The following is a 72,089-nucleotide window of genomic DNA, read 5'->3' as shown; positions in this document are numbered from 1 at the left end:
GCGTCTGCTAAATGTCATATATTATATAAAACACTTCCCTGACAACCAAACTATATAATACACTACAATCAAAATAATCATCTAATTCTCAAAAATGGAATTTGAGAGCAAAGAGAGAACAAAGCATATACAAATGATTTATCAGCCAAGAGTTCCTCCTAAACAGAAAAACAATATTGTCTGTTATCTTTTGAATAATCTTCTCTGTTTGCTCAAATGTTACAAACATACCAGAGAGATGGAAGAAATACTATGGAAATGAAAGTCTAAAAAACACAAAAGCATCAGACTTGTAAAGACAGATGAAACTTACATCCTCTTCATCGCCATACTCAGATGTTGGCTGGTAGACCACTGAGGGTTTGGGTTTGCTGTAAGAGGAACACACCAAATGAACCTACAGTGATATCTAGATATCTATCAGCCACTTTAAAGTGTCCCATATTGTTGTATTATTTACTGTTTATATGTTGTTGTTTTTTTATTAAGTGTAAGGAAATGCTACATATAGCGCTTCATTGAAAAACATCCAAACTAAGCCCTCAGGAACAGGGGCTGAGGTAACCAGAGAAGGAAATGGATGTAATATGACACTGGCACTAGAAAACCAATTTGCTAAGTCACGCATTAACATAAGCAGATAGAAAGTAACCAGCTACTAAAAGAGTCCACTTACCTTTCACTCTTTTCTGTGAGGGCAAAAGAAAAACACAAATAACTAGGGAGTGAAATGTTGTGAATGATGATTGGAATATATATTTGAAGAAGGTTATAAACATTATGAACTGCAAGTTATCAGTCACTGATCTGGGCCTGTATTTATAGTGTCTTGGAATAGGAGTGCTGGTCTAGGATCAGGTCCCTTCTGTCCATGTAATCTTCTTCATTATGATCTGAAAGGCCAATCTGTTCCTAGATCAGAACTCCTACTTTGAGACTCTTTATTTGTATTTTTTATTTATTTTTCACCTTTATTCAACAAGGTAAGCCAGTTGAGAAGAAGTTCTCATTTACAACTGCGACCTGGCCAAGATAAATGAATACAGGACCAGGAGTGGTTAGGGTGAATCGGGGGTGTGAACTCACTAGGCAGGTATCCTTTGCAGCCGGCGTACCACAGTCCGAAGCCCAGCAGGGCCAGGGCTAGGAGAGCCACGATCACCCCTGCAACAATACCTCCAGTGTTGATGTCACCTAGACAGAGGAAAAGGAGACAGAGAGAGAGAGTAAATTCAACCAAAATGTATCTGTTCATGTATCTTCCCCCACTATTCATACTACAACTATTTGCACATTGCTAAAGCTGATAATATAACACGTGAAATGTCTTTATCTTTTAAAAACTTTTTTGAGTGCAATGTTTAATATTAATTTCTAATAGTTTTGTTGATGTTAAATTAGTTTATTCTCAGTTTTATTTGTTTATTTCACTTGCTTTGGCAAATGTAAACATATGTCAATTAACCACCAACTCAACCGGCATGACAACATGTCAGGTGTACAGGTCACATCATGTGAATCTGCTGCAACAGGGTTATCTAGATTTACCTGTGTGTGGTATGACCTACATTTGAATGAAGGAAACACTCTCCTACATCATCTTCACATATTTGTATTAGGCCAGTAATCTACTATCAAAACCAAAGAAGAGTGGTTCACATTAGGGAAGAAATTAGGGAAATAATTTCGCTATTCGAATAGTATCATGATTTTTGGGGGGATATACAGTGAGGGAAAAAAGTATTTGATCCCCTGCTGATTTTGTACGTTTGCCCACTGACAAAGAAATGATCAGTCTATAATTTTAATGGTAGGTTTATTTGAACAGTGAGAGACAGAATAACAACAAAAAAATCCAGAAAGACGCACGTCAAAAATGTTATAAATTGATTTGCATTTTAATGAGGGAAATAAGTATTTGACCCCCTCTCAATCAGAAAGATTTCTGGCTCCCAGGTTTCTTTTATACATGTAACAAACTGAGATTAGGAGCACACTCTTAAAGGGAGTGCTCCTAATCTCAGCTTGTTACCTGTATAAAAGACACCTGTCCACAGAAGCAATCAATCAATCAGATACCAAACTCTCCACCATGGCCAAGACCAAAGACCTCTCCAAGGATGTCAGGGACAAGATTGTAGACCTACACAAGGCTGGAATGGGCTACAAGACCATCACCAAGCAGCTTGGTGAGAAGGTGACAACAGTTGGTGCGATTATTTGCAAATGGAAGAAACACAAAATAACTGTCAATCTCCCTCGGCCTGGGGCTCCATGCAAGATCTCACCTCGTGGAGTTGCAATGATCATGAGAACGGTGAGGAATCAGCCCAGAACTACCCGGGAGGATCTTGACAATGATCTCAAGGCAGCTGGGACCATAATCACGAAGAAAACAATTGGTAACACACTACGCCGTGAAGGACTGAAATCCTGCAGCGCCCGTAAGGTCCCCCTGCTCAAGAAAGCACATATACAGGGCCATCTGAAGTTTGCCAATGAACATCTGAATGATTCAGAGGAGAACTGGGTGAAAGTGTTGTGGTCAGATGAGACCAAAATCGAGCTCTTTGGCATCAACTCAACTCGCCGTGTTTGGAGGAGGAGGAATGCTGCCTACGACCCCAAGAACACCATCCCGACCGTCAAACATGGAGGTGGAAACATTATGCTTTTGGGGTGTTTTTCTGTTAAGGGGACAGGACAACTTCACCGCATCAAAGGGACGATGGACGGGGCCATGTACAGTCAAATCTTGGGTGAGAACCTCCTTCCCTCAGCCAGGGCATTGAAATTGGGTCGTGGATGGGTATTCCAGCATGACAATGACCCAAAACACACGGCCAAGGCAGCAAAGGAGTGGCTCAAGAAGAAGCACATTAAGGTCCTGGAGTGGCCTAGCCAGTCTCCAGACCTTAATCCCATAGAAAATCTGTGGAGGGAGCTGAAGGTTCGAGTTGCCAAACGTCAGCCTCGAAACCTTAATGACTTGGAGAAGATCTGCAAAGAGGAGTGGAACAAAATCCCTCCTGAGATGTATGCAAACCTGGTGGCCAACTACAAGAAACGTCTGACCTCTGTGATTGCCAACAAGCGTTTTGGCACCAAGTACGAAGTCATGTTTTGCAGAGGGGTCAAATACTTATTTCCCTCATTAAAATGCAAATCAATTTATAACATTTTTGACATGCGTTTTTCTGGATTTTTTTGTTGTTATTCTGTCTCTCACTGTTCAAATAAACCTACCACTAAAATTATAGACTGATCATGTCTTTGTCAGTGGGCAAACGTACAAAATCAGCAGGGGATCAAATACTTTTTTCCCTCACTGTATGTATATTCGATATACTATACAAGTGTTTTTTAAATAACGTTTTTAACCTGAGCACTGCTGCGCGATGGATAGAAGCTGGCGCTCTATTGCTGCAGCTGCAGATGGGCGGGTTAGTAACGTATGATATGGGAGAGAGCAGACGGATAGAGAGACGCCAAGGCAACTCGGCTACAGCCTAGACTAGCTAACTTGTAGCAGCCACAATGTAATTTATCATCCCATACAACAGTGTCTGTCTTGTGTCTTGACCACTCTGGTATAATAACAACTGGAGATTGCGTCCAAAATGTCCGACCGTTGTTTTCAAGGTGATCTACTCATGTTCCGTCTATATTTGGGTTGCATCACTAGCACTCAGTGCGCACAGGGAGCAGCGACGTCATCACATCCTCCAAAAACATGGCAGACATTGGATGAATATAAAATGTTAATATCTCCGGCTGAGTGTATTTTTTTTAAAGTGACTAAAGTGTCTTATTAGGAATATACTAATCTGACTTCTCCATGTGGCGGTCCCAGGCCCCCAGTATCTGGACCGTGAAGTCACGAGCTCTGCTGGTTGGCTACTGTGTAGCAACCTAGCAGTGCCAGAAGCCCTGGTCTGTCCTAGAAAGCCTATGTAAATTACGATCGCCAGAACGGACAAAAGAATTACACGGCTGTTTTGCGCTCTAAAATCTGTTTACGGTGAATTATTTTAAAGTTATCTACAAATCGCGATATTTAATTAAATAGTGATCAAATACGGCGCACTTCAAATTCAAATACTTTCGGCTTCATGTGCCATTGGGGGTTTTCCATAGGAATACGTGGATGAGTTCAGCGCTATCATTATCTACTGGTTTTAATGTCTATGGGCAGTCTATGGAAATGGTCTTTCTGGACCGGGCATCAGTTAAACTGCAGTACTGAAGCAAAACTGTAGGAGCAGTTGAAACCGTGCTTATAGACCGGAACCCTGGCCACTTGGTCTTGACTGGAGTAGCATAGAGCCTGTTGGTTGCTCCGTGTAGTCTACACCTTCTCATTTCGTTATCTTTTCATTCCGTAATTGTATTCCATCTTGCAGTGCATTAGTGAACTCTCACTCCACATTGAGCCTCTTTGTCCCCTTGACTGGCCAACAAAAAAACAACAAACTACACATGAAGGCTACCGGGAGCCTACCAGCCTTTTAAAATGGGGCACACCATGCACTTCATAAAAACTCAATTGAAAAGTTTGATTTCTTATTAAATTAATTATTTGAAATGTCATGGTTCTTGTATGCAACAATGTAACGGATATTTTTCTTAAAATTAGAAAAAGCATTTTCAGTGTTAAAATAGGCCTATAATTATTTTTTCTTGCAAAAATGTATACTCACAAGTATTAAAATACTAATGTCCGTTCTGATATTCAAATAATCGTGCACATCCCTAGTTCACATTGAGTAGATGTCCCAGTAAATTAGGGCTAACCCCATTTAGTCCACTGGTCGATTGTTTGGTCGATAGGCTGTTGGTTGACCAAGATTTTCTTAGTCAAGCAGTCGCAAATATATCTATATTTTTTATGGCACACCAGACACCTGTCGATTCACGCCTGTCTAAGTGGACTAATCCATTGCGTAGGCCGCGGGGATGTCACACCAGTATCACAAGTAGTACATTTACCCTCAATTACCATCATTTCTAACCTACAATGTTTGTTTGGTTACGGTAATTTCTGTTAATGCATTCAATATATTATTATTATTATTATTATTATTATTATTATTATTATTATTATTACAGTCTTTTACGATTCTCATTGTCGGAGTGGACACGTTGTTTGCGAACCGCACAACCTAGGCTACACTTGTGAGGAACACGTTTTGGTGTATTTAATTCCATTTACAAGTTTGTCAATTTATTGTCTTTTGTTTGTAGCGCTCCTCTCAATGTTGAGTAAGGATGAGCACCTGATTATGCATACGGCAGGTCTAGGTTACCTGGCCTGCGTGCAAATGTAGTCCTATAAAGGTGCCCATTCAAGGATCTGAAAGTATTTCTGATAGTCAACTCACCACCACTGAGGAGCTCCTAAAAGTAATTTGTTCTTCACCTCAAACAGCATGTAAACAAAGTCTGTTTTTACATCCATTGAGAATGACAATAGTTCCTCAACGTAGTCTATTTGAAAAATCTTTCCAGCTCTCTTTCGATAACCACTCTGCGTGAAAGAGGAAGAAAATGTCATGCTCTGATCCGGTGGAAATAGTCCTACCTGATTACTTCTTATCCCTTAAGGAAACTCTGCGAGGCCAGAATATTTTTTACAATATTGCAAGTTTGCTAGTGCAAGCTTCAGGCCAGACCCAAGTTAATAGTTGATACAATGTTTCAAGTTCCTTGCAGACAGGCCATGCATACCTGCAGGCTGTAATGTTTTTATTTGTTGGCTTTATGTAGGCTATTTTTACATTGTTGGCAATGGCAATAGAAGTTACTTTTAGAATTTTGCTGGAAATACTTTATTATAAATGAAACTGTTCCACGAATATGTGTTTATGAAAATCATAACTGGCATGCAGATCAGTACAAATGGTAAGATAAATTGGCACTCCAAATGGAAAAGGTTGCCGACCCCTGGTGTTGCCTATTACCTACTAACAACTTCAGGAGCGTAACAGCAGGAGTCTGACTTCCATTCTGAGGTTGTCAGACTTCCATTCTGACAACCTCACAGCTATAGTCTCCTGTCTCCATCTTAGAAGCAAAGGGAAACTCTTGCAGGGATAGAAAGAAAGAGAGGAGATGTTTTCATGTACTGATATTAAATACAGGGTGAACAATTGAAATAAGAGATGTGACTTTCAATACCACACAGTACCGTTGTGTTAGCCTGGTCCCAGATGTATTTGTGCTATACAGCCAACTCCTATGGTCAGTCTGTTTGGCATTACAATGACCATATAGGAGTTAACTATACAGCACAAACACTGGGAGCTGGGTTGTATTCATTAGGCACCAAAACAAGAACTGAAACAGTCCAATAAGACTCAACTTTACGGGCAGTGGTCACATATGTCAAACAAAGTGCAGCCTATATATAAAAAAAAGACAATTTTGAACAACTACCCAGTCTTGTAAATGTTTTTGACGGCATAAAGCACTTGACTCGGGAAGAACGCCATCAATCAAACCTTCATCATTCCTGTGCATAGGTCAACACGTTCATCCAAGGCCTCCCCAATTATTATTATTTTTCGATCTGGTCTCATCGCTGCAACTCCCCGACGGGCTCGGGAGAGGCGAAGGTGGAGTCATGCGTCCTCCGAAACATGACCCACCTAACCACGCTCGTTAACACCCGCCAGCTTAACCCGGAAGCCAGCCGGACCAATGTGTCGGAGGAAACACTGTTCTAAGGCACTGCATCGCAGTGCTAGAGGTGCAGCGGTCTAAGGCACTGCATCGCAGTGCTAGAGGCGTTACTACAGACCCGGGTTAATTCCCGGGCTGTGCCACAACCGGCCGTGGCCGGGAGACCCATGAGGCTGCGCACAATTGGCCCAGCGTAGTCCAGGTTATGGGAGGGTTTGGCCGTACAGGATTTCCTTGTCCCATCGCGCTTTAGCGACTCCTTGCGGTGGGCCGGGTGCCTGCAAGCTGACTCCGGTCACCAGTTGTATGGTGTTTCCTCCGACACATTGGTGGGGCTGGCTTCCGGGTTAAGCGAGCAGTGTGTCAACAAGCAGTGCGGCTTGGCAGGGTCGTGTTTCGGAGGACGCAAGGCTCTTGACCTTAATCTCTCCCGAGTCCGTACGGGAGTTGCAGCGATGGGACAAGACTGTACCAATTGGATATCACATAAACTGGGGAGAAAAAGGGGTAAAAGTAAAACATTTATGTAAAATAATAAACATTTGTGTTATTAGCCTATTTAGCTAGATCAAACCAGCTAATCTGATACTGCCATGATGGATATCAGAAATTGGCTTTGCTAAAGTACCCAAACAAAGCCAAAGGAGAAGGGGACAACTGGCTACTGTGTCAGTGGATGTTAAAAGTTGTGACTGCACTGAAGTTTCTCTCTGACACTGAATGTAAGCGTTCGTAAAACACAGAAGTAAGACTCGAGGCTACAAGGCTGCTGAAGGCGGTGACAGTTGACAGCCACCATGGTGCATAGAATCCTCAGTCTTCTCGATCCTCCAAACAAATTACTCCAGGCAAAAGCAACAGATCTTTACATTGAAGTCAGTGGTCCGCAGTGTGTTGGAGTGCGTCGAGCTGCTGAGGTGTGACAGCGAGTTCGAAACCCTTTGGTAACAGTTCAGTGCCAGTGGCACTAACGAACCACCAGCTCCAAGCAAACGATGACGTTATGTAAGTGCAACTCTCCAGCAATACGTGGTAGACAGTACAGTAGGCCAGCTTGACAGAGGAGAAAAGACAGTGTAAAAGACTGAATCGTTTTGACATTTCACCAAGAACAGAGAACGAAACATCCCTTTACACAGAGAACCATGACTTTTCAGAAAAAGGTGAAACCATTGCTGCACTGAAACCACTGCTGGATCTAAGCAAAACAGAGTTTAGTGTCGCTCGCCAGTTTTTGCAAACTGAAATTGCCCATTCCTGCTCCAATGACGACCCCACTTGATATCCTGCAGCGATTCTCTGGGCCTCTCCCCACTATGCCAACTGTACTTACAGCACTGACAAATGGATTGACCTTTGGGCCCTCCACAGCTACATGCAAGAACGTATTTTCCACTTTGACAAACGTGTTCAGTCAGCACAGAAGAAGCACACTACACCTGAGGAATGCTCAACTAATCCAACTGGCATTTGAGGGGGATCTTACAATAAGATTTTGGGGAGAAATGGAATGATCGATTACTCAGGAAGTTCCACAGAGCATCAAGGAGGCTCTTCTGAAAAGAAACAATCTGTTTTTTATCAATATCTTGGTGGTATAGCAAATGACTTCCTTAGCCACCAGCCTTTCAACGGCCTTGCTTTAGTGTAGGGGGCTGTCCATGGTGCTGATATAGCGCAGCAGAAATGTAATGCCAAGTTGGCTCTCAATGGTCTCAGCATTTGAACTTATGTTTACTGTGGTATTGCGTGATATAAGCAGAATTCAATATAATTCCAATGCAACAACCCAAATGACACCCCTGGGTATAGTTACATGTTTCATCATACAAATAGATGTATTCTATTATGATTTTCTCACTAGCCTATTGATTTTCGTGGTTGTAAATGGAATTGTACGTATTGGAAACATGTTTATGGTAGGCTGGCATTGCTTAATTGATTACATGGGTTGAATTTGAGCCACAGAAGTGTATTGTGCCATATCACAACGTGTTGCTGAACTCATGAGTACTATGATTATCCATGTTTGAAGCATGCCTGCATCTCACTGTAGTAGGCTGTTTTGGATCTCCATTCGCCTTTTGTTTACTGTTAATGTAACTAGCCTTTATCGATCTGGTATTTTGTTTAATAGGCCTACTTGGTATCGCCGTTTTGTTTTCATGCATGAATAACTAGGTTGCTACTTTCCAATGCAAGAACCCCCCAAAATTGTGCCCCCTCACTGATTTCAACTGCCCCCTTAGTCACTTTATCCTGGCGCTGGGTCTGGATCCACCTGCTGCGGGGAGTGCACCTGGCCTGGGGAGACCATCAGCTGCGCCATGGCTACCAGTGACGAGCGACGGAGGAACGACGGGGGGGGCACCAGAGATGGACGAGCCTACAGCGGCATGCTTCTATTGATTTGGCTCGGATTTGGTAGAATAAATCTGCCCTGCAACAACTAGTGGTGGGAAGATTTTTTATTTGCAATAATTGCAACAGGCTCTCAGCTACTTTTAGTTATAATTTTTTTTAATCAAATCACCCACTGATGTGTAGTTTTTTTTTATTCCAGAGTGAAAACTTACAGTGGGGGAAAAAAAGTATTTAGTCAGCCACCAATTGTGCAAGTTCTCCCACTTAAAAAGATGAGAGAGGCCTGTAATTTTCATCATAGGTACACGTCAACTATGACAGACAAAATGAGATTTTCTTTCTCCAGAAAATCACATTGTAGCTTTAATGAATTTATTTGCAAATTATGGTGGAAAATAAGTATTTGGTCAATAACAAAAGTTTCTCAATACTTTGTTATATACCCTTTGTTGGCAATGACACAGGTCAAATGTTTTCTGTAAGTCTTCACAAGGTTTTCACACACTGTTGCTGGTATTTTGGCCCATTCCTCCATGCAGATCTCCTCTAGAGCAGTGGTGTTTTGGGGCTGTCGCTGGGCAACACAGACTTTCAACTCCCTCCAAAGATGTTCTATGGGGTTGAGATCTGGAGACTGGCTAGGCCACTCCAGGACCTTGAAATGCTTCTTACGAAGCCACTCCTTCGTTGCCCGGGCGGTGTGTTTGGGATCATTTTCATGCTGAAAGACCCAGCCACGTTTCATCTTCAATGCCCTTGCTGATGGAAGGAGGTTTTCACTCAAAATCTCACGATACATGGCCCCATTCATTCTTTCCTTTACACGGATCAGTCGTCCTGGTCCCTTTGCAGAAAAACAGCCCCAAAGCATGATGTTTCCACCCCCATGCTTCACAGTAGGTATGGTGTTCTTTGGATGCAACTCAGCATTCTTTGTCCTCCAAACACGACGAGTTGAGTTTTTACCAAAAAGTTCTATTTTGGTTTCATCTGACCATATGACATTCTCCCAATCCTCTTCTGGATCATCCAAATGCACTCTAGCAAACTTCAGACGGGCCTGGACATGTACTGGCTTAAGCAGGGGGACACGTCTGGCACTGCAGGATTTGAGTCCCTGGCGGCGTAGTGTGTTACTGATGGTAGGCTTTGTTACTTTGGTCCCAGCTCTCTGCAGGTCATTTACTAGGTCCCCCCGTGTGGTTCTGGGATTTTTGCTCAACGTTCTTGTGATCATTTTGACCCCACGGGTTGAGATCTTGCGTGGAGCCCCAGATCGAGGGAGATTATCAGTGGTCTTGTATGTCTTCCATTTCCTAATAATTGCTCCCACGGTTGATTTCTTCCAACCAAGCTGCTTACCTATTACAGATTCAGTCTTCCCAGCCTGGTGCAGGTCTACAATTTTGTTTCTGGTGTCCTTTGACAGCTCTTTGGTCTTGGCCATAGTGGAGTTTGGAGTGTGACTGTTTGAGGTTGTGGACAGGTGTCTGTTATACTGATAACAAGTTCAAACAGGTGCCATTAATACAGGTAACGAGTGGAGGACAGAGGAGCCTCTTAAAGAAGAAGTTACAGGTCTGTGAGAGCCAGAAATCTTGCTTGTTTGTAGGTGACCAAATACTTATTTTCCACCATAATTTGCAAATAAATTCATAAAAAATCCTACAATGTGATTTTCTGGAGAAAAAAAAATCTCAATTTGTCTGTCATAGTTGACGTGTACCTATGATGAAAATTACAGGCCTCTCTCATCTTTTTAACTGGGAGAACTTGCACAATTGGTGGCTGACTAAATACTTTTTTCCCCCACTGTAAATGGAGACTGGGTGAAAGTGGGAGGGTAGAGCGAGATGACAAATTCAACGACAGCAGTACTTTTCAGTACTCAAATGGGAGAGTGAGACATGAAGAATGCGGTTTTACTTTTAAACTCGATACGATTGGTTTTCAATTTCAAAAAGCAGTTAGTGTTTAACCAGGCAAAGCCAAAGAGTAGGCTGTTGACTGTTGGTTACGGGGAAGCAAGCGAGTCGCCTGCGCGATGTGTAGCCTATGATCAGAGGCAGAGCAGAGCCTGCCTGCCCACACTCAGCGCTTGCTTCGCCACAGCTCATCAACTGATGTAGGCTGCGTGTGCCGGTGTGGTGTGTCCTTCTCACTGCTAGCTAGAGAACAGAACCCTCGCTGCTGTGCGCGCCCAGTGCTGCTAGTATTCTGCATATACAGTAGTAGCCTATCCAGTCCAAGTGCAAATACAAGCACACAGGAAGGCGAGTGAGTCACCAATGGTCAAGAAGGCGAGTCCGAGTCACCAATGGTCGGAGTCACAAGTCATGAAAATCGGGATTCGAGTCAGACTCGAGTCCTGGACTCAAGTATTACAACACTGGACTAATTCCCTTAATAGAGCAGGGCTTTGTGCCTTTGTGAGATCGGACATTGTATATAAATGTCAAATCTGATTTTATCAATGAACTTGAGAGATTGTTTGGTTGGACATATGCCTTTCAAAGACCAAGACATTATTGCTGTGGGTGTGTTAGAGACCGCCCAATCAGAACTCCCTTTATGACAATCTTGAAAATGTACCATCAACCCGCTTTGGATTGCTGGACAAGGAAATCATTTTTCATGTGGGACAAACCATCCTGCAAATTAATCAGTAAGTGGAACAATAGCATATGGAATCCGTAAACATTACCCTTTGCACTAGAAAAAGTGTCACAAAACTGTTAAAATCAGATCAGTAGCGGTGAGTGGCTAAAATCACTGGGGAAGCCAAGCCAGTAAAAAAGCCATATTGCAACCTATGTTGTGATAATTGCGTTGTTTGCTCTATAACCCATTTGTTCATACGCCAACTTTATATAAATAAGGCAGAGACAACAAAAAGACAATCACACAGTGGCAGAATAAATTCAACTACACATGTTTGTTTCACCACAAAACCGGAGAGCAACATCTGTCCGGTGAAGTCCACAAAGCAAATATTGCATGTAACAAACAGTTACATGACATACAGCATGGTCCAGCAAGTTAATGTTTTCTACACTTTACTAAACAACTACCGATTTAGAACCAGAGTTACCGCAACTCAGCACAAAGACAACAGACACGCTATTACAGCACCATTTAAACACCATCAAATCAACTAGGCTATAATACAGTGAAAACAAACTTTAAAATAACAAAAACAATTTAGTCCAATCAATGATGCTAACTATCATGTGGTTGTCTATGGTACTGGTTTCTGTCTGTGCGGATGTGTGCGTGCGCAATAGGGCTGTCCCAACTAAAAAAGATATATTGGTCGACCGAAAGTTGTCTGTTCTTTCGACCAATCGATTGGTCAACATTTTTAAACAGGTATTATTCTATATATGGAGACACGCTATGTGTTTGAATAAAATCAACTATATGCATTTAGCTTGTCTGATGCTATAAACTTACGGTTTGATGAAGACAAATGCCTCAAGTTGGCGCCAGAGATCTAGATAACCAGAAGAAAATAACCTTAACCTGACCCAACTATTCTCCTCCTGCTCCTGCTGGCTTTCGCAGATTCTGCCATTACTCTCCTGAAGTTGCCGGTAAAAGGCTATACGAGTTGGCAACCTTTCTCATGTGGAATGCCAATTTATCTTACAATTTCTACCGATCGGCGTGCCAGTTTTCATATGCACATTTTCATTAAACAGTTTCATTTAAATGTATAATAACGTCTTCATATCTTAAAATCTTTGTTATGTTGTTAATCAAAATTCTATCCAAATCTAAATGAAAATGATGAACCTAAAAAGTCACTTCTATTGCCAATCATGTAAAAATAGCCTACATAAAGCCAACAAATAAAAACATTGCAGCCTGCAGGTAGAAAATTTCCTGATAAAAATAAATATCCTATAAATCACATTGGCTACACATGACCTGTCTGCAACGAACTTGAAACATTGTATCAACTATTAACTGGGTCTGGCCCAAAGCTTGTGCTAGCAAACTGGCAACATTGTATAAAATATTCTGGGCCCTCAGAGTTTCACACCCCAGTGAGCTCGGGACAGACAGCTGTAGGCTATTTGTGCAAGGGATAAGAAGCAGTGTTTGACTTTACCGGCACCTCAAATATTCTACTGCTTACGCTCCTTTTCCTCTTCTGGAATATTAGCAAAAAATTATTGTGGAGCTCCTGCACCTAAATATAAACAGTACCAGCACCCAAAATGAGTACCGGAACCTATTTCAGTCCAAGTCAAGCACTGATAAGAAGTAATCAGAAAGGCCTATTTTATGACGTTTCCACTGGATCAGAGCATTACATTTTTGGTTAGAGTGGTTATCGAAAGGGAGAGAGCTGGAAAGACTTTTCAAATACATTGAGGAACTATTGTAATTCTCAATGGATGTAAAAACAGACATTGTTTGCTTGCTGTTTGAGGTGAAGAAAACATGACTTTGAGAAGCTCCACAGGTCATTAGTGGTGGTGCGTTAAGCCAATCAGAAATACTATCAGATCCCCAAATGGGCACATTTATATACATTTGCGCGCAGGCCAGGTAGTCTATAGGCCTACTTCTATGCGTGTGCATCCTTACTCAACATTGACAGGAGCGCTCAAAACAAAAGACAATGACTAAATTGACAAAACTCATAAATGGAATGAAATAAACCAAAACGTGTTTCTCACAAGTGTAGTATAGGTTGTGCACTCTGCAAACAATGTGTCCACTCCGACAATGAGAACGGGAAGACTGGAATAATAATATTGAATGCATTAAAATTAATGACCGTAACAAACATTGTGGATTAGAAATTATAGGAATTAACGGTAAATGTACTACTGGTGATATACAGTATGTAATGGGGAATGTATATACTAACAATCAATCGCAAACAATTCACACAATGAAGTTATGAAACAATGAATGTGCACAAATTGGCGGGAGAGCGCGCATTCTGGAGAGAGAAGTGCATTGTACATCTGGGCATATGGTCACTCCGAAGTCTGCATTGGCCATGCAGCATTTACGGTGATATGGCCTCAGCAGAAGTCAGGACATTCATACTTCTTGCGCTTTGTGGAGCAGTGCAGACCTGTTGTCAAGGAAGTGAGTTTGTGTTTATACAGGATTTTATTTATTTACCACCCCCAGCTACCGTCAACCAATCATGTCAATGCAGAGCTATACAGAGCCCTCCGCATTGTTACAAAATATGTGAGGCACTTGGCGATGCGGTACGGAGCTCGACTTGGCCTCCTCATGCCTCTGGAGGCTCCGCAACTGCGTCACACCCTCCATATGTAGCCTCCGACCACATTTTGGGATCAAGCATGAATTGGCTTTTAGTCTAGGCCTCCGCAAATGATTAGTTCACTGAGATGGGCGCAAATATATATTTGTTACTGCTCGTTTAAAACAATCTTGGTCGACCAACAGCCTAAAGACCAAACAATCGACCAGTCGACTAATTGAGGTCAGCCCTAGTGCGCAAGTAAAGAAATGTCATACAGTAAGCTTTTAGTTGATGTCATAGGCTACCTAGCTAAAATGCTTGCTAGCCTAACGTTAACTTCCTCACATGGGCAACAATGAACCAGCTAAGTTATCTAGCTAGTTAACGTGAGCCTACTAGTCTACATCTAGGCCACATATTGAACTTCAAATCGTCTCAGGCCAGTGGCACAATATATGAATTTATGGTTAGAGCAGAATCGCCGTCATAATCATTGGCCTGTACAGAGAATTAGTCAAATACACAAGCCCAAATCCCCATCTCCATCCATGGCTTAGGAAAGGGCCAATTTAGCAAGTTAGCTACTGCAGGACAACACCAGAAACAGACACGTTTTTCTGACAATGACGTTTTGCTTTAGATGTAATTTAATTTGTGTGAAGCCAAATCCAAACCGACCTCCCTTGGGGGGGTGGGGGCTTCACATACTGAGACAGAGGGGCCCTGTTTCCCTCGCTCGGATGATTTCTCTGGTGAGATTCAGCCACTTGCGAATTGAAGGGTAATTACAAAAACAAAGGGAGACGAAAGATACATTTTATCGGTCAAATATTTGGGGAAGCCTGGCTTCCTTTGGCATGAATACACACCACTGAATCAGAGCCCTCAAAAGCACAGTGTTGACATGTTTAGGGAACACCTTGGAAAAGTTGACAGGTCACCTGTACCTTCGGGTTGTTAACACTGTGGCTCCCATTAGGCAAGTTAGAGTAAAGCAGAGATCTAGACCTTATTTAATCATAAAATCATTGAAGCCATTGAATCACAGAACAAGGCCTTTAAGAAATATAGTAAAACCCAATATCATTCTGACATCCTTTTATATAAAGGTCTCAGGAGGAATGAGGTTCAGAAGAAGATTGTGGAAGCCAAGAGGGGGTACTATACTGACAAAATTGCAGAGAACAAAAACGACCCCCAAAATTCAAAGAATTAGGATGTAGTAACTCGGCCAAAAATGAATCCAGTAGTATTGCCTAGACATTATGGACGAGGTGGTTTCCAACAAAACAATGGTGGCTAATGAATTCAACTAATATTTTACCTCTTGCCAGTAAGTTGGTTAGCAACTTACCCACCACCACTGGTTTGTTTGGGAATTACCAACTCAAGAGCTACTACTCCAAGCTAGGGGTCCAACCAAACACTTTCTCCTTTAAAAAAGTGTTTCAGTAGCCAAGGTAGATAAAATGCTAGCGGAGCTTAACTGCACCAAAGCCACTGGCTTGGATGCTATAGCAGCAAGGGTTTTGAGATGCAGCGGTTCAAAATTGCCCCATGTATCCTCTCTTGCTCAAGGTACATTCCCAAAGTATATGAAAATGGCCAAAGTCATTCATTTGCACAAGAAAGGGAGAGTAAGACCAACCCTGGGAACTACAGGCCAGTCTCCATCCTCAGTGTCACGTCACAAATCTTGGAGAGTGAGTGGTTCATGAGCAGCTCTATGAGTATGTAAACAATCTCATGTATTAATTCCAGTCAAGGTTCATAAAATCGTACTCTACTGACTCATGCCTCCTATACTTAAAATACCCACATAAGGATGGAGATTGATAACGGTGCTGCTTGACCTCCAGAAGGCTTTTGATACAGTTAGTCATAACATCGTACTTGCCAAGCTAGAGGCTCTGGGGTTGGGAAGTACCACTCTTGAATGGGTTAAGTAAGTCGGGGAGGGAACAAGTGGTTGAAGTAAATGGTTTGCCCTCCGAGGCTAAACCCATAAGCGGTGGAGTGCCACAGGTGAGCGTGCTAGGGCTTCTGTTATTCCTGCTGCACAATAAATGATATGAAGGATGTAGGGCTGACCCCAATTAGTCGACTGGTCGATTGTTTGGTCGATAGGTTGTTGGTCGACCAATACTTTTTTTTGTCAAGCAGTAGCAAATATATATAGGCTATATATTTGTTTTATGGCACACCAGACACCTGTCTGATTCGCGCCTATCTCAGTGAACTAATCCATTGTGGAAGCCGTGTGGATGGCACAGACCAAGAAGAAGGGGATGCACGTCTATCAAGAATGTGCCATCTCCTGCCAATTTGTGCACATTCATTGTTTCATAACTTCATTGTGTGAATTGTTTGCCTTGATTGTTAATGTATCAATACCCCATTACATATAAAAATCACCAGTAGTACATTTACCATTCATTCCTAATCTACAATGTTTGTTTGGTTATGGGAATTTCTGTTAATGCATTCAATATATTATTATTCCTGTCTTTTACCGTTCTCATTGTCAGAGTGGACAGGTTGTTTGCAGAGTGCACAACCTATACTACTCGTGAGAAACAAGTTTTGGTTTATTTCATTCCATTTACGAGTTGTGTCAATTTAGTCATTGTCTTTTATTTGGAGTGCTACTGTTGAGTAAGGATGCGCAGCTGATAACGCATAGAAGTAGGCCTATAGGCTACCTGGCCTGTGTGCAAATGTAGGCATATAAATGTGCACATTTGGGGATCTGATAGTATTTCTGATTGGCTTAATGCACCACCACTAATGAGCTAAGTAATGTTTTCTTCACCTCAAACAGCAAGCAAACAAAGTCTGTTTTTACATCCATTGAGAATGACAATCGTTCAATGTATTTGAAAAATCTTTCCAGCTCTCTCCCTTTCGATAACCACTCAGCATGAAGGGAAAATGGCCACTAAAGTAAGGTCACTGCCAGGACCAAGTTCTTGGCTTGGAAGTCTAAGATGTTGGACAAAGATACAAAGAAAGTGCTAGCTAATGCGCTCATCCAATGTGATTTTGACTATGCTAACACCTAGTTCGAAGGCTTAACTAATCTACTAAAAAGCAAGCTTCAGATAGCCCAGAACAAGTTGATTAGTGTGGTGTTGAATCGAAGCCCACATACTCATACTGGTAGAACCTAGTTTCAGGAGCTCAACTGAAGGTGAAATCCTGGTTAATGGATTCCATATGTGTTATTTAATAGTTTTGATGTCTTCACTATTATTCTACAATGTAGAAAATAGTAAAAATAAAGAAAAACCCTGGAATGAGTAGGTGTGCCCAAACTTTTGACTAGTACTGTATATTGTAGTGAGATCATTTCTTTCTTTCAGGATATAAATACAGAGTATGTCCACATCACCGTCAGACCACTTTATTGGTAAACTACACAGTAATGTAATTCTTTTTTTTTTTTGTGATCCAATACGTAATAGTACAATGACACCTTTGTTTTTAAGCCCTGGATTTCTAACCCCTTGATATTATTGTTGGATATGATTTTAATAGCTAACATTTCAAATGGCCATTATAAGAAAGTATTCAGACGCTTTGACTTTCCACATTTTGTAACGTTACAGTCATATTCTAAAAGAAATATTTTTTAAACAATTCCTCATCAATCTACACACAATACCCCATAATTACAAAGTGAAAACAGGTTTAGACATTTTTGCAAATGCATAAAAACAAACAGAAATACCTTATTTTCATAAGTATTCAGACCCTTTGCTATGAGACTCAAAATTGAGCTCAGGTGCATCCTGTTTCCATTGATCATCCTTGAGATGTTTCTACAACTTGATTGGAGTCCACCTGTGGTAAATTAAATTGATTGGACATGATTTGGAAAGGCACACAAGGTTAATGAACTAAAAGTAGTGATCACTTGGAGGCACTCTTCCTCTCTCATTAATAGACGGACAGACCTGAGATCTGATTGGCCGCGCTGGTCTGGGGGGACGTATCTGAATGTGTGACATTCATTAGTGTCCCCTGTCCTTATCATTAGAATCCCATTGGCTGCCCATGCAATTATGGGGTATAAAGCCGTCTTCACGTGTTGCTACGCGGGGGTTGAGGAGGAGAATATGTCTCTCTCCCACTTCAGGGTGAAGATAGCACCAGTAAGACAACTTCTTGAAGTACTCCTCTACTACTCCTCGTCCACTTTCCGTACTTTAGTACATAAGCAGCTGTCAAAGAGCATCTGCTCCTTACGAGGGGTTGAATTGGACATCCGTCAATCAGCACTCTGCCACAGACAAACTCCCTGGAAAAATGCTAACACAGATATCCCAGGGCAAGCTGTAACTTTGGCCTCGCTCAGATGGAAACATTTCACAGGCTACAGTGAAGGAAAAAAGTATTTGATCCCCTGCTGATTTTGTACGTTTGCCCACTGACAAAGAAATGATCAGTCTATAATTTTAAATGGTAGGTTTATTTGAACAGTGAGAGACAGAATAACAACAAAAAAATCCAGAAAAACACATGTCAAAAATGTTATAAATAGACTTGCATTTTAATGAGGGAAATAAGTATTTGACCCCTCTGCAAAACATGACTTAGTACTTGGTGGCAAAACCCTTATTGGCAATAACAGAGGTCAGACGTTTCTTGTAGTTGGCCACCAGGTTTGCACACATCTCAGGAGGGATTTTGTTCCGCTCCTCTTTGCAGATCTTCTCCAAGTCATTAAGGTTTCGAGGCTGACGTTTGGCAACTCGAACCTTCAGCTCCCTCCACAGATTTTCTATGGGATTAAGGTCTGGAGACTGGCTAGGCCACTCCAGGACCTTATTGTGCTTCTTCTTGAGCCACTTCTTTGTTGCCTTGGCCGTGTGTTTTGGGTCATTGTCATGCTGGAATACCCATCCACGACCCATTTTCAATGCCCTGGCTGAGGGAAGGAGGTTCTCACCCAAGATTTGATGGTACATGGCCCCATCCATCGTCCCTTTGATGCGGTGAAGTTGTCCTGTCCCCTTAGCAGAAAAACACCCCCAAAGCATAATGTTTCCACCTCCATGTTTGACGGTGGGGATGGTGTTCTTGGGGTCATAGGCAGCATTCCTCCTCCTCCAAACACGGCGAGTTGAGTTAATGCCAAAGAGCTCGATTTTGGTCTCATCTGACCACAACACTTTCACCCAGTTCTCCTCTGAATCATTGAGATGTTTATTGGCAAACTTCAGACGGCTCTGTATATGTGCTTTATTGAGCAGGGGGACCTTGCGGGCACTGCAGGACTTCAGTCCTTCACGGCGTAGTGTGTTACCAATTGTTTTCTTGGTGACTATGGTCCCAGCGGCCTTGAGATCATTGACAAGATCCTCCCGTGTAGTTCTGGGCTGAAAGAACTGAAATATTCCAGGCATTTATATATCAATTCCTGTTGTACTTTATGAAAAGCCTTTTCAAAGTCAGCTATGAACACCAGGCCTGGTTTCCCAGATTTTTCATAATGTTCTATTGTTTCCAGTACTTGTCTTATATTATCTCCAATATATCGTCCATGTAAAAAACCTGTCTGATTAAGATGAATAATATCCGACAATACCTTTTTAATTCTATGCACTATGCATTTTGCATCACAACACTGTAGTGTAAGGGGCCTCCAATTTTTTTTATGGACTGGATCTTTATATTTACCACTTGGGTCCTGTTTCAGTAATAATGAAAATCAGGCCTTCTTGTTGAGTATCTGATCATCTACAATTTTTATACCAGAGGTTAAAACATGCTAATAACGGTCCTCTAGATTTTTCTTACCTCTGACTGCCAGACACCTCGCAGTAATACTGCCAATCATCTTTCCGTGTCACCATGCTGAACCTCAGCATCCCATCAAAATTATTGACACTGCCGGCATACGGTGCTGAGAGAGAGGGAGGAAACGTTATATTGGAGGAATGGCCAGTCACTCATTTGCAATTTGTAGGGATAACAGAAGTGTTTGGGTTTGAATACAAGAACGGTAAAACCGTTAAATCTAACCGTTAATGTGGATGAATATACAAGCAAACACATAAATCACGAGTCCGACAAATACAAGAGGCCATACATAATGTATTTCTTTGGAATCAACTGTCTGAAAAGTTGATGTACTTACTGGTAGGTTTCCCATCTAAAATGACATGGGTTGTAGAACCCTTCATGTCCCTAAACTTCTACTCAACTCTGGCATTTGCACCAAAGTCAGTGGAGTGAGTGCAGTAAAGATCAGCATCTGTATAGAAGAGTTTGATCATTTTAAAACACAAAGCTGTGGGACAAATACAATATAAAAAATGTCAATAAAATATTCAGTATTCCTTTCTTATAACAGACAGACAGACACACACACACACACACACACACACAGAGAAGAGTGACAGTTGAAAGCTTTTGTTTATTTCAGAAAAGCTCCACCTGCCAATTGATAGTTAACTTACCTTCATTCTCTTTAGCCCTCACATCTGCATTGCTGGTTGTGACTGTGAAGGCACAGTCTACACCTGGGGAGAGAGAGAAGTAGAGAGTGATCAGGGACATTAAAGATATGAAAATCACTTAAAGGGATTCATCGCATCTTTGGAATTTAAACACCATGTGCTACAGTCCTACCACCACTATCTACCATTAACACACACCAGCCGAGATAACTGGTTTGGTTTCCGTTGAACTCTGTAAAGCCTTTCAATTTTATTTCATCTATCCTTTATTTTAAATCAGGGAGTCATATCAATGACCTGCCCCCCCCCCCCCTCTTTAAAGCCCTAAGAGCATGCCTGGTGCTCTGCCAACCAATGGCCTGAAGCCTACAGGGTGTGGACTAGAGGTCTTCACGGGTCCGGGGTCGGGTCTGAAATTATGTAGTTGTCCCTTGGATCCGGGTCTATGTAACTACAGCTGATAGACCCGAGTGGACCCGACCATGGTTCTGTATATCCTAAAACATATTTATTTTATGCTAATAAGGTGAATTTATTGACTTATAAGAAGCCCTAGCCAACATAAAGACCTATTCGTTAACCATAGGAGCAACTTGGTTGATAAACATTTTTGTCACTCGGGTCCAGTCTGGTCTTGACGGGTACGGTCTAGATCTGGTTCTCCTCGGGTCAACTTTATGGACCAGAGAAGACATCTAGTGTGGTTTGACTGTGGACAAACACTGGGGTGTATTCATTAGTTGTAGTCCATTGCAAAACGTTTTGCAACGGAAACTGTTTCCTCCAAACGGAAAACATTTTGCAACAAAAACTAGAGTTTCTATTGGAGAAATTCAGGTAAGTCACTCCCCGTTTGTCTATTTTCATCTGTTTGGTCCCTATAGTAAACGGTTTCCGCAGCAAAACATTTTGCTACGGTCTGCGACTAATGAATACATCCCTGGTAGATGTGACTCATTCCTCTGCTGCTGAGACAGATTAATTCATGTGAAACTGGGCCCACTCAGAACGGGAAACTAACAGAAAACACTAAATGGATTTCTGACTAATGAGGTAGTCTGGGCCACTACGAGGGGTCTGGGCCAATGTTCCCTCTAAGCTGCGCACAGCTCCCCCAGGCAAAATAAATAATCAGCCGCAACAGAGAAGCACGAGATTGAACTTCATTGAACTTTGTACAGTTTTCTCCCTTAGTTAACACTATCAACGTTTCTCTTTGCTGTGGGAATGGTGATCGAATCAATGCAATATTAGACAATTTCAATGCAACATACCGAAACCAAACAAATTATGCAAGAGATTTTGTTGTAGGCAGAACACATCAGAGTAGGATTCTATTGCATTGCCACTCATGACCCATACTCTAAACAGACCGGTGCGGCATAAACAATCAGAGCTGCAGTAGGCCTATATGCAAATAGGGCCAGACGGATTACCAGGACGTGTACTCCGAGCATGTGCTGACCAACTGGCAAGTGTCTTCACTGACATTTATAACATGTCCCTGACTGAGTCTGTAATACCAACATGTTTCAAGCAGACCACCATAGTCCCCGTGCCCAAGGACTCTAAGATAACCTGCCTAAATGACTACCGACCCGTAGCACTGACGTCTGTAGCCATGAAGTGCTTTGAAAGGCTGGTCATGGCTCACATCAACAGCATTATCCCAGAAACCCTAGACCCACTCCAATTTGCATACCGCCCCAACAGATCCACAGATGATGCAATCTCTATTGCACTCCACACTGCCCTTTCCCACCTGGACAAGAGGAACACCTACGTGAGAATGCTATTCATTGACTACAGCTCAGCATTCAACACCATAGTGCCCTCTAAGCTCATCACTAAGCTAAGGATCCTGGGACTAAACACCTCCCTCTGCAACTGGATCCTGGACTTCCTGACGGGCCGCCCCCAGGTGGTAAGGGTAGGTAACAACACATCTGCCACACTGATCCTCAACACGGGGGCCCCTCAGGGGTGCGTGCTCAGTCCCCTCCTGTACTCCCTGTTCACCCATGACTGCATGGCCAGGCACGACTCCAACACCATCATTAAGTTTGCCGACGACACAACAGTGGTAGGCCTGATCACCGACAACGATGAGACAGCCTATAGGGAGGAGGTCAGAGACCTGGCCGTGTGGTGCCAGGACAACAACCTCTCCCTCAACGTGACCAAGACAAAGGAGATGATTGTGGACTACAGGAAAAAAAAGAGGACTGAGCACGCCCCCATTCTCATCGACGGGCTGTAGTGGAACAGGTTGAGAGCTTCAAGTTCCTTGGTGTCCACATCACCAACGAACTATCATGGTCCAAACACACCAAGACAGTCGTGAAGAGGGCACGACAAAGCCTATTCCCCCTCAGGAGACTGAAAAGATTTGGCATGGGTCCTCAGATCCTCAAAAAAATTCTACAGCTGCACCATCGAGAGCATCCTGACTGGTTGCATCACCGCCTGGTATGGCAACTGCTTGGCCTCCGACCGCAAGGCACTACAGAGGGTAGTGCGTACGGCCCAGTACATCACTGGGGCCAAGCTTCCAGCCATCCAGGACCTCTATACCAGGCGGTGTCAGAGGAAGGCCCTCAAAATTGTCAAAGACTCCAGCCACCCTAGTCATAGACTGTTCTCCCTGCTACCGCACGGCAAGCGGTACCGGAGTGCCAAGTCTAGGTCCAAAAGACTTCTCAACAGCTTCTACCCCCAAGCCATAAGACTCCTGAACAGCTAATCATGGCTACCCGGACTATTTGCACTGCCCCCCCACCCCATCCTTTTTACGCTGCTGCTACTCTGTTAATTATTTATGCATAGTCACTTTAACTCTACCCACATGTACATATTACTTCAACTATCTCAACTAGCCGGTGCCCCCGCACATTGACTCTGCACCGGTACCCCCCTGTATATATAGCCTCCCTACTGTTATTTTATTTTACTTCTGCTCTTTTTTTCTCAACACTTTTTTTTGGGGTTTTATTTTTTATGTTAAAAATAAATGCACTGTTGGTTAAGGGCTGTAAGTAAGCATTTAACTGTAATGTCTGCACCTGTTGTATTCAGCGCATGTGACCAATACAATTTGATTTGATTTGATTTGATTTGATTTGAAATAGACCATTGCCATATATGGATCTGTGCCATTCACTTTGAACTGGACTGTGTTTACAGCATGAGCGGTCATAAGTAGATGCGCTTGTTTTGACATCAAAGCAAGAGCTGCATGTAGGCATGTGTGCATATTTGTTCATATCTTTTGCTAGTTAGTGAGTTATTAGCCCAGTTATATACTTAACAAAATTATAAAACGCAACATGCAACAACTTCAACGATTTTAGTGAGTTACAGTTCATTTAAGTCAATTTAAATGAGGCCCTGATCTATGGATTTCACATGACTGGGCATGGACACCCAGTGGGTGGGCCTGGCTCCCAAGTGGGTGGGCCTATGCCCTCCCAGGCCCACCCACTGAGGAGCCAGGACCTGCCAATCAGAATGAGTTCTTCCCCTACAAAAGGGCTTTATTACAGAAATACTCCTCAGTTACATCAGCTGTCTGGGTGGCTGGTCTCAGACGATCCCACAAGTGAAGAAGCCGAATGTGGAGGTCCTGGGCTGGCGTGGTTACATTTTGAGGCCGGTTGGACGTACTGCCTTATTCGCTAAAAACAACATTGGAGGCGGCTTATGGTAGAGAAATTAACATTCAATTCTCTGGCAACAGCTCTGGTGGACATTCCTGCAGTCAGCATGCCAATTGCACGCTCCCTCAAAATGTGAGACATTTGTGTAATTGTGTTGTGTGACAAATGCGCCTTTTATTATCCCCAGAACAAGGTGAACCTGTGTAATGATCATGCTGTTTAATCAGCTTCTTGATATGCCACACCTGTCAAGTGGATGGATTATCTTGGCAAAGGAGAAATGCTCACTAACAGGGATTAGTGTTGCGTGGGTTGACTCATAACTAGGGCTGTGGCGGTCATGACATTTTGTCAGCCGGTGATTGTCAAGCAAATAACTGCCTGTCTCCCGGTAATTGACCATTAATTAACATAAACACATTTATCTCCTGGCTTTCAGGCATAGCCTACAAGCCACTGATGCAGACCTTTGGAACATCTACATTTTAAAAAGTCAAATAAATCCATGTAATATTGCCTATATCAATCCGTTATTTATTTTAGACAGGTCTAAAGAAACATGATATGAAGAAAATGGGATAATGGTGTTGATGTGAGCCATGACCTGCCTTTCAAAGCACTTCATGGCTACAGACGTGAGTGCTACGGGTCGGTAGTCATTTAGGCAGGTTACCTTAGTGTTCTTGGGCACAGGGACAATTGTGGTCTGCTTGAAACATGTTGGTATTACAGACTCAGACAGACAGGGAGAGGCTGAGAATGTCAGTGAAGACACTTGCCAGTTGGTCAGCGCATGCTCAGGAGTACACGTCCTGGTAATCCGTCTGGCCCTGCGGCCTTGTGAATGTTGACCTGTTTAAAAAGGTCTTACTCACATTGGCTACGGAGAGCGTGATCACACAGTCTTCCGGAACAGCTGATGCTCTCATGCATGTTTCAGTGTTACTTGCCTCGAAGCGAGCATAGAAGTAATTTAGCTCGTCTGATAGGCTCGTGTCACTGGGCAGCTCGCAGCTGAATTTCCCTTTGTAGTCTGTAATAGTTTGCAAGCCCTGCCACATCCGACGAGCATCGGAGCCGGTGCAGTACGATTCGATCTTAGTCCTGTGACGCGGGATTTCTTATAAGCTTCCGGGTTAGAGTCCCGCTCCTTGAAAGTGGCAGCTCTACCCTTTAGCTCAGTGCGGATGTTGCCTGTAATCCATGGCTTCTGGTTGGGGTATGTACGTACAGTCACTGTGGGGACGATGTCGTCGATGCACTTATTGATGAAGCCAGTGACTGATGTGGTGTACTCCTCAATGCCATCGGAAGAATCCCGGAACATATTCCAGTCTGTGCTAGCAAAACAGTCCTGTAGCTTAGCATCTGCTTCATCTGACCACTTTCTTATTGACCGAGTCACTGGTGCTTCCTGCTTTAGTTTTTGCTTGTAAGCAGGAATCAGTAGGATAGAATTATGGTCAGATTTTCCAAATGGAGGGTGAGGGAGAGCTTTGTATGAGTCTCTGTGTGTGGATTAAAGGTGGTCTAGAGTCGTTTTCCCTCTGGTTGCACATTTAACATGCTGGTAGAAATGAGGTAAAACGGATTTAAGTTTCCCTGCATTAAAGTCCCCGGCCAGTAGGAGCGCCGCCTCTGGATGAGCATTTTCCTGTTTGCTTATGGCTGTATACAGTTCATTGAGTGCGGTCTCTTAGTGCCAGCATTGGTTTGTGGTGGTAAATAGACAGCTACGAAGAATATAGATGAAAACTCTCTTCGTAGATAGTGTGGTCTACAGCTTATCATGAGATGCTCTACCTCTGGCGAGCAAAACATTGAGACTTCCTTAGATATCGTGCACCATACATAGACCGCCACCCCTTGTCTTACCAGAGGCTGCTGTTCTATCCTGCCAATACAGTGTATAACCTACCAGCTGTATGTTATTCATGTTTTCGTTCAGCCACGACTCGGTGAAACATAAGATATTACAGTTTTTAATGTCCCATTGGTAGGATATACGTGCCTGTAGTTCATCCACTTTATTTGTTAAGCGATTGTAAGTTGGCCAATAGTATCGATGGGAAAGGCAGATTAGCCACTCGTCGCCGGCTCCTCACCAGGCACCCCGATCTCCTTCCACAATATCTCCTTTTCTTTCTACTGCGAATGACGGGGATGAGGGCCCTGTCGGGTGTCTGGAGCAAATCCTTCTCGTCCGACTTATTAAAGATAAAGAAAAATTATTTGTCCAGTTCAAGGTGATTGATTGCTGTTCTGATGTCCAGAAGCTCTTTTCAGTCATAAGAGACGGTAGCAGCAACATTATGTACAAAATAAGTTACAAACAATGCGAAAAAACACACAAAATAGCACAGTTGGTTAAGAGTCCATAAAACGGCAGCCATCCCCTCCGGCGCCAATATTCTCTTTGTTCTTTCTTTGTTGTTCCTTTTCCATTATGTACAGTTGTACTAAATATGATTTTAATAATGCAAGACTTTAAATCCCAGCAGTCTTTAAAAATGTAATTCAGGAGCAAAAGGTTTTCAATAGTTGTTTTTAATTCATTATAACAAATATTCATTGGAATATTGTAATGGAATTTAACTAATACCATTGGAATATAACATTTCATAATAACTCATAACTTAACTAATTAATTCAGTGTAACATTTATGTATTTGTCAACTCTTATGCTCTGCTATTGCACGATTCTAATTTGTAAATAGGTCACAATTAAAGCTTTCCCCAGTCAAATTGGAGCACAACTCATGAGCCCACCTCCTGCACTTCTCACACCTAATCCAGTCCCCACCTATTATAAAGGTGCATGTTTTATGGTGAGACTTATCTTGAAACTCAAGATGCCAGTTAGGCTCTACACCCATTGTAAAGCGCATTAATGTGCTTTACTTTAAGAAGTTATTTGGCCACTTTAGTTGTGATACAAACCTTATCAAAACATATAGGCTACACGAGGTGTGCGACTATGATTTGAAAAAGTCGCAAAAAAAGCATGCGCTGTTTCTTGCCTTAAGCTGGGCATCATTCACAAGTGATATGCTAACATTGTCACCGATCACACTATTCTTGATTTAATCTGGTCTTTACATATACAGTGGGGCAAAAAAGTATTTAGTCAGCCACCAATTGTGCAAGTTCTCCCACTTAAAAAGATGAGAGAGGCCTGTAATTTTCATCATAGGTACACGTCAACTATGACAGACAAATTGAGAAAAAAAAATCCAGAAAATCCCATTGTAGGATTTTTAATGAATTTATTTGCAAATTATGGTGGAAAATAAGTATTTGGTCACCTACAAACAAGCAAGATTTCTGGCTCTCACAGACCTGTAACTTCTTCTTTAAGAGGCTCCTCTGTCCTCCACTCGTTACCTGTATTAATGGCACCTGTTTGAACTTGTTATCAGTATAAAAGACACCTGTCCACAACCTCAAACAGTCACACTCCAAACTTCACAATGGCCAAGACCAAAGAGCTGTCAAAGGACACCAAAAACAAAATTGTAGACCTGCACCAGGCTGGGAAGACTGAATCTGCAACAGGTAAGCAGCTTGGTTTGAAGAAATCAACTGTGGGAGCAATTATTAGGAAATGGAAGACATACAAGACCACTGATAATCTCCCTCGATCTGGGGCTCCATGCAAGATCTCACCCCGTGGGGTCAAAATGATCACAAGAACGGTGAGCAAAAATCCCAGAACCACACGGGGGGACCTAGTGAATGACCTGCTGAGAGCTGGGACCAAAGTAACAAAGCCAACCATCAGTAACACACTACGCCGCCAGGGACTCAAATCCTGCAGTGCGAGACGTGTCCCCCTGCTTAAGCCAGTACATGTCCAGGCCCGTCTGAAGTGCATTTGGATGATCCAGAAGAGGATTGGGAGAATGTCATATGGTCAGATGAAACCAAAATATAACTTTTTTGGTAAAAACTCAACTCGTCATGTTTGGAGGACAAAGAATGCTGAGTTGCATCCAAAGAACACCATACCTACTGTGAAGCATGGGGTTGGAAACATCATGCTTTGGGGCTGTTTTTCTGCAAAGGGACCAGGACGACTGATCCGTGTAAAGGAAAGAATGAATGGGGCCATGTATCGTGAGATTTTGAGTGAAACCCTCCTTCCATCAGCAAGGGCATTGAAGATGAGACGTGGCTGGGTCTTTCAGCATGACAATGATCCCAAACACACCGCCCGGGCAACGAAGGAGTGGCTTCGTAAGAAGCATTTCAAGGTCCTGGAGTGGCCTAGCCAGTCTCCAGATCTCAACCCCATAGAAAATCTTTGGAGGGGAGTTGAAAGTCTGTGTTGCCCAGCGACAGCCCCAAAACATCACTGCTCTAGAGGAGATCTGCATGGAGGAATGGGCCAAAATACCAGCAACAGTGTGTGAAAACCTTGTGAAGACTTACAGAAAACGTTTGACCTGTGTCATTGCCAACAAAGGGTATATAACAAAGTATTGAGAAACTTTTGTTATTGACCAAATACTTATTTTCCACCATCATATGCCAATAAATTCATTAAAAATCCTACAATGTGATTTTCTGGATTTTTTTTTCTAATTTTGTCTGTCATAGTTGACGTGTACCTATGATGAAAATTACAGGCCTCTCTCATCTTTTTAAGTGGGAGAACTTGCACAATTGGTGGCTGACTAAATACTTTTTTTCCCCACTGTACACTACCGTTCATAAGGTTGGGGTCACTTAGAAATGTCCTTGTTTTCGAAATAAAAGCAATTTCTTTGCCCATTAAAATAACATCACATGTATCAGAAATACAGTGTAGACATTGTTAATGTTGTAAATGGCTATTGTAGCTGGAAACGGCTGATTTTTCATGGAATATCTACATAGGCGTACAGAAGCCCATTATCAGCAACCATCAGTCCTGTGTTCCAATGGCACGTTGTGTTTGCTAATCCAAGTTTATCATTTTAAAAAGGCTAATTGATCATTAGAAAACCCTTTTGCAATTATGTTAGCACAGCTGAAAACTGTTGTGCTGATTAAAGAAGCAATAAAACTGGCCTTCTTGAGACTAGTTGAGTATCTGGAGCATCAGCAATTGTGGGTTCGATTACAGGCTCAAAATGGCCAGAAACAAATAACTTTCTTCTGAAACTCGTCAGACTATTCTTGTTCTGAGAAATGAAGGCTATTCCATGCGAGAAATTACCAAGAAACTGAAGATTTCGTACAACGCTCTGTACTACTCCCTTCACACAACAGCGCAAACTGGCTCTAACTAGAATAGTAAGAGGAGTGTGAGGCCCCGGTGCACAACTGAACAAAAGGATAAATGTCTAGTTTGAGAAACAGACGCCTCACAGGTCCTCATCTGGCAGCTTCATTAAAAATAGTACCCACAAAACACCAGTTTCAACGTCAACAGTGAAGAGGCGACTCTGGGATGCTGACCTTCTAGGCAGAGTTGCAAAGAAAAAGCCATAACTCAGACTGGCCAATAGAAATAAAAGATTAAGATGGGCAAAAGAACACAGACACTGGACAGAGGAAGATTGGAAAAAAGTGTTATGGACAGACAAATCAAAGTTTGAGGTGTTCGGATCACAAAGAAGAACATTTGTGAGATGCAGACCAAATGAAAAGATGCTGGAGGAGTCTTTATGCACTTAAATAGCGAATGGAGGACGCTTTTCCAGAGGTTCATTTTCATGCCAGCCAGGTAGGCTATACTCCTGTTGTAAAGAGAAGAAATGTGATTAATATTAGGAAAGTTGAGAAATAAATATAGTAGGCCTAGCCTATAGAAAGCTGATGGGATCGTCCTCTTTTTAATTAGAGACCATCACTCTATTTTCTCACGAAATTGCATAGCTTATAGAAATGTTGCACAACATGAGCTCTCATGAAGTGTTTGATTGGATTTTCGATTACATCTGCATTGGATAGAGTGCTGACTACCAGGCAGTTAGCAAATTTGGTAGGCTACTAATGACCATCAGCAGCATCAGAGCTTGGAGAAACCAAATTACCGTGACAAACGGTCAAGTGGAATTTGACTGCTGTCATGACTCGTGACCGCCGGTGTGGCATAATAAGGTCCCTGTAGAAACCCTACTCATAACCAGCAGTCCCCGCGGTTATATCTGCGGGGCGGGCGGGTTTAGGGTCATTATATATTTTGTAGCTGAAGGGTGGGTGGGTAGCAGTAAATGTATAATTATTGGGCAATTTATATAGGCTACATTGAGGTTTCTCTTTTATTATTTTAGGCTATCTGGAATTAGTGCATAAGCCTAAACTTTAGGGCTTAACTGTACGCGCGCCAAATAGCCTACACAGCCAATCGCCAAATAATGCTTTTGGGAACAGGCAGAAACAGTTATCAATCCACGGAGGCAAAAAATACATTGTCGAAGTTTAATTCAACAAGACAAAAGCTGCAAAAGGAGAGTTTAAAATAAAAGAGAAGGGTGGGTCAGAAAAGTAATGTTTGGAAAAGATTTGGTGAAGTGGTAAAAGACTATGATAGCAGTGCCGGCTATGTTATGTGATGATTGTGAGGCGCTATACAAATTCAACAGTCACAAGACTGGACTTCAAATAGGCCTATGGCATGTCAAGGGAACTGTAGCCTACCGTTTAGATGGGTTAAATGAAAACTGAAATCCTGGACGACTAACCAGAGAACCCTATTGTTTTTTGGCAAACTCCAAAGTCTTTTGATAATACTAGTCCCGTGCGAATTGACATCCCTGTGTTTTGAGAGAAAATGTCTGATTTTTACAGGTGTTGCTCGCGGTTTGAGCAAGGAAACAATAACCGATTCGATAAATTGAACGAAGTGCTGCGCACAGCCTATATATGAATGACCTACATGTACCAAATTCCACAGTGAATGCTTTTGTTCATACGTTTTGTGCAAATGAATTGAACATCGCCAAATGCGTCATTAAAACAATATTGTGCCTATTTAATGCAACCCTTGTTGTTAATACAGTGCATTCGGAAAGTATTCAGACACCTTGACTTTTTCCACATTTTGTTGCGGTACAGCCTTATTTTAAAATTCCCTTGTTAAACTACACACAATACCCCATAATGACGAAGCGAAAACAGGTTTATAGAAATGTTTGTACATGTATTACAAATAAAAAATGAAATACCTTATGTAAATAAGTATTCAGACCCTTTTCTATGAGACTCAAAATTTAGCTCAGGTGCATACTGTTCCCATTGATCATCCTTGACATTTTCCTACAAAGAGTCCTTTAGGTGCCAAATGGCACCCAAATGACTCTCGGACCATGAGAAACAAGATTCTCAGGTCTGATGAAACCAAAATTTAACTGAATGCCAAGTGTCACGTCTGGAGAAAACCTGGCATCATCCCTATGGTGAAGCATTGTGGTGGCAGCATCATCATGCTGTGGGGATGTTTTTCAGCAGCAGGGACTGGGAGGCTAGTCAGGATCGAGGGAAAGATTAACCTAGCAAAGTACAGAGAGATCCTTGATAAAAACCTGCTCCAGAGCGCTCAGGACCTCAGACTGGGGGTGAAGGTTCACCTTCCAACAGGACAATGACCCTAAGCACACAGCCAAGACAATGCTGGAGTGGCTTCGGGACAAGTCTCTGAATGTCCTTAACTCCCAGACTTGAACCCGATCAAACATCTCTGGAGAGACCTGAAAATAGCTATCCAGCAACACTCCCCATCCAACAAGACAAAGCTTGAGATTATCTGCAGAGAAGAATGGGATAAACTATTTCCATGTTAAAATGTTATGGAATGCATTTTCTACATTGTTTTTGGATGGTAGGCCACTCTGGTAGACTTACATTATGATCAAATAGCCACAGTAGCCTACTTGATCACTGTCTGAAACTGTAACTTAAAGCTGGTATAAACTCAACGTTCACAGTAAACGCGCACTGGAAGTTGCACAGAATTTTTACAACATTCAAGTTTGCGCTCAGCAAACCTGAGGGAACATTGTTATGGACCTCATCAGGTAAATGTTTTACATCATTTAGCAGACACTCTTATCCAGAGCGACTTACAGTTAGTGCATAAATTATTATTTTTTATTTTCACCCCGTGGGAATCGAACCCACAACCCTGGCGTTGCAAACGCCATGCTCTACCAACTGAGCCACCTCCCTGCCGGTCATTCCCTCCCCTACCCTGGACGACGCTGGGCCAATTGTGCGCCGCCCCATTGGTCTCCCGGTTGCGGACGGCTACAGCAGAGCCTGGATTCGAACCAGGATCTCTAGAGACACAGCTAGCACTGCGATGCAGTGCCTTAGACCACTGCGCCACTCGGGAGGCATGGATGATACAGTTGAAGTCGGAAGTTTACATACACCTTAGCCAAACACATTTAAACTCTGTTTTTCACAATTCCTGACATTTAATCCAAGTAAAAATTCCCTGTCTAAGGTCAGTTAGGATCACCACTTTATTTTAAGAATGAGAAATGTCAGAATAATAGTTTAATAGAATGATTAATTTCAGCTTTTATTCATTTCATCACATTCACAGTGGGTCAGACGTTTACATACACTCAATTAGTATTTTGTAGCATTGTCTTTAAATTGTTTAACTTGGGTTAAATGTTTTGGGTAGCCTTCTACAAGCTTCCCACAATAAGTTGGGTGAATTTTGGCCCATTCCTCCTGACAGAGCTGGTGTAACTGAGTCAGGTTTGTAGGCCTCCTTGCTCGCACACGCTTTTTCAGATCAGCCCACACATTTTCTATAGGATTGAGGTCAGGGCTTTGTGATGGCCACTCCAATACCTTGACTTTGTTATCCTTAAGCCATTTTGCCACAACTTTGGAAGTATGCTTGGGGTCATTGTCCATTTGGAAGACCCATTTGCGACCAAGCTTTTTCTTCCTGACTGATGTCTTGAGATGTTGCTTCAATATATCCACATAATTTTCCTTCCTCATGATGCCATCTATTTTGTGAAGTGCACCATTCCCTCCTGCAGCAAAGCACCCCCACAGCATGATGCTGCCACCCCCATGCTTCACGGTTGGGATGATGTTCTTCGGCCTGCAATCTTTCCCCTTTTCCCTCCAAACATAACAATGGTCATTATGGCCAAACAGTTCTATTTTTGTTTCATCAGACCAGAGGACAATTCTCCAAAAAGTACGATCTTTGTCCCCATGTGCAGTTGCAAACCGTAGACTGGCTTTTTTATGGCGGTTTTGGAGCAGTGGCTTCTTCCTTGCTGAGCGGCCTTTCAGGTTATGTCGATATAGGACTCGTTTTACTGTAGATATAGATACTCTTCACAAGGTCCTTTGCTGTTGTTCTGGGATTGATTTGCACTTTTCGCACCAAAGTACGTTCATCTCTAGGAGACAGAACGCGTCTCCTTCCTGAGCGGTATGACGGCTGTGTGGTCCCATGATGTTTATACTTGCGTACTATTGTTTGTACAGATGAATGTGGTACCTTCAGGCATTTGGAAATTGCTCCCAAGCATGAACCAGGCTTGTGGAGGTCTACAATTTTTCTGAGGTCTTTTGATTTTCCCATGATGTCAAGCAAAGAGGCACTGAGTTTGAAGGTAGGCCTTGAAATACATCCATAGGTACACCTCCAATTGACTCAAATGACGTCAATTAGCCTATCAGAAGCTTCTAAATCCATGACATCATTTTCTGGAATTTTCCAAGCTCTTTAAAGGCACAGTCAACTTAGTGTATGTAAACTTCTGACCCACTGGAATTGTGATACAGTGAATTATAAGTGAAATAATCTGTCTGTAAACAATTGTTGTAAAAATTACTTGTGTCATGCACAAAGTAGATGCATGCCAAAACTATAGTTTGTTAAAAATAAATTTGTGGAGTGGATGAAAAACGGGTTTTAATGACTCCAACCTAAGTGTATGTAAACTTCTGACTTCAACTGTAGGATAGCCTAGCTCAGTTCTACACACTATTGCGTCTGCGAAGTTGTATTAAAGAGGTTATTATATGTCCACGGTACAGCCTGTACAATAGAGCTCCCACTGCGCTACTCAGTAACAAAGCAATCTCAACCTCCATTATCATTTATCAACCTCAACTCATCAGCTTTTATCTGAGGGTAGCGATGGTGACTGTGTGAACAACTGAGCAAAAACAGTGAGTTTGGTTTGCCCATTTAGATAAATGTTTGTCCAGATAAGAGCATGAGAACTAAGTCTCCAGTGTGTAAAATGAAACCAGAGAACTGACTCTTGTTTGCTTGGTTGTCATGTGAGTTTCGGAGGTGGGGAGGCAGAGTTAGGTTTTCCAAGGTAATACAATAACCACACAGATAACAGGTGGAAAGTATAGGTCCCCTTGTGTTGATGTTAGGAATGTTTAAAGGCCTTCTACACCATTCAATATTTCATTCAACTCTTGAAACTAAGCTAATAGTCCACCCAAATACCTGAGGGCTGGTTTATTTGAAGCCAGTGTTGCCCAGTCATTTTAGCCAATCTGAAGAGCAGAGAGTAGCCTATTACTTTATTGATCCCAATTTGGGAAAAATGTTTATCCCCTCCTACATCAATCAATGGACAAGACAAAGTTGATGACATACACCTAATTGAAAACACATTTACAGACATTTGAATGCACCTGCACCATAGTAGCCATATTTAAAAAGGGTAAGAATTGTTGTTGTCTGTCCTACTCTGAAAAAGTAATTTTCCATTCATTGTCCAATAGTTAAGACAGCCAAGTAAACAATTTGGCTGCAGATTAATTCGAAAACCTTCCCTGTACACCAATAATGGTGTTTGGATCAGGAAAGTTTCCACTCATGACCTCTACATGCCATAATGTTGAATGCCGGTATACTTTCCTGTGGATATATTGTCTCACATTCCTACTGTCAAAAGGACCAACAGCAGTAACAACCGGTAGAGTATGTTTACCTTTCATTTTATTCAACATGCTGGCTTGATTTGATTTGATTTATTAGGATCCGCATTAGCCGACGCCAATGGCGACAGCTAGTCTTACTGGAGTCCGACACAAAGCGAAAAAGACAGCACAGGCAAAAGGTCGTGAGGAAACTTTCCTGATCCAAACACACATTTTTGCCCGAGGTAGAATTCAATGCAATTCAACGTCGGGTTTCCAGGCAATCGAAAACCCTTCTTCTCCGTAGGATTTTCAGCGCACACAGTTGGCTTCGTGTGAACTACACTTCCTCCCAGTTAGTTTACACATAGGTGTTTTGATCAAGCTAGATAGCTAATTAGCCCAGGTGGCCACCTCCATCTTCCCTCAGTATTCCGTAAACAAGCCCTGTAACATGGAGATATGGCCATGTGGGAACACTAACCCCATAAAAGAAAAGGTTTATCAATTTAACCTATTGTTTTTGGGGAAAATAATTTATTGCTAATATGAAAGATTATTATTATTTATTTATTTTTCACCTTTATTTAGCCAGGTAAGCCAGTTGAGAACAAGTTCTCATTTACAACTGCGACCTGGCCAAAATAAAGCAAAGCAGTGCGATAAAAACAACAACACAGAGTTACATATGGGGTAAACAAAACACAAAGTCAAAAATACAACAGAAAATATATATACAGTGTGCGCGAATGTAGTAAATTATGGAGGTAAGGCAATAAATAGGCCATAGTGCAAAATAGTTACAATTTCGTATTAACATTGGAATGATAGATGTGCAAAAGATGATGTGCTAATAGAGATACTGGGGTGCAAATTAGCAAAATAAATAACAATATGGGGATGAGGTAGTTGGATGGGCTAATTACAGATGGGCTGTGTACAGGTGCAGTGATCGGTAAGCTGCTCTGACAACTGATGCTTAAAGTTAGTGAGGGAGATAAGAGTCTCCAGCTTCAGAGATTTTTGCAGTTCGTTCCAGTCATTAGAAGCAGAGAACTGGAAGGAGTGGCGGCCAAAGGAGGTGTTGGCTTTGGGGATGACCAGTGAGATACACCTGCTGGAGCGCAGACTACGGGTGGGTGTTGCTTTGGTGACCAGTGAGCTAAAATAAGACGGGGATTTTCCTAGCAGTGATTTATAGATGACCTGGAGCCAGTGGGTTTGGCGACGAATATGTAGTGAGGGCCAGCCAACAAGAGCTTACAGGTCACAATGGTGGGTAGTATATGGGGCTTTGGTGACAAAACGGATGGCACTGTGATAGCAAATTGGATGTAGTCTGAGTAGAGTGTTGGAGGCTATTTTGTAAATGACATCGCCGAAGTCAAGGATCGGTAGGATAGTCAGTTTTATGAGGGCACGTTTGGCAGCATGAGTGAAGGAGACTTTGTTGCGAAATAGGAAGTCGATTCTAGATTTAACTTGTGATTGGAGATGCTTAAAGATAAGGTCCTTATGCTTCCAAAACCGTGTTTTAGTTTAGTAGTAGTTTTACAGTAGTTATAATCATCAAGTTTGTCTTTGCAATACAATAGACCGATGGAAACGTAGTCTAAGACCAAAAGAGGAGTTTTGATCGAGAGAAGGAGCACTCACCTGTTGCATGAAAGAAGACAAACACCGAAACCAAGCCGCTGACAAACATGTCGGCCCCGACAACTGAAGCCTTATTTGTTTTCAAAGCTAGTGAAGTGTCCAATATCTGTAATCCATTCCTTCTCACTCATCTCCACTCGACGTGCCATCAGTTTCAAACAAAACATCCGCCTCCGCCATCTTCTGCCCAGTGGTATGATTGGTCTTCCTCCAAAGTAGTTCTAAAACCTGGAAATAAGTTACCTCTGGTTTGTTCAGCCATCCCAATGGGGAAAATGAATGGGGAAAGAATAGGGTTTTCGAATAAATGCCAAAAATAATGTCTGAGGTTAACACAGGTGTTTTGTTTTATGACATAATAGCAGTCAGTTAACATTACCTTTATTAATTATTAAGCCTTTATGTGATTTATGTGTTTTTTATTATTACATACATTTATCAAAATTCACAAAAAGTTACGTTAGCTGATGAAGATTATCTCATAGAACAAAACGTATAAGACCTCCTAAGCCTGTGTTTACCACAGACCTTATTTTCATTGTTTATCCAAAAACCCTCCTCATAGGCTTTGTCCAACGAATCAAAAAGACACGTTCCTATTTCTTCTTCTTCTTCTTTGGAGTTTAACGGCGGTTGGCATCCAATATGTTGCCTTACCGCCCCCAACTGGACTATAATATAAATTCATTATACTTTGTGATAAAAAAATGGGAAGAGGGGAAAAGGAAAAACAAACCAACTACCCCATTCCACTACTTTGACCCTATTTGCTCCTGAACCATGCCAACGGCCTGGGAGGACGGGACACCACCACTCAACACACCCTGTAACTCTTCTGAAGTCAAATCTCGTATAGACAAATACTTTTCTGCAGCTGCCACCACAACATATATTTTCTGTGATTTACGTTCCATTTCTGAGGTACAGTTGATAACCATTGCTATGAACGCTAAGAAGCCACCCTTACTGAAGCATATATCACTTGTTGGCCTATCCCTCTGTGCTGGCACAGATCTACTACTCACAGGGATCCTCTCAGGATCCCTCACCTAGGATCCCTCACCCATCCTCCTCTACTTTCTTCATAGCCACTTTATTGCTTGACGACTTTTGATGTGAAAAATGAGTGCTACAAAAATTTGAAAAGTGGACCCTGAATGTGGTGTGTTTAAAGAAAAATGGACAGCAAAATACTTTTTTACTAATATTGTTGCCGTTTTTATGGAATATAATCTCAATCGTCATTTTTCAAGCAAGCATGCTAACTACGCTAGCAATCTGTCCTCTCAGGAAAAGGCAAGGAAGGCCACAAACTTGCCACAAACTTAAAAGCCCAACAAAATAAGTTTGCTAAACGGTGCTCTACTCAAGACTCCGTAACTAAGGCAAGCTACATAGTGGCACATAAAATCGCAAAGCATAGCAAGCCTTCTTCTGAAGGGGAGTTTGTGAAAGAGTGTATGGTGGAGACTGCTGGTATACTTTGTCCTGAGAGTAAAAGCAAATTCGAGAAAATTAGCTTATCACGCAGAACCATCACCAGGCGCATGGAAGCGATAGGTGAGGAACTAATCTCCAAGCTGAAGAAAAAAGCAGATGGCTTCGATCTTTGTTCTATAGCACTGGATGAGAGTACTGACATCAGAGACACCGCTCAACTTTAAATTTTTGTCAGAGGGATAAATGAGAACTTTTAAATAACAGAGGAACTTCTTGCGATGGAATCAATTATGGGAACAACCAGGGGCTCTGACTTATATGACAGGGTGTCTGCCTGCTTGGAAAATGTTTTATCTACCATGGAGAAAACTGACCAACGTCACAGCAGATGGATCACCAAATCTAACTGGTAAAAACATTGGTTTACTAAAAAGATTACAAGACAAAGTAAAAGAAGAAAGACCTAACTCGGAGGAATTGATATTTCTTCACTGTATTATTCATCAGGAAGCCCTGTGTAAAAGTGTGTTAAAGCTGGAAAATGTTGTCAAAGGGGTTGTAAACCTTGTCAACTTTATACGGGCAAGGGGGCTTAACCATCATCAGTTCATTCAGCTCCTCAATGACACAGAGGCAGAGCACCAGGACTTGTTGTACCATTTAAATGTGCGCTGGCTACGCCTGGGGAAAGTATTTCGCCGTGTGTGGGAACTGAGAGGGGAGATAGGTACAGTTGAAGTTGGAAGTTTACATATACAGTGGGGAGAACAAGTATTTGATACACTGCCGATTTTACAGGTTTTCCTAATTACAAAGCATGTAGATGTCTGTCATTTTTATTATAGGTACACTTCAACTGTGAGAGACGGAATGTAAAACAAAAATCCAGAAAATCACATTGTATGATTTTTAAGAAAATGAATTTGCATTTTATTGCATGACATTAGTATTTGATACATCAGAAAAGCAGAACTTAATATTTGGTACAGAAACCTTTGTTTGCAATTACAGAGATCATACGTTTCCTGTAGGTCTTGACCAGGTTTTCACACACTACAGCAGGGATTTTGGCCCACTCCTCCATACAGACCTTCTCCAGATCCTTCAGGTTTCGTGGCTGTCGTTGGGCAATACGGACTTTCAGCTCCCTCCAAAGATTTTCTATTGGGTTCAGGTCTGGAGACTGGCTAGGCCACTCCAGGACCTTGAGATGCTTCTTACGGAGCCACTCCTTAGTTGCCCTGGCTGTGTGTTTCGGGTCGTTGTCATGCTGGAAGACCCAGCCACGACCCATCTTCAATGCTCTTACTGAGGGAAGGAGGTTGTTGGCCAAGATCTCGCGATACATGGCCCCATCCATCCTCCCCTCAATACGGTGCAGTCGTCCTGTCCCCTTTGCAGAAAAGCATCCCCAAAGAATGATGTTTCCACCTCCATGCTTCACGGTTGGGATGGTGTTCTTGGGGTTGTACTCATCCTTCTTTTTCCTCCAAACACGGCGAGTGGAGTTTAGACCAAAAAGCTCTATTTTTGTCTCATCAGACCACATGACCTTCTCCCAATCCTCCTCTGGATCATCCAGATGGTCATTGGCAAACTTCAGACGGGCCTGGACATGCGCTGGCTTGAGCAGGGGGACCTTGCTTGCGCTGCAGGATTATAATCCATGACGGCGTAGTGTGTTACTAATGGTTTTCTTTGAGACTGTGGTCCCAGCTCTCTTCAGGTCATTGTCCAGGTCCTGCCGTGTAGTTCTGGGCTGATCCCTCACCTTCCTCATGATCATTGAAGCCCCACGAGGTGAGATCTTGCATGGAGCCCCAGACCGAGGGTGACTGACCGTCATCTTGAACTTCTTCCATTTTCTAGTAATTGCGCGAACAGTTGTTGCCTTCTCACCAAGCTGCTTGCATATTGTCCTGTAGCCCATCCCAGCCTTGTGCAGGTCTACAATTTTATCCCTGATGTCCTTACACAGCTCTCTGGTCTTGGCCATTGTGAAGAGGTTGGAGTCTGTTTGATTGAGTGTGTGGACAGGTGTCTTTTATACAGGTAACGAGTTCAAACAGGTGCAGTTAATACAGGTAATGAGTGGAGAACAGGAGGGCTTCTTAAAGAAAAACTAACAGGTCTGTGAGAGCCGGAATTCTTACTGGTTGGTAGGTGATCAAATACTTATGTCATGCAATAAAATGCAAATTAATTACTTAAAAATCATACAATGTGATTTTCTGGATTTTTTACAGACCTCTACATGCTTTGTAAGTTGGAAAACCTGCAAAATCGGGAGTGTATCAAATACTTGTTCTCCCCACTGTACTTAGGTTGGAGTCATTAAAACTTGTTTTTCAACCACTCCACAAATTTCTTTTTAACAAACTAGTCAGTTAGGACATCTACTTTGTGCATGACACAAGTAATTTTTCCAACAATTGTTTACAGACAGATTATTTCACTTATAATTCACTGTATCACAATTCCAGTGGGTCAGAAGTTTACATACACTAAGTTGACTTTGCCTTTAAACAGCTTGGACAATTCCAGAAAATTATGTCATGGCTTTAGAAGCTTCTGATAGGCTAATTGACATCATTTGAGTCAATTGGAGGTGTACCTGTGGATGTATTTCAAGGCCTACCTTCAATCTCAGTGCCTCTTTGCTTGACATCATGGGAAAATCAAATGAAATCAGCCAAGACCTCAGAAAAATTATTGTAGACCTCCACAAGTCTGGTTCATCCTTGGGAGCAATTTCCAAATGCCTGAAGGTATCACGTTCATCTGTACAAACAATAGTACGCAAGTATAAACACCATGGGACCACGCAGCCGTCATGCCGCTCAGGAAGGAGACGCGTTCTGTCTCCCAGAGATGAACGTACTTTGGTGCGAAAAGTGCATATCAATCCCAGAACAATAGCAAAGGACCTTATGAAGATGCTGGAGGAAACAGGTACAAAAGTATCTATATAGGACTCGTTTTACACAGTAAAACGAGTCCTATATCAACATAACCTGAAAGGCCGCTCAGCAAGGAAGAAGCCACTGCTCCAAAACCGCCATAAAAAAGCCAGACTACGGTTTGCAACTGCACATGAGGACAAAGATCGTACTTTTTGGAGAAATGTCCTCTGGTCTGATGAAACAAAACTAGAACTGTTTGGCCATAATGACCATCGTTATGTTTGGAGGAAAAAGGGGGAGCTTGCAAGTCGAAGAACACATTTACATTTATGTCATTTAGCAGACGCTCTTATCCATTTTTATACTGGCCCCCCGTGGGAATCGAACCCACAACCCTGCCGTTGCAAACGCCATGCTCTATCAACTGAGCTACATCCCTGCCGGCCATTCCCTCCCCTACCCTGGACGACGCTGGGCCAATTGTGCGCCGCCCATGAGTCTCCCGGTCGCGGCCGGCTGCGACAGAGCCTGGATTCGAACCAGGATCTCTAGTGGCACAGTTAGCACTGTGATGCAGTGCCTTAGACCACTGCGCCACTTAGACCACTGCGCCACCATCCCAACCGTGAAGCACGTTGGTGGCAGCATCATGCTGTGGGGGTGCTTTGCTGCAGGAGGGACTGGTGCACTTCACAAAATAGATGGCATGATGAGGAAGGAAAATTATGTGGATATATTGAAGCAACATCTCAAGACATGGGGAAGTTAAAGCTTGGTCGCAAATGGGTCTTCCAAATGGACAATGACCCCAAGCATACTTCCAAAGTTGTGGCAAAATGGCTTAAGGACAACAAAGTCAAGGTATTGGAGTGGCCATCACAAAGCCCTGACCTCAATCCTATAGAAAAAGCGTGTGCGAGCAAGGAGGCATACAAACCTGACTCAGTTACACCAGCTCTGTCAGGAGGAATGGGCCAAAATTCACCCAATTTATTGTGGGAAGCTTGTGGAAGGCTACCCGAAACGTTTGACCCAAGTTAAACAATTTAAAGGCAATGCTACCAAATACTAATTGAGTGTATGTAGGCCCTCCTGTAGCTCAGTTGGTAGAGCATGGCGCTTGCAACGCCAGGGTTGTGGGTTCGATTCCCACGGGGGGCCAGTATGAAAAATGTATGCACTCACTAACTATAAGTCGCTCTGGATAAGAGCGTCTGCTAAAATGTAAAATGTAAACTTCTGACCCACTGGGAATGTGATGAAAGAAATAAAAGCTGAAATAAATCATTCTCTCTACTATTATTCTGACATTTCACATTCTTAAAATAAAGTGGTGATCCTAACTGACCTAAGACAGGGCATTTTTACTAGAATTAAATGTCAGGAATTGTAAAAAAAAACTGAGTTTAAATGTATTTGGCTAAGGTGTATGTAAACTTCCGACTTCAACTGTATGTTCCTTGATACTGTATTCCAACGTGAAAGCATTCAAGGCCAAACTGATGTTGTTCTCCAGACAAATGAGCAGCCGGTCTCTCGCTCATTGTCCGACACTGGCCGCACTGAATGCACCCACATCGCAGTGCCGCACTGAGACATACAGTAGCACTTTGATAGACCTGCATGCTGAGTTTTCCCGCCGCTTCTCAGACTTCACCAAGCTTGAGCTGGAGCTTGTATCATCAAGCTTGTATCATTTCTCACTGTCTTTCGACAGTGAGAAAGCACCACCAGACACACAATTGGAGCTCATCGACATCCAATGTGACAGTGCTTTGAAGGAGAAGTACAAAACAGCAACAATAGACCAGTTCTATGGCTCACTGAATGAAACACATTTTCCAAACATTTAAAAAGCACACCCAAAGATGCTTGTTATTCGGATCCACATATGTGTGTGTGATCAAACGTTCTCAGTCATGAATTACAACAAATCCCGTCACAGGTCAAATTTAACAAATGACCACTTGTCAGCTGTTCTGATAATCTCTACATCAAAGATGACACCATACTTTGATGCCCTTGCCAAGAGAGGTGACCAGACCCATTCCTCAGATTCAGACTTGAATAACCGTGACTGGGGTAGGCAAGGATTATGCTTTTTCATAGTGATGGTTATGTAGTGAGAATTATCCAGCAATGCACTTGGATACAGGTAATAACTAATCAGTCCGATTTGGGCTGAGGTGATTGGATAACTGTAAATATGGCTCACAATGGAGATGAGAATTGTTCCTTAATATGCTTTAAAAAACAGACCATTCCAAATAACACGGGTGCTCTTACCATATGTTTCACTCAATTTTTTTTTTTTACACATCTGCTGTTACCTTTTGCATTTTTAAGTTTGCATATTGTGACTAAGTTTGATTGTACTTTACAAGGGTAGAGATGCAGGATCTGTGTTTGTGTTTGACTGTGTCTGTGATGTTATAAATTATATCAATTTTGTGAAAATGTGTTCACAAAAAACAAGGGTAGAGATGGTACAAGGGTAGAATTGTTCTGCAAGCATATGTACACCTACAGTACACTAGTAGTTGCGGGTCAATGTGAAAATGAATAAAGGCATCACATGTTTTGTCACGCATAGAGTATGTGGCTCTTCACTTGGTTTTAAAAACTCAATGTGGCCCTTGAGCCAAAAGGTTTGCCCACCCCTGCTCTATCCCATGGTCTCCTGCACACTTCCCACATGTTGGAATCTCCCTCCTACAAACTACTGGGACATGACCGTTGCACCAGAATCAGTGCAGTGGATTCGGCACCAAAGCTCTAGCAGGATAACTGATATTTCCTAAAATGACTTTGTCGGGTAAAGACTCTTGAGTCAAAACTCAAAGCGACTGACAGTGACTCCTCAGTTTCACCATGCTCACTAATGGATCTGTGTTGCATCAAACGGCGGGCATCACAAACACCAGGAATCTTCAACTTCAATTGGTCCACCTCCACACTTAACGCTTCCCCAGAAATCACTCCTTTCAATGGCGCCCTGTTCCTAAGAGCAAAGCCAGAAACAGATTTTGACCCAAGTTGCTTGACACGGCGCGGCCGCTCCCTCTGGTCAGAAGAAACACAAACAAATATCACAAGTCCACTACAGGGTACCTTCACTGATTCAACTGCACCCAACTCCTTTCCCACCCACAATGAAACCACAAATGGATCCGCCAAAAGGCAAGGATCCATTTTCTCCAAAAATGTCACTCCTACTGGACCAGATTCTTCTTTATCATGTCCATTGATGCCAGGCTTGGGTTTCAGCTCTTCACCACACCTTCCACCTCACTTAACTCGCCCTCATTCACTTCCATTTCACCTCCAGAACTCAGTCTGGCACACAGCTCACTCTGTTTGCACCCCATCTCCATTTTTATCGACATCTTTCTCAAATTCAAATCCAACCTCTGCTTTCTTCATTCTCTTTGACCTCTTCTTCCTCTTTTTCCCCCTCCATTCCTCCTCAGAAATCCACCTTTCTGTGTCCCTGTCCCAATATTCCTCTCATAATCGTCCTGCTCACCTCGGAAATGTGTCTTCTCTGGGTGCCAACATTTTGAGAGCATGAGCAGTGGCCACACACAGAAAAATGACCCCCAAATTCAACTCTGTTCTACTCCGGTCGCGGCGGAAAATCTTCAGGTCTCTCTTGGTAAACACTGCGATAGCATCTTGAGCCATTCTGCAAATCTGGTGTGAAGACCCCATTACTATTTCTCTCTATTACCTAGTCTATGTGATGTATGTCTTCTTGTTCTTGTGAATTTCCGGCAGACTAGACACTTTTTGGCGTAATGCTGCCTTTCTCAATTCGGAATGTGCATTCCACATTGTGACAAAACAAAAACAAAAAATAAAGAGACAAGGGGAATGGGAAAAACTTATTTTGCACCACCATGTAACCCTGCACCTATACGCTATCCCCTAAAACCCACCACCCCATCCCACTACATGGCCCTAAACGATCCTACACCAGACCATCAACCTGGGAGGATGGAACTCCTCCTTGCTTGCAGGCCCCGTGCAGCTCAGTTGGTAGAGCATGGCGCTTGCAGGGCCAGGGTTGTGGGTTTGTTTCCCACGGGGGGCCAGTATGAAAATGTATGCACTCACTAACTGTAAGTCGCTCTGGATAAGAGCGTCTGCTAAATGACTAAAAATATATACAGTGGGGAGAACAAGTATTTGATACACTGCTGATTTTGCAGGTTTTCCTACTTACAAAGCATATAGAGGTCTGTAATTTTTATCATAGGTACACTTCAACTGTGAGAGACGGAATCTAAAACAAAAGTCCAGAAAATCACAATGTATGATGTTTAAGTAATTAATTAGCATTTTATTGTATGACATGTAGTAAACGCAAAAGTGTTAAACAAATCTAAGTATATTTTATATTTGAGAATCTTCAAATAGCAACCCTTTGCATTGATGACAGCTTTGCACATTCTTGGCATTTTCTCAACCAGCTTCACCTGGAATGCTTTTCCAACAGTCTTGAAGGAGTTCCCACATATGCTGAGCACTTATTGGCTGCTTTTCCTTCACTCTGCGGTGCGACTCATCCCAAACCATCTCAATTGGGTTGAGGTCGGGGGATTGTGGAGGCCAGGTCATCTGATGCAGCACTCCATCACTGTCCTTCTTGGTAAAATAGCCCTTACACAGCCTGGAGGTGTGTTGGGTCATTGTCCTGTTGAAAAACCTGATGGGATGGCGTATCGCTGTAGAATGCTGTGGTAGCCATGGTTAAGTGTGCCTTGAATTCTAAATAAATAAGGGACAGTGTCACCCGCAAAGCACCCCCACACCATAACACCTCCTCCTCCATGTTTTACGGTGGGGACCACACCGCGTCTCGTAGTAGTGGTTTTTCTGCAGCAATTTGACCATGAAGGCCTGATTCACACAGTCCCCTCTGAACAGTTGATGTTGAGATGTGTCTGTTACTTGAACTCTGTGAAGTATTTATTTGGGCTGCAATTTCTGAGGCTGGTAACTCTAATGAACTTATCCTCTGCTGCAGAGTTAACTCTGGGTCTTCCATTCCTGTCACGGTCCTCATGAGAGCCAGTTTCATCATAGTGCTTGATGGTTTTTGCGAATTGTCCGTATTGACTGACCTTCATGTCTTAATGGAATGATGGACTGTCGTTTCTCTTTACTTATTTGAGCTGTTCTTGCCATAATATGGACTTAACCTATTTGGTAAAATACCATCTTCTGTATATCCCCCCTACCTTGTCACAACACAACTAATTGGCTCAAATGCATTAAGGAGGAAATACATTCTACAAATTAACTTTTAAGAAGGCACACCTGCCTTCACTGTAATGTCTGCACCTGTTGTATTCGGCGCATGTGGCCAATAAAATTTGATTTGATTTGAAATGCATTCCAGGTGACTACCTCATGAAGCTGGTTGAGAGAATGCCAAGAGTGTGCAAAGCTGTCATCAAGGCAAAGGGTGGCAATTTGAAGAATCTCAAATATAAAATATATTTTGATTTGTTTAACACTTGTTTGGTTACTACATGATTCCATTTGTGTTTTTTCATAGTTTTGATGTCTTCACTATTATTCTACAATGTAGAAAATAGTAAAAAATAAAGAAAACCCTGGAATGAGTAGGTGTGTCTAAACCTTTGACTGGTACTGTATGTCCATGAGGGGGTTTGATTCATGCCGACCGGGCGCTCGTGTAGGCGTGTTTTGCATTGGCTGAAAGTTGATTGCATTCGATTTGGAACTGGGCTGCCTCCCGGGCGTGAGCCAGGTGCCCCAGTCAAAGCCCACAGCGAAGTCTGCTCAAAAGAAAAGTGAGGCAATTAAGAAAGTGTGGTAAACACTGGGATTCTGTTTTCTGATACAAAAGGGATTGCTTTTGATAAAAACGCTTTATCTGCCTTCCCAATAAAAACTAGTTAGAAAATTCAAACGTTTATTTTATGAAAAATAGTTGTATGTTCTGGACGATGCACCATGCTGCCTTGTTGACAAAATGACCGAGTGGCGCATATTACTGTTCGATTTGAGAAGGGCGTGCCTCCCTCCCAGCTTTCGCCCGATGATGTGACGTTTTGCCCGGTGGCCCACTGCTCAGCATAATAAAATCCACCTAGTATAAAGCCGGCTATTTGAATAAGCAGTTTAACTTGTTTAGAGTATTTACAGTATATTTTTCATACTGACATATAGTTATGTGGTAAAAAAAAAAGAGACTGTTGAATTGTGCAATAAGTTTTCATGCCTTCACCACGGTGTCGGTGTAGTTAGACCATTTCAGCTTCTCTGAGATGTGTACACAGAGGAATTTGAAGATATTGACCGTCTCCACGGCGGCCCCGTTGATGAGGATGGGGCATGTCCAGCCTGGTTCCTCATGAAGTCCACAATCATCTCCTTTGTTTTGCTAACGTTGAGGGAGAGGTTGTTTACCTGGCACCACGCCGTCAGTGTCTACCTCCTAACCTTAGGCTGTCTCGTCCTTGTCGGTAATCAGGCCTACTACTGTTGTGTTGTCAGAGAACTTGATGATGGAGTTTGAAATGTGAGGCCATGCAGTCGTGGGTATACAGGGAATACAGGAGGGGACTGAGGACACACCCTTGTGGGGCCCCTGTGCTGAGAATCAGTGTCGATGAGGTAATGTTACCTACCTTCACCACATGGGGGCACCCCATCAGGAAGTCCAGGACCCAGTTGCATAGGGAGGAGTTCAGACCCAGGGCTGTGAGCTTTGTAATGAGCTTATAGGGCACTATGACGAACCTTGTGGCTAGTAAATATCCTACTGTACATTTGTTTGAGTGCCTTCCTTGTATTTATATTTCTGCTAAATGTATTCTATTTTATTCCATTGAGCTTGAAAAAATATATTTTTTTAACTTACTCCCATTCTTATTATTGTCGCATTGTGGTGTTACTGATTGTTTGTCGGAACTGGTGGTTTGTTTGCTTAGCATGTTAGGATAATTAACATAGCGGTTAGGAGAACTAACATGGCAGGTGAGGATAATTAACGTAGCAGGTTAGGAGAAGGAGGTTAGGCTTAGCTGAAATTCTATAATTGTCAACTGTTATCCCCGACGTGACAACTAGATGGAGCTGTACTGGTAGCTGCAACCGTACAAACCATAAATCTGGACAAACCATCAGTATCATAACACCTGCAAGTAAGTATTTCATTTTACTGTGTACCATGTGTATTCTGCATATGACAAATAAACTTGACTGATTTGAAAGTAATAAGTGCGGCAGGTAACAAATGTCACTAGTTCAAATCCCAGAGCTGACAAGGTGAAAAATCTGTCCATGTACCCTTGAGCAAGGCACTTAACCCTAATTGCTCCAGGGTTTGCGTTGATAATGGCAGACTCTGGCTGTGAACCCACTCTCAGGGTGAGTTGGGATATGTAAAGACACCCACATTATAAGTCTCACTCAATCAGCATAGCTGAATTCAAGGTACATTGTCCACTCATGATAGTGACAGATTGTTAATACCATAAGTTGATTTCATTTTCAGTGTCTGTTAATAAACATAAGATATCTCTTTTAGACGAATTTAATAGAAATTACAACAAATCAACCTATAACAAAATAATATTAGAGGCTGAAGGTGATATTAACGTCAGAAATAGGTTAGTCCAAATTTTGGAAAAGGAAAGGCATGGGATCAAAAGTAAAACTAAGGATACACAAAGCACCATCAAATTCATTATTTGCTCAGTGACTGATACAAACTGAGGTAGAACACCAGTGTCAGTCAGCTGGTAGTGAAACAGTCAACCAACAGACATGGTGTTCGGTTCAGTCTAGCATTTGAATAAGCCTTTCCCTAAAATATTTTATTTCAAACATAAAAGGCATCAAATTTTTTCTCCCAAATAATGTGTGGCAAGAGTGTACAAATACCCATATATGGGCAAGTTGTTTTGAGGGATCACAAAATACCTTTTATTTCCAAGGGGAATAAGAACACAGGCATGAGTGTTATGTTGTGTAGCTTAAGTGTTTTTCCAGGTAGGATGAATGTCCATGATCATGGGGAGTCCATAAAAATGTCAAGAGAGAAAACATCACGGAGGAGATCCAAAAAGATTGCAGTCCAGATTTGTTGGAATCAATCCTCTGCATCCAACAGCCTCCACTGATCAATGTCATCGTATTCCAACCACATCCTAGGCCTTGTTCGAATGCTTTCCAAATACATCCTTCCTAGATGAAATTACAGATATAAGATGACTGGGTTGGTGTCATTGGGACCCTACGTTTCACCTTTCCAATCACATACAGACCAGTTACTACCTCAAGTAGGGAAAGGAGGGTGCATATTCTGACAATTCAAACAGAGCCCTCGTACCAGCACCTTTGTCCCTTCTCCCTCATTGTGGATCTACACCTGCTGCTCCCACAATGCCGTTCTGTCTCAGCTGGCTTCTCATCATCTGGTTCTTGGTTTTCCAATCATCAACCTGTGAGTGGGAGAAAGTGAATGTCAATGTGGTATGATTGTGAGTTGTCATAGTAACCCACATCACCAGCTCTTGACCAACACCGCTCCCTACTATTAAGAGTCATGTAATGCAGCATCGAGGTTTCTTTGGCTACGTATAGCTCTTTATCATTTTTGAGAGGATCATTCTGAACAAGGTCCTGCGGATTAATCACTGGTCTACAGTCATCCTGCATCCCACTTAACTCGTTATGTGGTCAAGGTTAGCAAATCTGTGCCGCACATTACTCAGACCGATCCCCTTGAACATGGTGAATACCTCCTGTCTGAGCAGCTGGTTGTCCATGCGTAGTCTCTCCAGATTCTCCAGGTCCTCCCCCAGTCTGGCGTTGCTCTGACGCAGCTCCTGGATGTAGTCACAAGCCTTGGACAGGATCCCTCCTTTACTCTGTAGGGAACAGACAGGACAGGAGAACACCACACTGGTCACAGAACTGGCATCATGCCTTAATATTTACACTTATCAGAAATATAAAAACGCAACATGTAAAGTGTTGGTCCCATATTTCATGAGCTGAACAAGCTATTTTCTCTCAAATGTTGTGCACGAATTTGTTTACATCCCTGTTAGTGAGCATTTCTCCTTTGCCAAGATAATCCAGCCACCAGACAGGTGTGGCATATCAAGAAGCTGATTAAACAGCATTATCATTACACAGGTACACCTGTGCTGGGGACAAATGGCCACTAAAATGTGCAGTTGTCGCAAAACACAATGCCACAGATGTCTCAAGTATTGAGGGAGTGTTCAATTGGCATGCTGACTGCAGACCACGAGTATGGTGTTGTGTGGGCGAGCGGTTTGCTGATGCCAACGTTGTGAACAGAGTGCCCCGTGGTGGTGGTGGTGGAGTTATGGTACGAGCAGGTATAAGCTACAGACAACGAACACAACTGCATTTTATCGATGGCAATTTGAATGCACAGCAATACCGTGACGAGATCCTGAGGCCCATTCCTTTTAAGGCATCTGTAGTCCCAGTCATGTGAAATCCTTAGAAATTGTTACATGTTGCGTTTATATTTTTGTTCAGTATAATAACAAAGCCATTTAGCAGACGCTTTTCTCCAAAGCGATTTACATAGCTTGCTTGGGACCACCACCCATCTGCTTTTGTTTTCATGATGATCGATCTCTGTTGAGGGTGGTGCTGACATAGTGTATATTTATTTCTTTATTCTGAACACAAGGTCAATGTGTTCAGAATAAATGGCTTAAGGACAACAAAGTCAAGGTATTGGAGTGGCCATCACAAAGCCCTGACCTCAATCCTATAGAACATTTGTGGGCTGAACTGAAAAAGCGTGTGCGAGCAAGGAGGGCTACAAACCTGACTCCGTTACACCAGCTCTGTCAGGAGGAATGGGCCAAAATTCACCCAACTTATTGTGGGAAGCTTGTGGAAGGCTACCCAAAATGTTTAACCCAAGTTAAACAATTTAAAGACAATGCTGCCAAATACTAATTGAGTGTATGTAAACTTCTGACCCACTGTGAATGTGAAATAAATAAAAGCTGAAATAAATCATTCTCTCTACTATTATTCTGACATTTCACATTCTTAAAATAAAGAGGTGATCCTAACTGACCTAAGACAGGGAATTTTTACTAGGATTAAATGTCAGGAATTGTGAAAAACTGAGTTGAAATGTATTTGGCTAAGGTGTATGTAAACTTCTGACTTCAACTATATACTACTCTACTGTATTTTAGTCAATGCCACTCCGACATTGCTCGTCCTAATATTTATATATTTCTTAATTCCATGATTTTACTTTTAGATGTGTGTGTATTGTTGTGAATTGTTAGACACTACTGCACTGTTGGAGCAAGGAACACAAGCATTTAGCTACACCTGCAATAACATCAGCTAAATATGTGTATGTGACCAATAAAAGTTGATTTGAGTATACAGTACAAAACATGCTCTTTCCATGACAGCCTGACCAGGTGAAAGCTAAGATCCCCTATTGATGCCACTTCAAATCAGTGTAGATGAAGGGGAGGAGACAGGTTAAAGAAGGAGTTTTAAGCTTTGACACAATTGACACATGGATTGTGTATGTGTGTCATTCAAAGGGTGAATGGCCAATACAAAATATTTAAGTGCCTTTGAACGGGGTATGGTAGTAGGCACCAGGCGCACCGGTTTGTGCCAAGAACTTCAAAGCTGCTAGGTTTTTCATGCTCAACACTTTCCCGTGTATATCAAGAATGGTCCACCACCCAAAGGACATGCTGCCAATTTGACAACTGTGGGACGCATTCGAGTCAACATGGGCCAGCATCCCTGTGGAATGCTTTCGACACCTTTTAGAGTCCATGCCCCGAACTGAGGCTGTTCTAAGGGCAATAGGTGGGGGTGCAACTCGATATTCTGAGTTCCAAGTTTAGCAGTTCGGCAAATTTGCCTGAGGAAATATGCAAGAAGAATTGAAGGTGCCAACTAATTTTATAGCCATCAATGTTTTACAGTCATGTGTGCATACATTTTACATACGGGTTGTCCCAGGAATCTAAGCCACTACCACAATCACAGCTACAGAGACACTATTTTCACACTAATGAGCCAAGCTGATCTGTACTGTGCTAGCCTGGTAACACATCCACCCACCATAGTTGCTGGAGCCATGCTAGAGAGGACCATGTCAAAAGAAAATATCAGAGCCAGAACAGTACGGTTCAGCACAAGTGTGAAAAGGTGAGACTCTCTCCTGAACTTCCCTGAAACTGATCAAAAACACAATCCAACCACTCCACACACACACGCTATGTCATGGTCAAACTAGACTCGAAAGAGCTTCTACAGAAATTGAAAGACCACATTTGACAGTTTAGTCATTTAGCAGATGCTTTTTCCAGAGCGATTTAGTTATATCCCTTTCAAACCAAGACGAAAACACGCCAACTTTAGCATGCCATCAACTTTTTGCTGAATTTTCTTTATATCTTAAAGGCATTGCCACCAACAAAGCCTGCACTTTTATTTCCGCCAACCGACATTGTCATAATTGCGGTTATGTGTTTAAAGGTTTCGCCAAACTCTCAGTATAAACATCCCCTTTCATCTTACCAGCTTTAGCACGCATTAAATCATGAACATTCTATATTTGTTGTCCGACATCAAACTTGTCCTTGTCATTATGAAAAGTAGAAACACAAAACGGCAGTCTGCATAGCCGTAATGCCGAAACGGCATTGGCACGCACTACACTGACAGGCACGTATCAAATTGTTGCTTACTGAATCGTTATAATACATTTGAAGCAATACCCGCGTGTGGTCAACTAGATGATAATTTCAGCACCGTTTTGATTTGGACTGCGCCATCACGCTGCTTTGAGACAAGCATGGGGACTTTTCTTGATAAATCAATATCAGTATTTTGTTTTCACTGAATCTCTGCTTGGATATTCGGTTACAATTAGGCTAGAGAAATGTTAGCCGAGTGCTGCTCATGATCATCTTTAGTGTAGTTGACCATTAGCACTAATAAGAAACATTTTCTAGCATTTTTATGTAGCTTAACAAGTGGACCATTTTGCTCTTCACTCACTTAGTAGCCTACTCCTGACCAAAAGCCTGTGACTTGTCTGATAATCAAGCAATATTATTTGGTTTCACTGAATCTCCATCTGTATATTTGGTTAATTGATCTCTGGCTGGGCATATACTGTAAGTACGTGGAAGCTCATCTTTTCGTTTGCTCATCTATCACTGATCAGAAACATTTAGCTTGCAATAATGTAGCCTAAATCAAGTGTAGGCCTATTATTTTGTTTGATTACACATTGGCAACTCTAAAAGCCTGCAGTGGTGAAATATTAACATAATATGAACATTAAAAAATATAGATTGCTATTATTTTCAAATCGGTATTATGAAGATACTCCCAATTTAACACCCTACGCCTTCTCCCTAACAAATAGGAGTGATGGTAGGAAAAAAATATTCAACGTGGATAAAAAAAAAGGGACTTTTTCTAACGGTTCCACATGTTCCTGTGACACTCAAGTTATGTCGGGGGAAAATATTATTTCAATTTTATTCTGTTATATTCTTACTATTAAATGTGTGTTGACTGTGACCATGGCAGGGGAATGCAAGCGTTTGTCTGTTTTATGTACAAAACAACATTGATTTAATTTGCATGGTGCAGCCATGTAGCCTATAGGCTGCACATACCAGTAGCATAATTAAACTCATAATATGTTATTCTATTCTTTTGAAAAGACATTTTATTCGTCTTGTTTCTTAGGACCTGCCGAAACAAATTAATAATGACTTTTTTTGTGATGGTGTATATTCAATAGATTTATGAAAATAGACACCCACCCACATCTACACACCCCTACTCACCGGCATGCGTGTGGGAGGTACAAAAGGCTTATGCTGGCAAGGATGTGGTAAAAATGGGCCTGTTTGAAAGGGGGTCATATAAACATTTCCCACATTTTAATTTGTTTACAGGCAACATACTGTAAATACTATGTGAGTGCATTCATCTTAGGTAGCTAGGTGAGAAAACCACATCATAGTCATACAACGTTTATTTTTATTTTTTTCTAAAAAGCAGTTATCAGCAAAGTTTTGGGGGGGGAGAAGGGGGGTGCTGTGGGAATAATCAAGAAAGAAGAAGAAAGACTAGAAAGAGAATCTCAGAAACGTGTCCATGTGAAAAGATATACCAGTTGAATAAAATATGAAGACTTGACTTGAGTACCTGGGAACTCACCTGCCCATTCTTCGTAGCATCCAGGGTGCAGTCTGGGATGGTTTTGGACAGCTGGACGATCCAGTTGTTTATCTTATCTCTGCGTCGGCGCTCAACTGGGGACAGATTAAAAAGGTTGTTAAAAATAAATGTGAACAAATATAACAGGCTTCACAGATCAATATCTTTGAACATTTTCAAGGTCACACAGTACTGCTGTATATTCGAGTACCTTCATTGTGTTGGGCTCGTCTCTTGTCATCTCTAGACGTACGAGGAGGTTCTGACTTGCTGTAGAATAGAAAAAGAGGATTCAAACAGTAGCCCAATGCACAACATGTTGACCTATCACCATTCACCAGGTATCAAAATACTTAAGACTATTGGCAGTGTCATGTGTTATTTTAACTAGGGTCATGTGCATTAGGTCTCGCAACAGAAAACCTTTTGAAACGTTTTGCAACAGAAAACAAAATGAGCGTTTCTTATTGGATAACCCCAGGTCCCTTGATGACCCAGGTCCCTTGATGAAGGCCTAGTCAGTGATGGGTGATGTCATATCATAACCTGGACACAGAGAGGATGTGATGTGTTAGATATCCTTGTGCAGGGTGCTATGGACCTCTGGTTTGCTCCGCCCAACACGTCCTGCGGTGACATCATCACATACAGCTGACCTGGAAGACACAGGGCACTATTAAGCAGACAGACAATGTACAGATTGACTGACTACTTCAGCTGGCCCCAATTCGCTCCCACCACCTTGGCCTTGGACCTAACCCTTCGGTTTTTGCAGATCTGAAGTCTCCTGATAGGTATAACCAGAAAAGTGCTATCTCGCTTACATCTTACAGATATGCCAACATTGAAGAGTTCGAGCCCATAGGATGGGGCAGGGGGCTAATTGGGACGTTTGAATTACTATTATCATTTCAACTGACCGGTGGGTGTGCTCTGAGTGAGCAGTGTTTCTGGAGCTTGTACGGTCTCCACCATGGTAGTCTGTGTGGCGTCAGTGACAGGGTAGTAGTAGTGAGTCTCTGAGGCTTCCCCCTCCAGTCCCTCAGACTGGGAAAACACCGCCTGACAGACAACACATGACAGATCTTTTAGATAGGAACAGATCCAACAAGTAATCTGAATGGACAGCTGGTAGTATGCACAATAAAGTGTGTGGGGAAAGGAAGTGATGGATGAAGCTTTGTCAAGAGATGCACTCCAGCCAAAGGGGATGATATATGTGAGACAAAGCAAACTTGTGAATTTTGTGTGTGTCTCAACACCATCCAAGTGTTGTACCTGTGTGACAGCCTGTGTCGTTGCGGGGAAGCCTGTCACCACGCTGACAGCAGAGGCTCCGTCTGTCTGTCCATCCACCTGTCCATCAGACACCTGGATCACCCGGTACGTCACCTGAACGGGGGGGTCAAGGTCAGTAAAAGGATCACTAGTACAGAATCTGATCCTTCAACCTTACGGATCTGCAAACATCGAAGGGTTAGGGCCATGGGGAAGGGAGAAAATTGGGACTGGCAGTTTGAGTGCGTGTTGCATGCAGAGTCCCTTCTACCTGCCCTGAGGGAGGGTACAACTCCCCTACCGGCAACCCGCCTCCCTCTGTCTTGAACAGGTACTTGATTGGCTGATCAGACAAGAAGGTAGCTGCAGACTGGATGGTGGTGATGGCAGTTGGGTCGTCGGCCGTGGCAACAGCGCCTGAAGGCGAGACAGGAGAGTCTAGTAGTAAAACAGATGAACCAGTTCTCACATTGTTAACATTAGCAGGATGTATGAGAGACAACTTGGTAGAACAAGAGGTCTCTTGCTCTAGGGCTCTTGCCCCAGTACAATTAAAATATTATTACTCAAAGCAACAAAAAGGAGCCACAGATAGGAACACAGACTGTCGTAAATGGGAACAGATTGAAAGCAAGAATACAGAATTGAGAGTCTATAGGGCAGCATTTCTCATCAGTCCTCGGGACCCACGTGTTTTTTTTTGTTTTTTTTTGGGGGGGGGGGGTAGATCAGCTTTAATATTGCAGATAGATTGTAACTTCCATCAATGTAATTGTCTGCATTACTTCCAATCCCCCATATGTTTTACATATGCACACAAACATACATATATACACACACACACATATCCTTTTAAAAAATATATTTCCCTTTATTACTTTCCAACCCCACCACCCCGTTTTTTGGGAAACACTGCTAAAGAGCCTAGGCCCATGGCTATGACAACATGTGTACTTGCATAGATCACAGCCTGAATCATTTCAGTGAACACACATCACATTGACCATTCAGTGAAGCAATGCAAAGGACTATTTTTTAAATATAATTTTACACTGAACAAATAATATAAACACAACATGTAAAGTGTTGGTCCCATGTTTTATGACTTGAAATAAAATATCTCAGAAATGTTCCATATGCAAAAAAATCTTATTTCTCTCAAATTTGTTTACATCCCTGTTAGTGAGCATTTCTCCTTCGCAAAGATAATCCATCCACCTGACAGGTGTGGCATATCAAGAAGCTGACTAAACAGCATGATCATTGCACAGGTGCTGGGGACAATAAAAGTCCACTCTAAAATGTCCAGTTTTGTCACACAACACAATGCCACAGATGTCTCAAGTTGAGGGAGTGTGCAATTGGCATGTTGACTACAGGAATGTCCACCAGAGTGGTTTCCAGATAATTTAATGTTCATCTCTACCATAAGCCGCCTCCGTCGTTTTAGAGAATTTGGCAGTACGTCGAACCGGCCTCACAACCGCAGACCACGTGTATGGCATCGTGTGGGCAAGCGGTTTGCTGATGTCAACGTTGTGAGAGTGGCCCATGATGGCGGTGGGGTTATGGTATAAGCAGGCATACTGTAAGCTACGGACAACGAACACAATTGCATTTTATCTATGGCAATTTGAATGCACAAAAATACCATGATGAGATCCTGAGGCCCATTGTGAGGCCCATTTTTTTTTTTTTAAGGTATTGGTGAACAACAGATGTATATCTGTATTCCCAGTAATGTGAAATCCATAGATTAGGGCCTAATGCATTTATTTCAATTGACGGATTTCCTCATATGAATTGTAACTCTGTAAAAATCTATGAAATTGTTGAGTTTATATTTTTGTTCAGTATATAAGAAAAGTAGTTAGTTCTCACCATTATGATAAATCATAGAATACTCTCTATGGCGCTCACCTTCATCGATAATGGAAACGTCACCGTCGTCATCCGGGCTCTTCTGCTGCCTGTGGTAAAAGGGAGAAGGCGGCAACAGTCAGCAAGTAGCTAACACAAAACAGAAGGTTGTCCATTAACGAAAGCTTTTTGTGCCACTTACCCCTTCATCTTTTTGGTTTGCTGCTCTATGCCTTAAAAAAAAAAAAAAGTACAGCAGAGGCGATTCTGTCCGCTACAGTTTAACCTATAACGTTATTTACCAGAATCTGTAAGTTAGGCCTATATTAAAACCAAGAATGAAAAACATTGCAATGTTTACCTCGCACTGTAAAGCTAACGTAAACTGGCTTGCTAGCTAACTAAGTACTGTTACTCGATACAGTCCACAACAATTACGAATTAGCTAGACACCCCTAGTAAAGATACAGATATTGAAGCATTATTATTTATCAAATACAAAATGAGTGTGCAATGCCAATATGTCCTAGCTACGATACCAACTCAAATTCAATCCGAAACCTCAACCACTGCACTGTATCCAGGGCTCGAAAATGGTTAGCTAGCTAACGTTAGCAATGTAAACAAGGCAAATGTGCTAGTTAGCTTGCAAACAACCAATCGGCACAAGAAATCGTTAGAAAAGCAAGGGATAATCTCCCCAAATCACGAGCTCATCATACAGAAACATTTAATGCGTATTTAACTAAATTAATCAATTGAAGCCAAACTAACCCACAAAGATTGTAGTGCAGCCAGTCCACCATCCATAAGACAAAGATTATCTATTATATTGACAAGATAGTCGAGTGACCGCTCTACATGTCCTCAAAGATGGAAGCTCTGTACCGAAGATTTTTTACAACTAATCCAAGACAAACCACAGCTTGTCGTTTCCAATAAAGAGCAATAGTAATGGCGTCTTTTAGTAGACACTAACCCCGTCATGGTTCGTTGGACAAAGCCTATGGGAAAATGAATGGAGTTTTTGGACACAGGCATAGGATAACTTTTTGTTCTATGAGATAATCTTCATCAGCTAACATCACTTTTTGTGAATTTAGATGCAGTTATGAAATAAAAAAATCACAAAGGCTAAATAATTCAAAAAGGTCATGTTAACTAACTAATATTATCTCATAGAGCAAAGATCTCCTAAGACCTTATTTTCGGCATTTAGCCCAAAACCGTATTCTTTCCCCAATAATTTTCGACATAGGAGTGGCTGAATAAAACAGAGGTAACTCATTTCCGGGTTTTATAAAATCAAATCAAAATTTATTTGTCACATACACGTGTTTAGCAGATGAAATTGTGGGTGTAGAAAAATGCTTGTGCTTCTAGCTCCGACAGTACAGTAATATCTAACAAGTAATATCTAACAATTTCACAACATATACCCAATACACACAAATCTAAGTCAGGAATGAATTAAGAATGTATACATATACGGACGAGCGAAATCAGAGCGGCATGGACTAAGATACAGTAGAATAGTATAGAATACAGTATATACATACAGTGGGGAAAACATTTATTTAGTCAGCCACCAATTGTGCAAGTTCTCCCACTTAAAAAGATGAGAGAGGCCTGTAATTTTCATCATATGTACACGTCAACTATGACAGACAAATTGAGATTTTTTTTCTCCAGAAAATCACATTGTAGAATTTTTTATGAATTTATTTGCAAATTATGGTGGAAATAAGTATTTGGTCACCTACAAACAAGCAAGATTTCTGGCTCTCACAGACCTGTAACTTCTTCTTTAAGAGGCTCCTCTGTCCTCCACTCGTTACCTGTATTAATGGCACCTGTTTGAACTTGTTATCAGTATAAAAGACACCTGTCCACAACCTCAAACAGTCACACTCCAAACTCCACTATGGCCAAGACCAAAGAGCTGTCAAAGGACACCAGAAACAAAATTGTAGACCTGCACCAGGCTGGGAAGACTGAATCTGCAATAGGTAAGCAGCTTAGTTTGAAGAAATCAACTGTGGGAGCAATTATTAGGAAATGGAAGACATACAAGACCACTGATAATCTCCCTCGATCTGGGGCTCCACGCAAGATCTCACCCCGTGGGGTCAAAATGATCACAAGAACGGTGAGCAAAAATCCCAGAAACACACGGGGAGACCTAGTGAATGACCTGCAGAGAGCTGGGACCAAAGTAACAAAGCCTACCATCAGTAACACACTACGCCGCCAGGGACTCAAATCCTGCAGTGCCAGACGTGTCCCCCTGCTTAAGCCAGTACATGTCCAGGCCTGTCTGAAGTTTGCTAGAGTGCATTTGGATGATCCAGAAGAGGATTGAGAGAATGTCATATGGTCAGATGAAACCAAAATAGAACTTTTTGGTAAAAACTCAACTCGTCGTGTTTGGAGGACAAAGAATGCTGAGTTGCATCCAAAGAACACCATACCTACTGTGAAGCATGGGGGTGGAAACATCATGCTTTGGGGCTGTTTTTCTGCAAAGGGACCAGGACGACTGATCCGTGTAAAGGAAAGAATGAATGGGGCCATGTATCGTGAGATTTTGAGTGAAAACCTCCTTCCATCAGCAAGGGCATTGAAGATGAAACGTGGCTGGGTCTTTCAGCATGACAATGATCCCAAACACACCGCCCGGGCAACGAAGGAGTGGCTTCGTAAGAAGCATTTCAAGGTCCTGGAGTGGCCTAGCCAGTCTCCAGATCTCAACCCCATAGAAAATCTTTGGAGGGAGTTGAAAGTCCGTGTTGCCCAGCGACAGCCCCAAAACATCACCACTCTAGATGAGATCTGCATGGAGGAATGGGCCAAAATACCAGCAACAGTGTGTGAAAACCTTGTGAAGACTTACAGAAAACGTTTGACCTGTGTCATTGCCAACAATGGGTGTATAACAAAGTATTGAGAAACTTTTGTTATTAACCAAATACCTATTTTCCACCATAATTTGCAAATAAATTCTACAATGTGATTTTCTGGAGAAAAAAAATTCGTCAGTTGACGTGTACCTATGATGAAAATTACAGGCCTCTCTAATCTTTTTAAGTGGGAGAACTTGCACAATTGGTGGCTGACTAAATACTTTTTATATATTTTTGAAACATATTTTCAAAAAATAATGGTTTTCTATCAATTAGTATATTTGAGTTTAACCACAATATTTGTTCTGTCGTTTCTGGAGGATTAAATTGAAATAGCAACCAATTTTCTATGCTTGTTTTTAGAAATAATGATATTTGGGAGATGATTTCCTTTTCAAATAACTGAACATGAGAGGTTGTAATCTGAATAAAGGGAAAAGGCCATTCTTGTTTATTGGAGTGAGATAATTTATTTCATTTGGGATACATATTCCGAGTATACCCACATCACCATCAGACCATGTTATTGGTAAAGTACATGGTAATGTAAACATTTTATTTTTTAGTGATCCAATACGTAATATAGTACATTCATCATAATTTGGTTGTAATCTAGCGAGGTTAGAAAATGTATCTAGATCCTCTATGAGGCTGTGGAGGGATTCAAGTTGTGGAGTTAAAAGAAAACATGAATCATCAGTGTACAATGACACCTTTGTTTTTAAACCCTGGATTTCTAATCCCTTGATATTATTGTTGGATCTGATTTTAATAGCTAACATTTCAATATATATGCCGATAGTGGACAACCTCATTTCACTGCTCTTGATAGTTTAAAACTTTCTGAGAAATAGCCATTATTTACTATTTTACCTATGCTCCGAAATGATAGATAGAAATAAGATTAAGCATTATAATAACTATCAAATGATCTATGTACTGTCTCCCACCCCTCACGTACGTCTACGTTTTGGGTGCGCAAGTCAGTACCTATACATTATTCCCCTTATTACTAGATCCAATCTCTAGTAATCGATTACACGCACATAAAATTCATCATATTTTCATATATTCATATCAACCACACCATTCGCATTTCTAATGATTCTTTATTGCAACAAATCAGTTTATCATAATCTACTCGCAGCGGAACAACAACTTTAACTACCCAGACCCTGCCCCTCAGTCATAAAATCCTCCCAGAATCTTATAGACTGATCACTACTCACGAACCTAACATCCCGCTCTCAATACCATCCCGCAATATTCTATGATAAGCAGTGTTGTACGGAATCCCAAGATATCATTATATCAAAAGCTTATTATCCAAACGTATATCAAATTATCATACACACCTCTATTTCTTATCATTCAAACTTCAGATTGCGACTCATTTTCCAAATTTATACCACTCTCATATCACATTCACACAATGTTGTTCTCAAACACGCTTAATCACTATTTGTATAACCTGCAGGAATATTTTCTTCTATAAAAGAGCCCAAATTTGGAATGTTAACCCTATCACATTCATCATTTTACTATGATCAATTTTACCATAATCCTAAATCACTTCTAAATTTCCAAATATAATGTCCAAAACATACCCTAAAAGATTGTCCGAAATACAATGTGTAGACGTCATACAACCACATCGGTACACATGACCTGTTCCTCCAACAGGATTTATTTTACCCCTCCTGGTATCGTGAATTTCCCACACTCAGTTTATCAATGAATATCCACATACCATTTATTCTTCTCTTCCTAATGCGAGATTGGGCACGCCCTTTCTCCACCAGACATAGAAACTTCAAGCAACCTCAAATATATTCCCTCTCCTAACACTTCCTCAACACAGAAAAGGCTATTATTTGCAGTATTTCTTGTTGTTTTCTGATCACCCGCACAGATGAGCAGCCACTCGTGCTTAAATGAATCAGACAGAATGACCAGCAGGACAAACAAATGAATCAGACGAATTGAACAAATACATCAGATGAACAATCAAATGAATTCGACAGATTGAATGCATGAATTGAGTCAGACCAGTGGACCAAGATGAAAGAGCTGCTTTCCAGTCCAACAAACCAGTCTTGTACAAAACGAGTCAGACAAAACAATCGAATCAAACAAATTGATCAAGCTGACCAAATGAGCAACCTGAATGAGATAGGTGAGACATACAACTTAATCACAATTTAATGAATCACAGCCGCTCAAGCAAACCATTTACCCGCACGAGATGAGCAGACCTACTCTATTTAACACTTTCTGTATATTTTGAAGCCCTTGTGGCTATTTCACAACCGTTCACCTACTCTGGATGACCAGCGCTACTTCCAATTTATGGTGTCACCTACTCAGGATGACCTAATTCTTTACCTGATTGGCCCTGTCTAATTATTGCATCACCACCACAGGATGATGCACCACCTACCCGATCAGCCTCTAACAATGAAATCCACATTAGAGCGGTAACCGTAGGCACCTATTCACGTACTGGCTAGCCACCTGCCCGTTCAGCCCTCTGGAGTGCTAACCTTAGCTCTCCAAAGCGGTATCCACATGATTTAGTCTTATTTACAATTATCAACACTATTCAACAATCAATAACATTGCATGCATGCTTATTTCTCATTCCCTTAATACTGGAGAGACCCCCCGTACCTGACCCTCAGAATCAGCTTGAGCGAATCACACAATTTCTATGTTAAAAGTAAGAACGTCGCTTACCTCTATTAACAGTGGCCACTGTATTTTTGTGTGTGACTCGTCCAGCCTCTCTCCGATGGCGCAGTACCCCTGTGGTCTCTGTTTCCAGTCCCTGTTCGTGGTCGCCAATTATGTTGTAGAAATGTTATCACTATACTTATTCAAAATCAAAGTTCTTCCAGAGTTTTTGTAGAATCAAGATATACTTTATTACACAACGCAACAAAAGCCGAGCTGATCTGCAGAGCAACTAAATTCCCAACACTCGGCCCTCAGTTTATATACAATTTCCATTCCTGCTCGTTTTACATACTCTTTAGCTTAAAACCTCCCAGTTCCAGTTTCTCCACTATTGTTTCCAAACTTTCATATTTTGACTGCTCAGCCCACTCTCTTTATTTATGATAGTGGTGAAATCTGACTTCTACTCCTATATATATATATTCAGTTTGAAAACAATAGTGGCCAAACCAAGCTTTCTCATGTAAAAAATAACAGAGCCATCTCCTGGCTCTGCTCTGTTTATTCCAAAACATATCAATCGATACTTAAATATGGTTTAAACATGGCAGATCCATAACCCATTCTCAACCATATACATTTAAGACATTCCTAATGCATTGCCTCATACATAACAGTATAATCAATCAAGAACCATGTCCTGACTCTGGCTCAGACTCCCTCCCTGTGTACCACACGGTACCACACTCCGTATCCACTTAGTCGTACTGCTTGTCTTTATAATTAACTATGTTTCAGTCTTTATAGTCTAGAAAGATTTACTATGTTTAACCTATGGTCTGACCTTGTGTACCACTCGGTACCATGGCTCTGTATGGTCTAATGAAAAATATCCAATACTGCCACCACAACCAAAATGTTCTGTGACTTACATTCCATCCCTACAGTTCAGTTAATAACCATTGCTATAAACACAAAAAATCTAATCTTACTGAAGCATATACAGTATCACTTGTTGGCTTATCCCGCTGTACTGGTCCAGATCTACCACTCACACCATTCCTCTCAGGATTCTTCCACCATTGACCCATCTTCCTCTACTTTCTTCAGTGCCTCAGCATATGACTTCTTCTGCACTACTCTAACCCTGGTAACCTCAACCTGCCTCTCTGTCAGTGGACATTTCTGATCCCCAGCCCCATGGGCACCCCTACAATTAACAGATAGCGCTTATTTTCCCTAGTGCTACACAAACCTTTGTCTCATGCCCTTCTGCACACTTCTCACACCTAGGAACCTCCCTCCAACACACTGCTGCCACATGCCCATAAGCTTGACACCTCTCCCTGACCGAGTCTGTAATACCTACATGTTTCAAGCATACCACCATAGTCTCTGTGCCCAAGAAAGCGAAGGTAACCTGCCTAAATGACTACCGCTCCGTAGCACTCACGTCGGTAGCCATGAAGTGCTTTGAAAGGCTGGGCATGACTCACATCAACACCATCATCCCGGAAACCCTAGACCCACTAATTTGCATACTGCCCCAACAGATCCACAGATGACGCAATCTCAATCGCACTCCACAGTGCCCTTTCCCACCTGGACAAAAGGAACACCTATGTGAGAATACCGTTCATTGACTATAGCTCAGCGTTCAACACCATAGTGCCTACAAAGCTCATCACTAAGCTAAGGACCCTGGGAATAAACACCTCCCTCTGCAACTGGATCCTGGACTTCCTGATGGGCCGCCCCCAGGTGGTAAGGGTAGGTAACAACACATCTGCCACGCTGATCCTCAACACGGGGGCCCCTCAGGTGTGCGTGCTTAATCCCCTCCTGCACTCTCTGTTCACCCACAACTGCATGGCCAAGGACGACTCCAACACCATCATTAAGTTTGCTGACGACACAACAGTGGTAGGCCTGATCACTGACAACGATGAGACAGCCTATAGGGAGGTCAGAGACCTGGCAGTGTGGTGCCAGGACAACAACCTCTCCCTCAACATGAGCAAGACAAAGGAGATGATTGTGGACTACAGGAAAAGGAGGGCCGAACACGGCCTCATTCACATCAACAGGGCTGTAGTGGAGTGGGTCGAGACTTTGAAGTTCCTTGGTGTCCATATCACTAACAAACTATCATGGTCCAAACACACCAAGAAAGTCGTGAAGAGGGCACGACAACACCTTTTCCCCCTCAGGAGACTGAAAAGATTTGGCATGGGCCCCCAGATCCTCAAAAACAGCTGCAGCATCGAGAGCATCCTGACCGGTTGCATCACCGCCTGGTATGGCAACAGCTCGGCATCCGACGTAAGGCGGTACATCACTGGGTCCAAGCTTCCTGCCATCCAGGACCTATGTACTAGGTGTGTCAGAGGAAGGCCCAAAAAATGGTCAAAGACTCCAGTCACCCAAGTCATAGACTGTTCTCTCTGCTACCACACGGCAAGCGGTACCGGTGCACCAAGTCTAGGTCCAAAAGGCTCCTTAACAGCTTCTACCCCCAAGCCATAAGACTGCTGAACAATTAATCAAATGGCCACCGAACAATTAATCAAATGGCCACCTGGACTATTTGCATTGACCCCCCCCCCCCCCCTTGTTTGTTTTTACACTGCTGCTACTCGCTGTTTATTATCTATCTATCACTTCACCCCTACCTACATGTACAAATTACCTCGACTAACCTGTACCCCCACACATTGACTCGGTACCGGTTACCCCTGAATACAGCCTCATTATTGTTATTTTATTGTGTTATTTTTTTACTTTAGTATATTTACTAAAAATGTACTATTTTCTTACAACTGCATTGTTGGTTAAGGGCTTGTAAGTAAGCATTTCACGGTAAGGTCTACACCTGTGTATTCGGCGCATGTGACAAATAGAATTTGATTTGAATTGATTTGTTACAACGTAACGTATTCGGCACAAAAGCTTGTACGGGATAACTGATTTATCCAAACATCACTTTGTCGGGCAAAGAATCAACCTCAAAACTCCAAAGAACAGACAACGACTTCTGTTTCTCCACTCACGCCACCCTGTCTGTGTCGCACCAAACGTCGAGCATCACAAAAAACGTGAATCTTCCCCTTCAGTTGGTTCACTTTCACATTTACCCCTACACCAGTAATCACTCCTTTCAATGGCACCCTTTTCTTGAGAGCAAAACAATTTACATATCTTGTCCGCAGTCGTTTGACGCAGAGCTCCTGCTCCCTCTGACCTACAGAAACACAAACAATTATCACAAGACCACTTCGGGTTACCTTCACCGATTCCACAGCACCCAACTCCGTTTTCACCCACCCTGAAACCACAAATGGATCAGCCAAAAGGCAAGGGTCCACTTTTTCGTTTGATATCTGGTACTGACCTCGAACCAAGTAGCCCTTTCTGGCTACTGGCTATAGTCATGCTAGCTAGTGGAAGTTAGTTAGTCCCTCATGCTAGCTAGTAGTAGCTAGCTAGTGGAAGTAAGTTAACGTTAGTCCCTCAACCTGCTGTAGTGGCCTGGCCAGAGGTACCTGCTGCAGAAAGGGGAAATTTCTACATTACTTTCTGTAGCTAACTTAGCTAGATCTTCTGTCTGGCTGGTGCTTATTGACTGAGTAGGCTAATAATTAACTGCAGTTACTGCCGGGGCAGTTCCGTTAGTTCTCTTATATACTGCTTACACAGACAAGTTATATTTGCATGATTTACATTATTCATTATTCATCATTAACGTTTGGTTCCTGCATGTGACCGACCAATACCTCACGAGGCTTCTTCTCTCCAAGCTGAGACCTTGAAACTGAGATATCCCTTTTGGTTCTCAGAATAATGTTCTGGGCGTACTGCCAATTGGTCTGAGGAGGAGGTCACAGTCACCTGCACGAACCAAGATAGAGGGAGTGGAGATGCTGTGTACAATTTCAATGCTATCTCTTCAGACAACAACATTTTCCCTCACATTCCCTGCTTTTATCACTATGTGATAATTATCGTTACATTTTAAGATAAGCATAAGATTATAGCTTCTATTAAAGGAGGTTCTATCAAAATGCATCATTATAAGTAAACAAAATCAATGCATAAAACCACAGACACTTTCAAACCCTTCATTCTGGGTTGTACAATCCAACTAGTAACTGATTGTTATTCCATAGCCCTTACTTATAAAACCATTGCAGTAGAATATTTTAACTTAAGACCTTTGCTTCATACAGTTACACATATGCTTCATTACACAATTTCATTCATGGATTCTGGCAATGACATTTCAGCTGACAATTTTAGACAAGCCTAAATCAATTACAGGCACGGTTGACCACCCCTCTCCTTCCCGGCACTTATTATTCTGCCATTTCTTCGTTTTCTTCTTCAGATAGCTTTCAGTTCATCCTCCCAATGGTACATGTTCAAAGTGGGTGGCCCTTGATAATGTCCCGATCTGGGGAATAATCTGATTTTCCAAGCAGACGAATCTCTCACCTGAGCCTCCACCACCATCCTTTACAGTCCATTATGTATTGTCCATTTTCGGACCAGTACACCAGCAGCATGAGAGAAGTTTGGACGGGATCTCTCTCCATGCTCACTCCACGTGGACTCATGCCACACTCCTGAGAGAAAAGGCAGTTGATAGCTTTGACTGGATGCTGAACACAGGTTGCTGGCTCGGACAGGGCCATAGTGAACGCCATCGTCACCATTACTTCAGCTGGTTAGAGGGGGTGAGGCTCACACTGTTCTCGGTTGAATTATCCCTTCCATACAACTAGATATCATCTGTGGTCACCTTCGCCATAACCTCGAGAGAGGACAGACCTGAACAACAGTTTAGTTTAGGGCATTTCTGATTCAGGAAACTATTCACTGTGACAAATTATTACTACTACCAATATTCTTAACACAAATGTCAAAGAGAATAACAACACACGGTTGAAACCATTTTTGCAATTTGGCTTATACTCCCCCATCATATCGGCAACCTCACCGCAGAGTTACAGGGTCAGGGAGTCAGAGGACTAATCCTTAAGGAGAAATCCCGACCATCCAGCAGACCCAATCTGGTGAGATTTGTATTGAAGCAAGACAAAAACAACACAAACAAAAAAACAACAGCAATACACTTCTTCATATAGAACACCTTATCCTTTACCCAATCTGGCTGTAAGGTGACCTGCTTTGGTCCACATGGCATAGTCTCAGCACTGTCTGGTAACAATCCACAAACCCAACAATCTGATACGTTCTGTAGTACAGAGACTTACTAGCTATTTGTAAGAAATAAGTGTTTGACCCGAGTAACTGTCAACCATTACCAACATATATGTTGTCCTTTTACAGGCAGGCATGTGAACAAAATCTATTTGCATATTTACCAAAGGGCCCCAGGGGACAGGTAATTCCCCCTTTGGACACGTGACTCACATTGTGATTCATGCATCCCCCCCCCAAAAAACTATACTGCCGGTTAAATAAAAATAAACTAATCAGAATAACAAATACAATTAGAATTACAACCATTGATAACTCCATAAGGAAATAATTATATCCCATAAGGTAATTCAAGGAATAGTAAAATAGACTAGAGACAGGTTTCCCTCATTCAGGGGCAGCGCTCTCGCTCTCTCTTTCTCGTGGTCCGAATCACCCATAGGACTATTGATCAATTATAAACTTCTACCTAATTATCAGTGTTTACATATTACATTTAAATCTCACCCAATGTCTCTAGCCTTTCTAGTGAGGGTGATCCCACCAGAAAGTCAGAACAGAGATCAGAGGTCATTCAACCCCATTAAGTGAGTGTTTCTTTCCCTTTTCTTTCCCTGTACTTCAGACTCGTTATTTAAAGATATTTCAAACATTTAGTGTACCAGGTTTACATGGGGTTTTTCAGTACATTTCTTATCAAGAGAATTAACATGTGTGCAACCAAAACTCAGACAATAGATACTTCAGAAAATGTCATTTGTGTCCCCTTTAAGGTGCATCTTTTCCAACACGTGAAGAACTCACTAAAACCAAATAAAAAGACCCCACACAATAAATCAAACACGGTATTAACACCACTAACAAATATTCATAACAGGTGGGTTGTGTGTGGGTGCTGGCGTGTATATAGTAAAAATTGTAGGGTAAAAACAAACAAAATGGCCAGGCCTTACATAATTTGTGAGCTCCCTTAACAGCCGGATCCGAGTACCTTTACACAGTCTCACAAACTGCTCTCCTAAGGCACCTACCTCAGAAAGCCTTTCAAAGGGAGAGATACAGAATCATTGGTAAACTCATCAGAAAACGTGGTAGTGGACATTCCATCAGTCCTGGAAGAAAGAAAATAAACATGTACTTAGATTTTACTATGCTACATGTTAATCTTAATCGAGCTTAGTGCATCTTAGGCAGGAAGTCTTGACAAAACCATGTGTATACAGAATCATACTTCAGACACATCAGATGATACAGTGCCCCGTTAAGCGGAATAAGCACCTTCTAAAGTAAACAATCCCAGAGCCCCTTTCTTGTAATCTTATCATTTTGACCGGTTGCATTGACATTTGTTCTGTACTGACTGTCCCTGTGACATCAACTAGTCAAAATATGAAATCTGTTGTTTAACAAATCTACTAGGTCCTTCAAAAAGTTGGTGCTGGCTTATCAGCTTGATATACGGTACTAAAAACATTTACTTGGATCTACTTCAATATTGGACACAGTTCCACGTAATAGAAATAGATTATTGTTTTAGATGACATTACCTTCTTACCTAAATCACTGGTATTACCCAAACTATAGAATTGAGTTATAATAATTGGAAATTGTCAAAAATGTATCTTATTCAATTATTCATACCTCTGTCCCAAATGTCCCACTGTGTTCTTTACAGCCTGTTTGAGTTCAGTGAGTACCACTCACTTTCACTGGCGGCTTATCTATTTGTCCACAGGAAGCTTATCTTTAAACCCAACAACAGATGGCAGCCTCTAATATAATCAGTCCCAAGGCTCAATCCCTCTGTTTGTCATGTGACCTTGTATTGAAACATTTACCTAATCAAATTACTAAGATCTTGCATTATTCGAGTACTATCTGAAAGCCACTAATACTACCATTCACTTTGTTACTTTCACTAGTCTCCATACCTGTTTTCTTCAACTAGGACCCTTTCTTCCCAATAGGAAGACCCTCTCAATCACTACTGCTAATACACATGGATCACTCTCAAACAATGTTCTGCTTTTACCCCTATTGTAAGGTTTAAAAACAAAACAAAATAAACTTTATCCTTATTAGAAGGCATTGTTTTAATTTTAGTCTACCCTAACAATGTTACTCTTTATATTTATTACCAATTTCTGCTGGATATTCACTTTCTGCTTCACACTTATTAAATGTATATTATTTTAAGAATAACATGTAATGCGCCGAAATGATAAAATACACCGGCCAATTCTGAAGGGAAGAGATAAACCTTGGAGGGAGCTTCCTTTTTAAAGCAGCTCTCGAGACTAGAGTTTCTTTCTGGGATCAACATGTATTATTACTGGGCTAGCCCTGCCTATCAGTCCACTGTAGATGGAGTGCTCTGTCCATAATAAGTCTGGCACCTGAGACAGGATAGACTGGGAAACAGAGCCAGTTTCAGACTCAGTCTCGGGGAGTGGTTCAATTTTGCCTACTCACGAATCGGTTTATTACTTCATCATTTGGGATATCAACGAAAACTCCATCGAGAGTACAATACATTGTAGCCTTAAGTTTAGATAACAAGCCCTCTACATGTTCAACATTCATTGGTTCTATTTAACAGGGCATGGGTTTAATAAAAAAATGTATTACCGGGGTGGAGGAAATCCCATAAGCGTTTATAGTTTTATTGGTTAGGGGTAAGTCAGGTCCCGTACTTTTACCAAAAGTGGATATGTGCCAATCTTTGTCTGAGACTTTATTTCCCAGACCCTTTAGACAGTCATACAATGCTTTAACCTTATATTTATCAAATGATCCATAAAGGGACCACTCTGAAAATTTCTCAGAATACTTTTTACACCACTTACGTACGTCTACGTGTGGGTATGCAAGTTGTATATTGTTATTATTTTTTCCATTGTTACTTTATCAAATCTCTAGTAACCCATTCATACAGCATATTCGGTAATATTACTCTCTCCTTTCATATCTTCACATCACACAGAATCCCTATATAACGTTATAAATCAACTTAGGTATTCACATCCACACCACCAGCAACGATCACAGCGCAGCCAGCCCGAGAGGTACACTATCATGTTCTTGAGGAAATCTCAGTAGTCCCAGACTACAGTAGTCCCAGACTACAGTGGTCCCAGACTACATAGACAATTCCCAGAAATGCCTATAGACAGCTGTCGGTGGGGGTTCTCTGAACAGCCCTTACCCATCTCAGCTGTTACCCTCTCAAACTTTTCAATGGCTTCTCCTGTCAGTGCTCACTACCTGCAGATCGACGGGCGGTGGTAGACAGAACCCCTAGATAACGTTTAAAAAACTCAGCTCACACAGAACTGGTTGGGGTAACCTCCCAGAGACTATGGTACATTTCTAGTCCCAGACTAGAGTGGTCCCAGACCACATAGACGTCATTTCATTTAGTTTAATGTTTAGTTTTATTGTTTTTTATATATTTTTTAACAATCTTAACACAAATTCATTTAAATTGACTTACTGAAATCAGTTGCCATGTCCCTCAATGATGTGTCTCCTCCTGGGCAGCTCGCAGTAAGGGTCTGGGCGGGTCCTCGTCGTCTTTTGGTCAGACAGGAATTTCCCTCACGCTTCATAAAATGTGTCACCGGTTTTCCTCGCAGACCCTCACT

The 72,089-nt window shown here is 42.0% G+C and overlaps 1 protein-coding gene and 1 long non-coding RNA gene across 25 annotated transcripts in view; both read right to left on the bottom strand.

The window, feature by feature from the left end:
• LOC121580274 overlaps window positions 1–4,859 on the bottom strand; it is a 5,485-nt gene extending 626 nt beyond the window's left edge. The window contains exons 1-4 of the long non-coding RNA XR_006003010.2: window positions 4,701–4,859; window positions 1,087–1,194; window positions 677–689; window positions 314–371 (exon numbers count right to left, since the gene is read on the bottom strand). This is a non-coding gene — a long non-coding RNA (uncharacterized LOC121580274). The remainder of the gene's footprint in view (window positions 1–313; window positions 372–676; window positions 690–1,086; window positions 1,195–4,700) is intronic.
• A 43,946-nt stretch (window positions 4,860–48,805) lies between these two features.
• LOC121579695 (upstream stimulatory factor 1) lies at window positions 48,806–70,173 on the bottom strand. 24 transcript variants are annotated; one of them, XR_006661677.1, is made up of 13 exons: window positions 70,087–70,173; window positions 69,477–69,557; window positions 57,668–57,756; window positions 56,058–56,203; window positions 55,787–55,900; window positions 55,429–55,570; window positions 55,110–55,164; window positions 54,720–54,778; window positions 54,497–54,603; window positions 54,133–54,191; window positions 50,032–50,160; window positions 49,620–49,731; window positions 48,806–49,470 (listed from the first exon to the last, which is right to left on the bottom strand). XR_006661677.1 is itself a non-coding variant. In XM_045224493.1 (12 exons), exons 2-12 carry the CDS (start codon window positions 69,545–69,547, stop codon window positions 49,701–49,703), a joined length of 1,002 nt encoding a protein of 333 aa, XP_045080428.1. In that variant the 5' UTR covers window positions 69,548–69,557; window positions 70,087–70,173; the 3' UTR covers window positions 48,806–49,700. The 24 variants fall into 24 exon arrangements, 23 of the variants coding, with proteins under 23 accessions (XP_045080428.1, XP_045080429.1, XP_045080430.1 ...); XM_045224493.1 differs by having other exon boundaries at window positions 48,806–49,731; XM_045224494.1 differs by lacking the exon at window positions 54,133–54,191 and having other exon boundaries at window positions 48,806–49,474.
• Window positions 70,174–72,089: the final 1,916 nt, after the last annotated feature.

Source organism: Coregonus clupeaformis, chromosome 13 (assembly GCF_020615455.1).
Source record: "Coregonus clupeaformis isolate EN_2021a chromosome 13, ASM2061545v1, whole genome shotgun sequence".
Classification (NCBI taxonomy): domain Eukaryota; kingdom Metazoa; phylum Chordata; class Actinopteri; order Salmoniformes; family Salmonidae; genus Coregonus; species Coregonus clupeaformis.
The sequence above is the reverse complement of the archived record's forward strand: the minus strand, read 5'-3'. Positions and strand labels throughout refer to the sequence as shown.

Coding starts and splice junctions, on each gene's coding strand:
- LOC121579695 (XM_045224493.1), bottom strand. CDS start 69,547: ATGTCCACTACCACGTTTTCTGATGAGTTTACCAATGATTCTGTATCT. Junction 57,757..69,476: donor CCTTTGAAAGGCTTTCTGAG/GTAGGTGCCTTA, acceptor CTTTTACCACAG/GCAGCAGAAGAGCCCGGATG. Junction 54,779..55,109: donor TTGGGCGGAGCAAACCAGAG/GTCCATAGCACC, acceptor TCTATTCTACAG/CAAGTCAGAACCTCCTCGTA.